Consider the following 72,089-nt stretch of genomic DNA (forward strand, 5'->3'; position numbering starts at 1 on the left):
TAAGTGTTTTGCTTTTTTGAGTTTGCTGATAGAGGAGGTAATTAACTATGGTGGCTTTAGGTCTCAATCTGCCTGTTACATACTCTACAAATTACTAATGTCAGAAAAATGGTATCTATAAAAAAAAAATTATCACAGAATTTTACTTACATCACTTTAGAGGCCCCAAATGACCTGTAATTGGGTCTGAGTCTGATATAAAGTTGAAGACAGAGTAGGAGATGGAATAAGATTTGCTCACTGACGTTGTAACTTCAGTAGAATTTATGACATTGTTTTATTGTACTAAATAATAAAAAAGAAAAAGAGTCTTGGGAATTCTGCCCTTTTCTTCTTCTTCTTCTTCTTCTTCTTCTTCTTCTTCTTCTTCTTCTTCTTCTTCTTCTTCTTCTTCTTCTTCTTCTTCTTCTTCTTCTTCTTCTTCTTCTTCTTCTTCTTCTTCTTCTTCTTCTTCTTCTTCTTCTTCTTCTTCTTCTTCTTCTTCTTCTTCTTCTTCTTCTTCTTCTTCTTCTTCTTCTTCTTCTTCTTCTTCTTCTTCTTCTTCTTCTTCTTCTTCTTCTTCTTCTTCTTCTTCTTCTTCTTCTTCTTCTTCCTTCTTCCTCCTCCTCCTCCTCCTCCTCTTCCTACTCCTTCTCCTTCTTCTTCTTCTTTCTTCTTTTTTTTTTGCTGGCCACCATAGACTTCATATGCATCAGAGTAATGAGTCACATCAAAATTTAATAGCTTAAAACAACAACTTTTTCCCTCACAATTTTGTGTATTGGCTGGGCAATTCTTACCTGAGTTAGTTTATGGATTTAGGGAAAACAGATTATAAGCAAACAGATTTAATAAATATGATTACTAAGTTTCAATTAATAGAGCCATTATCACAGCTATTATCTTACTATCTCTAGAAACAAGATGAAATATGTCTCTTTGTATAAAACAAAATAGTTGAGCTTAATTGTAGTCCTTTAAATAAAGCTTATAAACATAACTACTAAACACCATTTTTTATTATTAAAGTAGAATTAAATAAATTCAATTTGGCATTGTCAAATACTTTTGAGACAGTTTTTTAATAACATAATCTGACTAGTATCATTAGTATGTACACCATGCATGGATTATCAGTTTGCTAATTTAAATATAATAATGAAATATAACAGTCCAACCAAGACATTGTTCCTTCTATGTAATGATCCCTTTTGCCATATGTATTTTCACCAAATGCAAATTCTGAAAAGCTATTATTATTATGGAGATCACAAAATGCTAGAATGAAGAGAAGGCAACTCTAGGATTTTAGAGGTTTGCACACTCAAGGAGAGAGAGGACAATATTGTAGTAACACAGACTATTAGCCCCATAAAGGACTTTAGAGATGACCTCTACTACCCTCCTTTTGTGGTGAGGAAACAAAGGCACAAGCATTCTGAATTGAATCTACAATAATAACAATTCTAGATTTCACTCTTTTAAATTTATGTTTTCTACACTTCTTAAGGGAGGAAATGGAGAAGATGCTTCAATTCCAATAGGGAGATTTGAGATCTACGTATTTTCACTTTTCAAAAATGACTACAATTTTTTTTTTTAAAGTGTTGAGTGTGAAATAACATTTTAATCTTTGACCATGACTTGATCTACGTTTTTCACTTTTCAAAAATGACTACAATTTTTTTTTTAAAGTGTTGAGTGGGAAATAACATTTTAATCTTTGACCATGACTTTTAACCACATGACATTTTAATGTGTTTAGTTTTGGTTGAAGATTTTGATTTATTTTTAGGCATTGAAAAATTATAAAGCCAGAAAAATTTTCCATGAAAAAAAAAAAGATTTTAAGTGTTTCTGGTCTAGTGAAAAAAATTGTATGTATGTCTTAACAGCTTTACAAAAACTTCATAGCTAAATATTATTAAGTATATAAAACATTTATTTGTTTCATTTTACTTTGCTTCCTTACCTGTTTTATCCCAAATTCAATTTGAAAGATTGAGAGAAGAAATGAAAATATCTCCACCTAGTGGTCAGCAGGGAGTAAAGTTAACGAAAACAAATACTCATTTTGTTTTTGACATGATCGCCCACCACACATAATTAGCACGAACCTATAGGTCTATGACATAACGTACTTTAATTAATGTTTATTTAGATTTTAATTACATAAGTAAAAATAAAATGTAAATACTATTTTAAATTAAAGTGAAAATAATAGGTGGAAATTTCTTCATGCTATTGATAAACCCTGATGTTATTTTCTACACTTAGAACATTGCCATATGTTGACAGGGAGGGGGTATATTTTTCAGGTAGAGAAATCATTCAAGGCTTAGTTATTTCTTTCCTCTACTCTTTATAATCTCAGCAATGGCAGGACTGTCTCATTTTACTCACCAATGTAGTTCCATGCCTAGAACAGCGATGGGCATGTAATTGGGCCTCGATAAATAATCCTTGACTCAGAGAATGAAAAAAATGACAATACATGTTGATAAAGGCATAAAGATGAAGATAAAGTAAAATCAGTTAATAAATATAAATATTACACACCCACAATGTGGCTGATACTATTGTAATTACTATCTCTATTTATTTTCATAAGAATGAATTAAGATTTAAAATCCTATAAGAATTATGCAAAGAAAAGCAGAGACAAAAGGGAGTCATCTGTGTTTCTTGACTTCTTAAGAATAGATAATGAATATTTCCATGTTAAAACTGAAATTCACACACATTAAAAAAAATTAACAGTATGTTAATCAGAAGAAAAGGAGTATGGCTGAGGGAGTTACTTCTAGGAAATAGTCTGGTTTCCCACTACAGGGCTTGTCTATAGTAATTACTGTTTTGTGTTCAGTTCTTTCCTTGAGCAAGATAGGTCTACTATGGTTAGAATATTAAACATGGTTTCTAAAAAGCTTTAAGAATCTTGGAGATAAAACATACATGCCAATATAAAGAAGTTACCCAAGAATAATAGAGAACTGCAGGAGAAGCTATTGGGCTCATGTACCTGTTTTTGTTTCTTTTGTTGTTTAACATCTATGGTCTTTTAATGAAATGATGTGGTATTGATCCTCACATAACTACTCATTTGAGTTTCCATTTAATTGAAAATGCTATATCTTTCTTCTCTTTATAGAAAGCATCATCATTCATCAGTTACGTATGAACTCCAGATGAAATGGTAAACCAAGCACATACTGGGTGTGTGTACTTCCTCTGAATCCCTGTTGAATGGATAGTATTTCTACAGCCCTCCATCATCACTAAGGTTCTCTATGCTACTGATCACTACTGGAAATAATTTTCTACTTCCAGTGAATCTTTTTTCTTAAGGATATAATGTAAAAGCTAAAAATGGAGTTTCTGGTAATATGAAAATAGGTAGCAAGAGCAATTCAATCTTTGTGTCAAAATAAATTTCTCTTCCTTTTGCAAAGCTTTCAGGTCCATGGGCACATGCTATGTAATTTATTTTTATAATACACTTTGTAATAAGATTTTTTTCCTAAAGTGTTTCCTTTTTCATAGTCTATGGCACATATATCTGTAGAATACACTGTCAGTTCTTTGAAATATTGATATTGGTGCATTCGAAGCAGTAACCTCTTATTTTTTTCTTTTATCGACTTGTTATTTCTGAAGAAGAAAAAGTACAACATTCTCTATGTAATTTCTCGGGGTAAATTCAAGAGGTAAAACAGAAGCAGGAGATTCTGGAAGAGATTTTATTATTGTTTGCACAATGCTATGGTTCTGATCATCGTTCAATACTAAAAAATAATGCTCTCATTTAAAGTTTAATTTTAAATACTTAAAGCCAGTTTTTAAAGTTGCTCTTTCCAGTCTTCTGTGCCAAACAAACAAACAAACAACCCTGGATGAACTGATTTTCATATGGAACAAATTAATGAAAGAAGATGTATAAATTCTACCTGTAAGAATGATAGAAACAGCTCCAACTGACAGTTCAATTATGTTTCTGTTTGCATTATTTACATATATGTACAGGATTCACAATAAGGATGTCAAGATATATTTCACAATCTTTCTAAATGAAAGCCTAAAAATAAAAACTGATCTAGATAGTATCAGCATCTTTTTTTTTAAATGTAAGAGAAATCCCAAGATAGATAATTTTTTCTTCTTGATAGAAAGAATTTGGACAGATTTTCAGAACCACATATAGATTGGAGAATATATTCTTTAAAGGTAAAAAACACATGTATTACTCAAATCTCAATGTCAGAGCTGCTGTTGAATTTAATTTTATGTGAAAATGTGTATCTAAAGTCTACTTGAAACCTTAATAATATGTTTTTTTAAAGACTGTTAATGTGGACATGTTTTCAATTAGGTCTTTAAAAGGTAACTTTAAAGATAAATGAAGATTTGACATCAATTTCTGAAAGCAGAAATCATATATCCTGTAACTTTACTGAGATTAAAGAAAGTATGTAACTTTACTGAGATTAAAGAATGTTTCTGAGTGTGAAAGGATAACTAAAAACGACACAGATAATACTGTTGGCCCATTTCTTCAGTCCACAGGCTGTACTCAGGTTTATAAGCCCACAGAGGAGAGTCCTCTCTGAGTCTCTGGAACAGAAAAATTAATGTTGGATCTCTTTCTCTATGTTAACTTAGTAAACCTTTAAGGTATTGTGGAATTAGCAAATCATATTCAGTAGGTATTATAAATTGAATAACTACATTTTATGTAAAATTAGTTTTGATTTTTGTAAGAGAAATACTATGGTAGGCTCGTCCTAGCTCGAATGATTGTGAATGCATCATGTAACCTGCAGGGCTTTTGATTACAGATTAAGAGAACCAGAGTGTGTATGTGTGAAATTGAAAATATTGTTGTTATGGGTTTTATTTTCTGCAAATGTTTCTGAACTATAATGGCATTTTCAATTAGAAAAATTTTATTTGGTATTATCATATTTTTTCACTCACAGTTGAGGTTCCCTGTTTGCCAATGTTTATAATTCTGATAGCAAAAATATTCTGATATATCACAGGTTAGCATTTGAAGCAAATAGCTTTTTTCCACTTGTGGGAAATTTATTACATGAGTAGTAAAAAGACTAAAAGATAAAACTTTAAATACTTCTTGACTTTAATTTAAAATATTAGAAGTAATTTATATATATATTTGGGTCTTAAGTTTTTATCTCTCTTGAATTTATAATGAAATTTGGTACTTGCATTGCAGAGTGAGGATGATGGTGCAATCATTTAGATGGATGCTGAGCTTTTTTCTGCCCATGCTATGATTAAGTCCTCTGTTTCAACTCAAATGGAATCAGAGTGACAGATGAGTAAAATTAATAAAATATTAATTAAAAGTTGTTTTAAAGTAGATTAAAAATTAACAGAAAATATAAAAAACCAAATAGTTATGTCATTATCTAATGAATAAGCAAACAAGATTATAAATAGTTATATCCCAGTATCTACATCCAATAGAAAAAGTTGCTCTCACATGTAAACCTGGCACCATCTTAGGCTCACATAATTTATATATCTTTTATTGTAAGTAAATCTCCAATCATCAATATAAGTGAGAATCAGTTTTGAATGGAAAAATGATGTTTTCTGAAGTAAAATCATTTCTGAAGTAAAACTGGAAAGTGTTTCCAGTTTAAGGTGCAACGATTAAACTAATCCATTACTTTACCCTTTTCTTTTGGATAGGTATTTTTTGAGGGTATCTTCTACAGAGATTTTTTTCAATTATTTTATAAAATATTAGGGGTTGATGAAAATAGTGGGTAGAGTAAATATTCCAGATATTAGAAGCCTGGAATGTTCTCAAAATGTGAAGAACTGTAGTTTAGGACCACCATAAAAAAATCATGGTGTGGAATATCTGGTTGAGGCATTAACAGAGACACCAACGCTATTGAAATAATTCACAGCTTCTAAGAACCACCGGCAGAGCAAGAGTAAATGGTGTATTGGACAATGTACTGTATTCATGTCCTTTCTCTTTATGTTATGGATGAATTTTCCTTGAAATGAATAAAAAATAGAGCAAAAGTAGGATGTGTTCATGAATTTGATGAGCAATAATTCTGAAAATACAAAAATGCAAAATAGAAGTTTAAAAAACAACAACAACAACAAGAACAACTGGCACCTGAGGCTTTTATCTCCTTCTGGCCCTCCAGTGCTATGCCTCTGCTAAAATACTAATTAGAAGGCAAAGAGGAAAAACAATAAAAATTGTTGTAACAAATTCATAAAATTGGGAGAGTTTTGTTCGAATTAACTTTGCTTAGTGACCACAAATATTTTGTTTTCTTAAACTTTCAGCATTTATTCTATAACTATATGATGACAACCATGTTTGTTATATAGGGTAAATGCTACAGGTTCATATATGTGAATAGAAATATTTAAAAGTGCCATGACATGATACATTTATTTTCTGGGAGGTTTTTTTTGTTTAGGTTATTTGGGTAACTTTCACTTACCATTCACAGATTTTGTTGTTTTAACAGTGAAGAGATTTGTATTTGTTGTATCTAGATTTTGTTTTTAAAATATCAGATGTTAGCTTCTCCAAAATAATAGGCTTATGATATGAGCAGATATTCTTGGAAGTCTTGCAGATTCTCAAAAGCACAAGAGAACATTGAAAAATTTTGGAGTTACATTCTATTTTCACAGCATTCTCAATTTTCTCCTTTAAGTTTTATCAAGTACATGAGTTTATTTTTCACTACAGCCAAATGAATTTATAAATACACACTTGTCTTTTATATGAATGTAATATCCGCTTTCAGTTTGTCACAAGTTATTGATTTATTAACTAGTTAAGACGTTCTCTATGTTATTTCCAAAATCAACTTTGTTCATCACAATCTCACAAGATAGTGAGAAAAACAATTGTGATATAAAAGCATTGTGCAATATTCTTTTTTGATTTGGAACATAACATTCATAAAATTAAAATCATTTTAAATGAGTACTCCACCTTATTTTAAATTGTTTGCTTTAGAAGTTTTCACTTCTGCATTTCATATTTTGTTAAAAATATCGTGTTTTTCACTGTGAATAAGCAGAAGCAGTACAGCAGATCAACTAAAATGAGCGATGCTTTTCCTCTGAGTTACAACACAGTTTGATTCTTTAGCAAGATGAAAACTGCAAGACACTGAGAGATAGAAACTGGTTTCAGGGATCCCCTCACCCCTTTATCCTCACGAAAAGCAAGGTCAATCAATATTTAAATATTACTCTACCTCTTTCTGCTGTCAATCTAAAGGTAGGTTACTCAGTAGAGCAAACACTTTTAAGGTTTTCCCAGCAGTCCACAGCCCAGCCTCTACAGAGGCACCCTGGTAACGGTTTCAGCAAAGTGGGATGGTGCGGTTGTGCTCTGTCCACTTTTATTTATCAGCCTTGTGTCAGAAATGGTGGTCCATAGCCACAGCCAATTCTAATTTATTTTTGCCTCATTTGGGACAAAGGAGGGTTTCTCTTATTTATTATTTAAAGATATACATATCAATAAAGCAGGCGTGGATGACGTCAAAGATGCTTTCCGAAGGAAAGTTCCAGTTGTTAGAGATCTTGCACACGGAGCAGCTCCGTGGCTCCCTTCTTGGAGGAGTGGAGCCCTTCCGTGTATGCGGTTTAAAAGCACTGGCCAAAAGTTCTTGTCTGTTTACTTCATGACTTTTCAGGATAATGGGGTCACAGTCTTTCCATCAGATTTGCTCGAATGGATTTGTTCCCCTTGAGCCCTGGGCTAGAGTCACCTTTAATGAGCAAGAGACTTCCCTTGGGTAGAAAGACTGCAGCAACTTCCCTGGACTCTCTGCTTGTTGGCGATAGGACACATCAGTGAGCTATACTTTTTTATTTTTTGAATGTCATTAAAATCTACTTTTGAAATTTGTATTTAACGAATCCCAAGAAACCTATGAAAGATGTCTAACACTGAAGCCTCCCTTAATTTGGGACCCCCTTGGTGACTGCATGTTTCCACCAATAATGGTTAGAACCTATTTTCCTAGAATTCCCAGATAATTTTTAAAACAGGTAATCAGTCCACTTTTAGTTTCCCCTGACATTCTTTCCAGCATTTGTTTCAGAGATAAGCATCTCTAAGGAGAAAATCTTTGCTTCTCTTCAGGAGTCCATTTGTCCCATTCTGCCTTATATTGACAGGCTTTGGTATATAGAGCTGTCTCCCCAGTTTGAATGTAAGCTTCTTAAATGCAGGACTTGCATATTCCTCATAGTGAATACAAGATATTAGATAAATATTTGCAAATGACAATTCCTTCTAGAGAGAAGCCTTTTCCCACTCTTCTTCCATCTGTCCTATCTCCTTTCCCACAATCTTCACTGACTTTTCCCATGACCATAATCACATTTTTATTTTTGGTCTTTCTGGCTCACAGTATGTCTTCTTCTTCCTTGAGAACAAGACAAATATGTAGTTAAAATGACGAGGTGTTTTGTAGGCACCTAGTTATTGACTCCTAGTACTCCAGAAGTAGTAGTACGTCTGCCAGGGTATTTTGTACCAGATCTTCCTCACTAATCGGACTGCTTATTCTTCCCTTGCAGAAACCTCTGTGCCCACTGAAGGTTTCAGATGCAGAGTATCTGGATTAAACAAGAAAAGACTCTCAATAATCACTGATTTTAAGGGAAAATAGGCTCTCTGTAAGGAAAAGGGGCCCTCACCTTATCAGACCACCAGATGGTCTATGCTATCTTAACAAGAGATGTGTGCGTGCAGTCATTTTTGGTTCACAAAGATGTCAAGCACTGGTTCCCACATGGAGCATTGATGGAAATACGCAGTAGAACAAATGGGCTGTATAAGCTAACAAATTTAGTATCTCCCAGAAGTTGTGGGTATCAGAGTTCTGTTTCCAGGGCAACTGCTAAGATCTTGCTTAAGAAAAAGAACATGATCTGTCAGGGTATAGTTTTGCAAATCATTAATAATAAGTGTAGTGTAAGGCTCAACTTTCTCTATTTCTCTTTTTGATCCTATTCTCTCCTGGGTAGAGAACCACAATATCATTCAGACCGTAGGACCCACTTCCTCACAGTTTAGTTTTTGACATCGTAAAGACGAGGTATGGTGCCTGCTCAGTCCTCCTATAATCTCTTGTGCACACATCTCATATGGCACTAATCTCATTATATTTCAATTGTTTGTTGCCAAGTTGTCTCTCTCACTAAAATGTGAGTTCATTGACAGTAGGTCAGGTTGGTTCAACAAGATTTATTTAGTATCTTTAATGTCCAAGGCACTTTGTCAGGAGTTGAAGATATAGAAAATAATAAAAACAGTCTCTGACCTTGAGAAACTATCTAGTAGGAAAAACAAATATAAACACAAATTTTTCAGTACTATGGTTAAGAGCAAGAATAGAGGTATGTATAAGTTGCCTTGAACTCAGAGAGCTGTTCTTAGCTGCTCAGCCCTGGAAGACAAAGAAAGATTTTTCAAATTGGTTACTAACTTGAATCTTGAAGGGTGAGTAGGAATTACCTTTTAAGGCAGTTTCAGTGGAGGTGGGGTCTGAAGTCAGAAAGCAGTGGCTTGCTCAGTGACTGGGTTTAGGAATCAAGGACATCATGTGCAGATTGCTCTTCCCAGAAGATTCAGTGACAATAAAAACGATGCTGTAGAATAGTTTTTGAATCCCTCTACTTGTCTCTCACAGTGTGCTGGTCAGAGGGAAGTCCTATGAGGTCTTGGTATTTATTGTCAAAAGTATTTAGTTCCATTGACCAAGAAATTGTTTCACTTTGTACACTCAATAAAAGTTGACTTTTACATTTATGTCCATTTTGTAAAATCATCCTTCAAGAATATGTTGGAGTTATTTTGAAGAAATAGATGAGTGACTTCATAGGTGGTAGTGACCATGTTTCAAAAACAAATAATGAGGAAATATTACCTCCCTACTGCCCTGACTTCCAATAATTTAACACTTGGAAAAGTAGAAAAATGCAAGTTAAAAGTATGTCTAATAATAGTTCAAAGATATGATTACAAGGGATTAACATTTTTAAAGATCTATTTTCCTGTATCTCTTGATGATTTCTCATGGAGTAAGGAAAGTATCTTCCCTCTTGTGTCTCTCTCCTTTTAAAAATAATCACACTACTATACATTTAACATGTCACTTGCCTTTCAACCAAGAGATGGCAACATCATATCTGAATGTAAAACTTTATCTATAATTTATGGCACCTATTGGAAAAATATATACCATGAAGTATAATCAACTGAGAGATTCTAGAAATCACGAAGTCTGAGGTCTCATTAGAATTACATCATTTCATATAAAGAAAGGGTGGAATTATGAGAAAGAAAACATTATTTCCTTCCCAAAACGAAGTTCTTAGGCTGTCTACTAAGGAATTTTGGTGTCATTGCTCTTTTCACTAATGAGACTAACCATTTAAATATCATGTTTGTCTTGTATTTCTGATTACTGACTGTGGTCATTCACACACTTGCAAAATATTTTATCACAGCACCAATGACCTCAGGCTAATCAGACAACCTCTTAGTGTCAAGAGAAAAGGATTTTCTTAAATGCTTAACTGGAAAAGTGTAATATATATATCACATAAAAATCAGGAAAGAGGCAACTTTAAAAGAGGTACTTTTTCAATATCAGTTTGAATCAATCTCTGATGGAATAAATACAAAAAATTAATTATACAAATTTTATATCACTCTTTTCCTAAAAATCCTCCCAATTAAAAATGAATATTATTTAGTTCCATCAAGGTTCTCTAAAGTAAGCAGCCAAGATCAAATGAACAGAAAACATTTTTTTTCCTCCAAAAATAAACATGCAAAAATATTTATTATTCTGTCCCTGAAAACAATTCAAACTATTTTCAGTCCTTAAGAATCTTTTCTGAAATTCATGCTGGTAAAAACTATGGCACATTTCTCAGCTCTCTTCAATTTTCTAAACATTGTTAAGCTACACGTGAATGAAATGGTCTGAATATGGTTAGAAGCCAGAGAACTAAAGCAGCACCCAATACTCGAAGGAGTCTAATAAGCAAATATATGTGGCATTTTGACCAAACAGTAAAAAGAGCAGTTTCAGTTTCCTCTTTATTCTTTAAGTTATTAAACATTTTTTTTCCCCTCAATGTTTCTGGTTACCTAGTTCAGTAGCTTGAATATAGCAATTGAACTAAAAAGTAAAAATTTATCATAAAGCTTCCCATCCATAAGTTATTTACATATACCTTTTCAGATCGTTGGATTTGGATCTGCTCTATGATTTTGGATGCATTTTCATATTTGGGCTCGGGCATTCATTGCACTTACTATGTTGACCTGGTTGTCAGCATTAATCAATGTCATATAGCCACATCAATTTTTCTTTTTAACCCTGAATCAGAAAACAATTGTTCAAACAATACAAATTTTATCTAAATGTGTCATCAACACACACACACACACACACACACACACACACACACACACACACACACAGTCACTCCTAGCAACCACAGTTTAAAATGCATACAGTGGTAATCCATTGTGAGAACAACCACTCTTTTGTTGCCCCAGAAATGCAGACCATTTAAAAAAAGATTCCTACTTCATCAGTTGAAATAAAAATCTACCGATCATAAAACAATGTATGACTAATGAAATCATAAAATTCTGAGTCCATTGAGCTAATGACATAGAGGTGAAAAAAATGTTAGCCAGGTAAACCAGCATGCTGTGATGGCAGAGTACAGTGAGGGAAAGGAATTGGAGGGATATCATCAAGAGATCTTGAAAAGTCATTTCATCCATTTGGACCCTCATCTGAAAACGTAAGTTTTAGACAAGAATCTAAGAAAGCTTTCAGTTTAAAATTCTATTTGTCAAAATGGAATTTCTAAGAAGAAAAAAGACATGGGGTTAAATCTTTCCTATGAACAAACAACAGAAAAAAGAAGCAGATAAATACATCATGATCACTCAGATCACTAAAAAAAGAAAAAAAAAAAACCAAAGGCAAAATAATTAACCATATTAACACAGAATGCTGGAATAGCAAATCACTTATGGAACTATCACATTTAGTGGGTGTGATAATACAGGCAGAAATGAGGAGAAAAACTTGCTTTATGCTTTATACTTTTGCATTATGCCCAATATTGTTATGTACATTTTTACTAACCAAAAGAATTTAAATAAAAGGAGCCCATGCCTTCTCCATTAATTGTGATCGATGAATATTTTTCATTTGAGCCTGATGTTGAATGTAAACTTACATAGATGAAAACAAAATACAGACCTACTTATGTTATCAGTGCTAAGAATTTGATAATGAATGTCGCACAAGAGTAAAACTAAGCAAATTAGTTATCTACCAGGTAAATATTCGATTGGCTCACATCTCGAGACTTGTAGTCATTTTGAAAATACATTTAATTGTAAATTATGAGGCCTAAGCACTCTTTTCGTTTCTCTTTTCTTGGATTATCTTGCAAAAGGTATGACTACAAAGCCCTAAACATCATAAAGTCAGGGTAATTTGTTTTCAGATGATGCGACTTACTCTCTAGTATGGATTTCAAAGATGCCAGTTTAATGTGGTTTGTACATAATTTTAAAATGAATTTTACAAATATATGCTTATTGCAGAAACTTTGGAAAATACAGAAAAAGTGCAAAGTAGAGAGAAATCCTCCATCCGCTCAACGGAGATTACTAACTTTTCGGGTGGGCATTATACTACATACGTACCCATACTACCTTAGTTTCAAGACTTAGTCACTTTTTAGATCATGAATATTTCCTTTGGTCATTAAATACTCAGCAGTTTGAAAGTGCACAGTATCTCATTTTATAGTAATGCCATTTTTAAAATTATTAACTGTAAAACAAAGAGCTACAGCTTATTACAAAAAACTTATTAAATCTGCGCAAGAGAAACGTGGACACAGAAAGGTAAAAAGTAACACGAAGACCGTTTATGCTAGAAACAAGTGATAACTCAAGTAGAGACAAAATAGGGTTAACCAAGTCACATGATTTATTCATGACTTTAGGACAAACTGGTCACCCATTATTCATCTCACTTAATGTTTGTATTTGCACCTTGAATGAAGATTTATTTTAATTAGAGAAACTTGGGGTTTAATAACCCAAGCAAATACTCCAATCATAGCAATTCAAGCATCCTTGGTGTAGTCTTTTAAACGTTCCGATTTCTTTCAGATAGGGCTTTGAGGTAAAACAAAAAACTGCCTGGGGCCGAAGCCACTAGACTTGTCAGCAGCTCCAGGGCTGACCAGGTGGTCCAGGCCAGGCGAGTCGGACCAGCAACCTGGAACGGCCGTCGCCATGATGACCAGAGCAGCAGGCCGGTTATGTGCAAACAGAACCTTTGGCAAGTGGCGCGAAGAAGCGCCTGTGGCGCAAGCGCCTCGGCCTTTTCGCCCCGGCTCCCAGGGCTGCGCATGCGCTATCGTAGCTTCACGCTCTGGGGCTGAGGCCCTCACTTTGTCGTCACAGGGCAGATGATTAGGGTGCGTCCGCCTTTTCCCTCCCCCTTCTACCCTCCTCCCTTTTCCCCTCCCCTTGTCCCTCAGTCTTCTTCCTCCTTCCTCTCCCCCTCCCTCTTGCGTGCCCAGCCGACTCCAGCTTCCGGTCAGCGGCCGTCTGCGGAAGGGTGTCCCACCTCTTCCGCCTTGACTTTGGAGGTGGAGGCGGCAGCGGCGCCTGCGCGTCTTCTGTCAGGGTCAGCAGGCGGGTCCCCTGGGCGGTCCGCCAGCGCGTCGGGGAGCTGCGCCCGGGGGTTCAATGGCGATGAACTATAACGCAAAGGATGAAGTGGACGGTGGGCCCCCGTGTGCTCCTGGGGGCACCGCTAAGAACCGGAGACCGGATAACACGGCCTTCAAACAGCAACGGCTGCCGGCATGGCAGCCCATCCTTACGGCTGGCACGGTGCTACCTACATTCTTCATCATCGGCCTCATCTTCATCCCCATTGGCATCGGCATCTTTGTCACCTCCAACAACATCCGCGAGATCGAGGTGAGGGGAGGCAGCGGCAGTGGGAGCTGTCGCTGCTTGGGAGTGGGGTCCTTACGGCCTGCCCCTCTCCTTCCTCAGGTCTCTGGAAGTTGACCCACGGGCCTCACCTCCCCCACACCTGCCCTCTCTTCTTCAGTTTCTTTCGTCAGATTTTCTGATTTTGCAGTTTTGTTCGAGCTTCCTCTCGCGATTTACACGGTTAGGGATAGAATGAATGTTTAATGCAGAGGGTGGATCAAAGAAAGAACGCCCCTTTAATGGGAGGTTTGTGTGGCTCGGTGAGGATTTTTACCTCCAGCGGAGGTTAAAAAAGGGATGAGGGCAGAGAGAGAAAAGAAGTGGAAAATAAGAAGTTATGTCTAGATATTACTGCGGGGGAATTGACGTGGTCAGAGTGTCAGTACCTGTGGGGATTATCCTAGGACACAGATTAACACCTTGCCATTTGAGGGAAAGGACCAGAGTCATAGAGGTATTGGTGTTTTTTATGTTAAAGAAGTTGTCATATGTTACCAGGTAACATATTAGGACAAATGACCGAAGTGTGCACAGTATCTTTTATTTTGAACTAATTGATGCTTTCAGTTGTAGGGCATGATGTAGGTAAAAGGTAACCTGAAACTTCAGTTCCGGTTTTGCTTTTAGGCTGTTTATAAATAACCATACCCTACATTCGCCCTAGTCGCCCCCTCACCCCCCACCAGGTTTTAAACTTTAAAAAAAGAGTCAGTGATCACAAACAGAGGATAAGTTGTACACTGTCTACTGAATATTTTATTGATATAAGACATGATAGAGAAATGTGGGAAAGCCTCTTGACCTTTGTCAAAGCAGCAAACATAGTATATTCATCATTTGCATTGGTGAAGATAGGTTGATACTAGAATGTAAATACTTCATATAGATGTCCAGTATTAGACATCAGCTCATCCTCTTGAGTATCTGAGGGTATTTTTATCTGTTTGAAAGGGCAGTATCTGGCACCAAGATCTCTTGATTTCTTCTATTGTATCAGGTATATCATTTTCTCCTCTAGTCTTATTAAATACTTTTAAATTTATGCATGTGATTTAATGAGGCTTTCAGAGTAATTTTATTTCAACTACTGGACTAGGCATAAAGATACTTATTTTCCAGTTTAATTTACAATGTTACCTCTAAAAGTGAAATCAATATATATTTAATTGTACAGTGTTCACTTCTGTATAACAGTGATAAGAGTATCTGTAGCACAGTTTTTAAATCTCTCACTAAAAATTCATTTTCAGTTTAATAACTAGAGAAAGTGTAACAGTATGTTTTCCAGCATGAATTTGTTTCTGTCTCCTTAATAGTTCTTGGAATGTGGTACTTCTTTTTCTCCCAATCACCCTAGGATCACACATAGGAATAAAGTGATGTATTGCAAGGACTGTGGGCTCAAGGCCGGGATCAGGCAGAACTGGGTTTAAATTCTGCTTAGCCATTAACTAGCTCAGTTTCTTGGCAAACTTAATCTCTCTGAGCCTCAAATCTTACATATTAAAATACACAAATAATGCTTATCTTTCTAATGTAAGAATTAGAAACAGTATAGCTAAGATTCCTGGTACTGGGTTTGTACAATAAGTAGTTACAGTTATTATGATGGTCCCTAATCAGGAGATGAGAAATGGAACCAGAGAGGTTAATATTTGTTGGTAAGCTAGAAGAATAGTGTAGAATTGAGGCAGAAACCCAAACCCAGATGTTTTTATTCCCAACCTTAAGCTTTCACACTATATTAGGATTCTTATTGCAATGTTAGTAGTTAAGTAGAAGAAAATAATTTAACATTAGAAGTTTGACTATCTTATTTAACTTCTTAAGATATTGAGAAGAAAGTAGCAATAATTAGAAATGGTATATGATGGGTATTTACTTTATTATCAAAACTCAACTTCTGTAATATTTACTATAATATAAAAATAAATGTTTACTTTTTGAAAAACTTCTAGGTTTTGAAATAAAATAAGGTTCTTCATACTAAGTAGTTGGTGAAATGGAAATTTTTAAAATAGATCTCATGCATATATACTTCTGATTTCAAGTGGCCTGAAGAATCTGCAGCTTGGTCTGGTTAATAGGACACTGAAGTTAAAAATCAAGTTGTTAGATTCGAAGTCCCACCTTTGTTTGTGATCTTAGGCATATTTTTTGAGTGCCATTCTTTTTATTTGAAGAATCAAAAGGTTCAGGCTAGCTGATCTCTAAGATGCTGTTAAACTGTAAAATTCTGTGGCTTCCAACTTTAATGTGATTTAAAAAAATGTTGCAAATTCTAATTGTATCCCCTTTGGAACCAAAGGGTATGAAAATTGGGAATGATAAGGAATTTTGTACCAACACTGACATATAGTTGTGTGGCATATAGTTGTGACATATAGAATCAATTTTTTATTTTTAATTTGGCTGTTAGATATGTAGAGAATTGGTTCTGAATTACATCTGTAGTTTTGAGAAAAACCTAAGGAGCTTTCCCAAAACACATGCTTGCTTCTGCCTACTCTCTACTCTTTGCTAGACACTACTGTAGTTTATTTCATTTTATTTATCTCTCTCTCTCTCTCTCTATCTATCTATTTATTTATTTATTAGATGAGGCAACCCTCGATTGATCTCACAAACTGTAAAGACCTTATCAGTTTACAATCCCTTTTTTTTTTTTTTTAATTTTTTACACCTAAAGCACTTGATCTTTCTAGGTGGTCTCCCATCCAAGCACTAATCAGGCCTGACCCTGCTTAGCTTCTGAGATCAGATGGGATTGGGCTTGTTCAGGGTAGCATGGCAGTAGACCGTAGTTTATTTTTAAATATGTTGAGGGTTATTAAAAGTAAACGAGTAACCAGAGTTCTTTTCAACGTTCACACTATAAGTTGCTTATACCTCTTAGATTATTTCCTCATTTTTGAAAATTTTAAGATCTTTCATTGCTGTATTACTCAAATTACTAGGCCAAAGGAGACTTGCCAAATCAGGATGATTTTGTAATATAGCTTAAAGTGCTAAGATCAGATATCCAAACTTTTTTTTAAGTTTATTTATTTCAATTAGTTTCAAGTATACAGTACATTGGTTAGACATCTATATAGTTCATAAAACAATACCCCAATTGCTCCCCCCTCCCCTGGCCCTCCACCTAGCCATCATATTAATGCTAACTGCATTCCCTCTCCTGTGCTCCCCATCCCCGTGACCAACTATCAGTTACTAATTTCTACTTCTTTTACCTTTCACCCCATTCTCCCAGCACCCCAACCCCCCTCCCCTATGTCTGTCACCAAATTTTCCACTATATTTGTGAGTTTGTTTTTGATTAGTTTGTTCTTTTTGTTCCTTAGATTCCGCATATAAGTGAAATCATATGGTATTTATCTTTCTCTGTCTGACTTATTTCACTCAGCATAATCACCTCTAGGTCCATCCGTGTTGTTGCAAATGGTAGGATTTCATTTTTTTTAATGGCTGAGTAATATTCCATTGCATATATGAACCATAATTTCTTTATCCAATCGTCTGTTGATGGGCACTTAGGTTGCTTCCATATTTTGGCTATTGTAAATTGTGCTGCTGTGAATATTGGAGTGCATAGATCTTTACAAATTATTGTTTTGTTTTTCTTTGGATAAATACCCAGAAGTGCAATTGCTGGGTCAAAAAGTTATATCCATTTTTAATTTTTTGAGAAACCTCCAGACTATTTTCCATAGCCGCTGTACCAATTTGCAATCCCACCAACAATGTATGAAGGTTCCCTTTTCTCTGCATCCTTGCCAACACTTGTTTTTTTATTTATTGAGAAATCCAAACTTTTGAGGTATAAAAATCAGTGGGTCTTTATCTTTCTCCCAGAAATGTTATACTAAAAAATTACTGTTCTTGTAAATTGTGTTAGACTCTCCTGAAAAAAGTGTAGTAAAGTTATTTTTTAATATTAATGCTTGTATTTGTCAGTATCTCACCCCCACCCCTGCCCTACCGTGCCATAAGGTTTATGTATCTTGTTTAGTTAGGTTTTAGATTTTCCATAATCTAATAAAATGGTTATTGGAAAACGAAAGTTGTTAACTTTATCATAAGAAAATGTTTTAGATATTTAATATCATTCAACACTAATGTTTAATATCTTCATTTATTATTAGCAGCAAGGAATGACTGTTTCCTTTAATTTGGCAATGCGGGAGTCAGGCACATCTTTCTACCACAAAGGTAATGTTTTTCTAGTCTAGGGCCCTTGTTGATGAGGCTGAGTTATTGAATAGAGAGAATTTGAAAAAGATAGTGAGGTATTCTTAACTGTTGCAAACGCATTTATCACTTCAAAGTTATATTGTTTAATGGTTAGAATTGGATGTGGACATTATTCAGAGTAATAATTCAGGGTAAATTAAAAACTTAAACATTTACTTCAAATTAATATTTGCCCAACGTGTTCAAGATACATTTTCATTAAATTTTAGTGGATTAGCAGTCCCCTCCCCTCCACTTTTATTAGAGAAACCTCAAATTTCTTCCTCTTGGTATTTAATCCTGATTATTTTCTTTTTTCCTAATTTTTTATAAGAATATAGTTTTATCTCATTTTAATTCCTATAAAACTTGGATTCTTAGATTCTAAGATTTCTGAGAGGATTAAATTTCTCTCCTGCATTTAGTTTTCTTTGTTTATAAGTAGCCTATAGCTAAGTGTCAAGGAAGAATAGGTTGCTTTGTAGATTGTTAAAGGGTAAGCACTTTATGTTAAGAAATTTAAAGATTTTAATATGCAAATGAATTGCAGTTGCTTAGAAGCTGACTCTTAGATATTAAGAGATTTGTGGTATTAGTGTTTTAATTCATTTCTCAATTAACTTTAGTACTTAGAGCAAGGCATGGCAGAGTGAATGTGAATAGCCAGACTGTTTTGTAAGGCCAAGGAACTGAGAATGGTTTTACAGATAAACATTTGTCATTGATTTGATGATAGGGAACATTAACTTTGAATGCCAATTATGCTAAATGTTATCCCCCTCAAAATAATTCCAGTTTTTTCTGTTACCAGAAAATTGTATACAATTGTTATTATATTTTGAATTCCGTCAATAAAAATTTGTGCAAATTTGTTTTCTCTCTTGTTATATAAGAGCCTACATAATATTTTTGGCCTTGCTTCCTGGTTTGCAAAGCCTAAAATATTTTCTGGTCCTTTACAAAAGAGGATTTCCTGCCCTTGACTTCGTTTTAAAGAAACATACTGGCAAATTTATCGTTTGTTACAAAAAAAAACACTGTTTAATATACATTCTATTCAATAATCTTTCAGGTAAGAATAATGATCACTGATAATTGCCTGTGTTCTACCTTCTTTGTACAAATTTGATAGATATAAAAATACTTTAGCTAAATTTACCGTTAATCTTGGCTCAGGTAACATCCTTCTTTTCTTTGTCACAGTCAGATATAGTTCCAGCAATCTAAAGAAAATTGCTCTTGAAAGTTTTACTTTGGTTACCTTTTGTCTTTGTTAGAGCCTCTAGAAAAGCCTTCAGATAAATTCTTTACTGTGGAATGATCAATTCAAAGGGAGAACTTAAAATGCCGTTTTGAATTTAATCTAATTAATGCTTAAAATGGTTTACTTTATTACTCAGCACTTTGTTGAGTGACCTGTTTAGGTCTTATATTGATTTCCTTTAAGACAGATTTACATTCAAAAATTGAAGTTTTCTAGTCCTTATACAGTATAAAAATTGCATGGCCTTCAAATTCCTCCTTTCTCATTACATTAAATTCAGTCTGTTTCTTAAGAATAAGTTAGGAATATGATGTAGTTTTAGGAGTAGTAAGAAGAGATACCATTTTGATTTAGAGGAACAGTTACAATGGTAGCAAACAAAGCAGAGAGATATAACTCTTAAACTTATAGCATCTATATCTGTTGTTCTGTTTTGCCTCTGGTTCTTTGTGTTTTGTATTTAAGCTGATGGGCAGGTCTCCAGCTTATCATTGTATTCTGTACTGTGCCTTGTATGCTTTTGACATTTAATAAGCATTAGTTTTTAAAATAAGGGAACTAGAGTTCCTCTCTCACCTGGTAGCCCCTTCTTTTACGGATAAGTTATGAACTATTATCAGTGTAAACTTTTTTTCTTCCTACCTTTATTGAGGTATAATTGACAAATAAAAATTGTATATATTTAATATGTTCAATGTGATGGTTTGATATGCTTGTACACTATGAAATGATCACTATAGTCAAGCATTTTAACATATCCATCACATCCCATAGTACTTTTTTTTGGTGTGGTAAGAACACATAAGATTTACTCTCTTATCAAAACAAAACAAGAGAATAAATGTTGATGAGAGTGTAGAGAAAAAGGATCCCTTGTGGAATGTAAATATGTACAGCCATTATGGAAAATGGTATAGAAGTTCCTAAAAAAATTGAAAACTAGAACTACCACTATATGATCCAGCAATCCCACTACTGGGTATATATATATCCAAAGGAAAGGAAATCAGTATATCGAAGAGAAATCTGCACTCCCATGTTCACCAACTTTGTTTTTAGACCCAACAGGTTTTATTACAACCTGAACATGAGGTCAGGCTACCCTGGAATTTGAGCTGATGAAGGGTATTGTGGTTTTTTTCTTTTTTCTTTTTAATGGTAAAGCTCATAGACTGAGTTAAATTTATCAGCTTTAATCAATGATGAGCATTTTCTGTATGTAGAGTGCTGCTGCAGGCACAGTGGATGATAGAAAAATGTTTGCAGACAGATTTTTTTTTTTTTTTTTGCTCAAGCAGAGAACCCTTATTCTTGAGGACCCTGGAATTTTTTGAGGGAGATAAGACATACGTATAAAAACATTGCTAGCTGAGTAGCTCAGGCAGAAAATGGCTTAGTAATTTAAAGGAAGACAAGAGCACTTCTGTCTTTGACAACCTTGTTAAACTTCGTGGTGGATGTGGGCTTTGAGCTAGAACTTGAAGGATAGATAAATAGTACTTTTAAGGGGATTGTATGCATTCCAAGAAAGGAGGTTAATATGAGCAAAGGTATAGTTTTAGGAAATCAAAAGGTATGTGGAAAAAATACGAGGAGTAAGGACAGATCATCTGGTGCCAGGTTGTGGATAGATTTGAGTATTTGATAATGAATGTATTAAACTGGGGAAATAGCGTGATTGACACAGCATATATCAGGATTGGGTTCAGCAATGAGTAATTAAGGTTATCATTCTCATATTTCTCTTAGAAACCCAGTCCCTGCCTAGTTTGGAGGCTGTTTTTCTGAGTCCTCACTCTGTCTAGTTTACCGCTCGGTTATTCTTCGGTATTGGCTGCAGTGCTCACAGTCTAGAATAGGGGCTAGAGTTCTAACTGTTACATCCTTTCCCAGGTAGCAGTGTGGAAGAAAGGATGAAGGACAGAGGGATAAAGGCCTTTTAAAGAAGGTTCTTGGAAGCTGCCACATACCACCTCCACTTAGTAACAAGGCCACTCTGTACTTAAAGGAAGGCTGGAAAATATATTCTTATAACAAGATTTTTGCTAGTAATTGAGAGTTTTATACTGTGGAAGAAAGGTGGCACAGAAATTGGGGTGCAGGGTTGTTAATAGTCTCTGCAACACAGGGCTATATGTAGGAAGATTTATCTGGTAGTAATATGTTGGTTGGATGGGAGCTGAATTGTCTAGATGTGAGAGCTGAGTAGTTTAGACATTAAATAATGATTCCATTTTTATATTGACTATTGTATTAAGTTGAACTTGATTTCATCGTAAAAGGCAATATGTGTCATTTTGTATATGAAAAGCAAATCAGGTATAAGGCTTTGCTGGTAAGTTTTTTTAAAAACAAGTTGTAGAAGGAATAGTGAATATCCTCACCTTCCTCTTATTTTCTTTAGCCTCTCTTTTTTCCTTCTTTGTTCAGCGTATAAATGTGTTCCAGTTTTTGTTAAAGAATGAAAATGTTATATCTCGATTCAATTTAATAATAAAAATATTAATCATGACCAATATTATTTGAGTGTTTACTCTGCCAAGAATTTTACATATGTTATTCGATATAGTGACACTTATGAGGGTAATGTTATTGTTTTCATTTTATATTTAGAGGGGGACATTGAATCTGAGACTGAGTCATTTGTTGAGTCATACAGCTGGGATTCAAATCCTAGCACTCTGACCTCTTCTTTTGTTTCCTCTGGATGCTGGTCTATATTTTCTTTTTCCACACAATCTGTTTGAAAAGAAGGATGTCCACACTTATTGATAATGTCCATTCCCATCTCCCATTAACTTACTCCTTAACTCATTGTATCAGAAGTATATTAGATGGTAAAAAGTGCTATGAAGAAAAATGAAGGAAGGGAAATAGGAATGGTTGAAGAATGGTTTACAATTTTAAATAGAGTAGTCAAGGAAGATCTCAGTAAAGTGGTTTTTGAGTAAAGGTCTAAAAGTGGTGAGGGAGTTAGCCACATTGATATCTGAGGGAAGAGTGTTCCAGACAGAAGAAATAATAAGAGCAAAAGTCCTGAGGAGTATGCTTAATAGATTGAGGTACAACGAAGGGGCCAATGTGGCTGGAGCAGAGTGAGAAGTGGGGGAAGACAGTAGATGAGGTTAGAATGGTAAAGTAGTGGGGTGCACATCACATGGATCGTTATGAGGATTTTGGCTTCTATACTCAGTGTAATGCAAAGCCACTGAAAAGTTTTACTCAGGTGTCATAATCTTACAGTTAAAAGAGTCACTCTCTCAGTGATATGGAAACTATTACCTAGGAAATAAGTAGAAACAGGGAAACCAGTTAAGGGGCTGTTGGCAATAATTCAAGCAGGAGATGATGATGGCTACAGTAGAATGGTGGCAGTGAAAAGCACTTATATTTAGGATATGTTATGAAGGTAGAGCTAATAGAATTGTCTCATGTAGCAAATGTGTGAGGTATGAGAGAAATTGTAGAATCAAAAATAACTTAAGATATTTTGGTCTGCATTGGAAGGATAGTGTTGTAATTTATCAAGATAGGGAAGACTGCAGAAAAAGTTTTGGTGTGATAATAGGGTTAGGAGGTGAGAAGCTGGATAAAGAATTCTTTTTTAGACTTGTCACCATGTGATGCCTTTTGCACATCCACGTTGGAAATAATGAGTAGGCAATTGAATATATGAGTCTAGAGTTTAGGAGGAAGGTCGTAACTGGGTTTACATATTTTGAGGGCAGATCAGCATAGATGATATATAAAGACTTAAGATGAAATGAAATCAAGAGAATATTTGGAGGTCAAAGAAAAGTGAGATCATTCAAAGACAGCCCAGAGTCACTCCATTGTTTGTAGAGGTTGAGGAGATGAAGAGGAACTCGCAAAGGAGACTGAAAAGAAGCAGCCAAGGAGGTAGGAGAAAAGCAAGGAAAGTGTGGTGTCCTGGAAACCAGTTTTGAGGAAGAGTGTGTGAACAACCAGTGTTGCTGCTGATAGTTCATATAAATGGGGCACTGAGAGCTGACCTTTGAGTTAGCAACATGAAAAGCAGTGGTGTACCTGTCTTACAGTGAATGTAAGATGTGGTTTCTCAAGCTAGAAACCCTGGAAGTCAACCTAAACTTATTTGCCCTCATTGCATCTCTAAGCATTAAGTTCTATGGATTCTTTATCCATATATTTTTAATCTGTTCTTTTTCCCATCCCCACTGCTCGTTTGCAGTGATTCTCAGCAGAATCATTGCAGTAGCATTCTGTTTTCTTTTTCAGTCTGGCATTTTCTTAAATCTTTCTGCTCTTTACAGCCAGGGCGATCCTTTTAAAAGGATAGTTGAACTATTTCATTCTCTTGATTAAAATTTCTCCTATGGCTCCCTCTAGCATACATAGGATAATGTTCAAATTTCTTAACGTAAATTGTAATTTTCTTCATGATAAGCTACTTTCTACTTCTCTAGCCTCATCTACCACTCCTAGACCCTTTGCTCTGGCTGTAGCAGACTACTGTAGTTCCTGGAATGTGTCATGCTGCTAGATCTACCTGAAATGCCCTTCCTTTTCTTATTATACCATGTTTTTCAAATTTCATTCCTGTGAACACTGGAAAGTCTTCCCTGATTCCTCCCTTTCACCACCTGATATATATGCTTCTCTCAGGTTCCATAAGTACTAGATTATGACCTGTCATATGTTATTAAATTATATCCTGTAATTATTGATTAACATGACTTTCTATCCCACTAGTCTGTAAATTCTTTTCTGGCATGAACAATGTTTTTTTTTTCCATTGTGTATTCCTACCCTATAACACAATGCTTGACATCTAATAGAGACTAAGATATTTGAGCAAGAGTGAGTGAATGAACTAAACTCAGTTGGTACAATCAAGAAATTTTAAAACCATTTATTGAGAGTTTATTGATTATCTGAATGGTATTATGGTTCTGAAGGGATTATTGAAATTAGCTAAGGAAAATGTTATATACTACAAAATCAAACTTGTATACCTATGATATCCATCTATATTTAAAGCCGAAACAAACTTGCTTGTTGAACAGTAATCCCAGAGAGCGCTAAAAATTTAGCAAACAGGTCGATTGGCGTATGTTGCAGCAAAAGAATGAGAGTGCATGATTTTAAAAATGGCATAAAATACCTTTCCTCCCACAAATTTTTTTGAGGCTTTAGAAGGAAACACTGTTATATACTTACTAGTTATGAAAAACTGGAAACTATAAACCAACCATCAATTAAATAGATTTGTAGTTTAATTTCTAAAATTAAAATGTAAGAATGATAATGTGACATAACATCTAATAACATTGTTTATCAGTATACTGAATAAATTGGCTGTTCAGAGCTCTCAGAGGTCTCACATCTGTGATCATATTTAGTTTTGAAAAAAATTTTAGAAATTACTTGTTTTTACTTGATGTTTAAAAAATATAATGCACTGGTATGAAGTCTCAAAAGTTTTGTCTGTAGTGGAAGCAATGAGAGTCAAATTCAAGGATAATAAGTATATTGCTGAGGAAGAATTGGCAGAACTGCCAAATGATGCCAAATACGATGCCAAGATTTTGAGCTTGGCTGCTTGGGACAATGGTGGTACCATTTACAGATATCAAAAGGCCACAATTAGCTGTGAGATTAAGGGATTCAATGAACCATCATTATTGATTTTTTTTCTAAAGCCAGATTTTTAGTGAAGAAGCATAACCAAGAAAGATTAAGAAATCATATATATAAATATGGTTTAATTTTCAAAAGCTCACCATGGGTTTGAAATAGAGATGGTAAGAGTTTCAAGTGGCAAGGAAGAAATTCAACCAAGTGAATACATCTAGGAATACAAAAATGGGGTGAGATGAGTCCAGACTATTTAGAGAGGGTAGTATAATGGATGACACATGGTATGAGGTGGCATGAGGTTATGGTCAGAAGGTAGCACTGGAGGTAAAGGTAAAAGCCACTGATATTCTAATATCAGTTATATGACTATACAGAAACAATTTTTTTAAATAGAAAAGCCATATATTTCCTCAAAATAGAAAGCACTGCTCTATTCATATTAATTGCTGATCTGTTCCTTTGATCTACCTTATCATATAGGATGGAGCAGAATTAGCAAAACCCTTTTCGTCAAGTCTGTCCTAGGCAATTTTTATAACTTGACATCTTAGTAAGACTTTTAAGGGTAAACTAAAACTTCATGTTGGAACTTACTTTTTTGTTTGTAGAAATAAGTTAAATGCCATATATAAAAACTCTGTATGAAAATTTGTATTATTTCAAACTCTAAAAGTTAAGATGGTCCTGGGGTGACCTCTACCTATCATAATAAAGTTGTTTTTAATCAGTATTCTAGGTGAAAAATATGAAGATTTGGGAATACCGTTTAAAACATCAGCATATTAACAATTGGTACCAATTTTAAAATATAATGTCTTTTAAACTGACTTCCACATTTCTAAATTATGGTATAGTGCATATATTCAATATTATGGGAAGCAGCTGTGCAGTCTAATGGAAGGAACAGCAACTTTGGAGCTAGACAGACATGATTCTGTCATTGTTATGGATGGAATTGGGTCCTACTAAAAGATATGTTGAAATCCTAACTTCTAGTACTTTGAATGTGACTTCATTTGGAATAGAGCTGTTGCAGATCTAATCAAGTTAAGTTGCGGTCTTTTCAGGTGGACTTCTATCCAATAGGACTGGTGGTTTTATAAGGAGAGACAGACACTCAGAGGGCAGATGATGTGAAGACAGAGACATAGGGAGAATCATGTGACAGGCAGAGGTGGAGCAATGCAGCTGCGGGCCAGGGAGTGCCAGTCATTGCCAGAAGCTGGAAAGAGGCAAGAAGGATTATCAGAGCTTGTATAGCCCTGCTAACACCTTGAATTCAGACTTCTGGCTTCCAACTGAGAGAGAATAAATTTCTCGTTCTAAAACACCCATTTTCTGGTAATTTGTTATGGCAGCCCTAGGAAACTGATATAGTCACATACCATTTGTGGTTTGGAGCAGTTACTTCACCTCTGAATCTCACTTTCCTCTGTGGCATAGAGTAGACATTTGGGAAATAATAGCTAGCTTCATTATTGCTGTCCTGTCTTCAAAGATAATTTACATTTATATATTACCTGATTCATTCATTTATTGTTTACAAGTGTGAGATTGAGGCTTTCTGATTCAATTAGAAGGAACAATCTTGTCTATGGTTCCTTTTTGGATTCTATAATTTACAGAGACATACAACATATTTCATATGACCCATAGAATTTTATTAAGATATAAAGGATTAAACTTGTCTTATAGCTCTAAATTTAGAACTCAGATGTTGATTTAAAAAAATTAATCTTCGAAAATAAAATAACCTAGAGTGTCTGGATTTTTAAAAATCCATTCAACTGCTAACTTTTAAGAGGCTCTAAATAATTTAAATATGGATGTTTATTTCCTCCACCTCCTTTATCTGATGAGCATTTTTGAGGGCAATTTTTCTAACATTGATATATTACCTATTTAATAAAAAGGAAGCATTTTAAATACTTTAAAAAATGTTGTTCGGTACTCCAGAATACCCTGGTGCCTTACTGTGCCCTTTTTATTTCCCTCACTGTTGTAATACATACTCACCTCTTTCCTATAAGGTCCTGGATTATACAAATAACTTGGTCTGCAATCATAGTAACTTCTGTGGAAAACTCCGTGATATTCCTCAGTTTTGAGCTTTGGGTAGGAAGTAGTGTAACTTGCATTACTTCCTCCGGGGCAAGAATGTGAACCGCTGCTCAGCCTTTACAGATGGCTTTCTCTTTTTTGCTTAGGAACTGTCAGTGACAAAGCAGAGAAATTTGCTGCTGTGATGTCACACCTTGGGCACTAATATGACTCATAAAACTAAAGAATCTGCTCTAGTTGAGCAAGGGTAATGTCATGGCCTTCCTATCCCCCGGCTGAGGTCTGCCCTACCTAATGTCCACTGAACGAGCTTCCTTATTGATACTGGTGTTGCTATACCTCATGTGTGTACCAGTGTCTCTGCAAAGGTATAGCTACTGAAGCTTTTAATGCTGCAGTTAGTAAGAATTCTAGAATAGTGTTGGAATGGCCCTCTCCACAGCTATATTCATATTTTGTCACCTGTACTACAAAGCCATACTGCTTTACCTTATAATGGCTCAAAGTCACAAAACCTACCCCTTTAGCGTCTACTCTGCAATCTAATTCCACTTTTCTGTTTTCCGAGACCTAACTTTTCTTTATTACTGATTGCTAATGGTTTTATAAATGAGCACTGTACAAAAATTAGATAACTGGAGAAGCCCCAACTGATTCTCAGATCTAAAGATTCTCATGTCTCTAACTCAGAGTGTTATTTTAAGACCGAAATTCATATATTTTGGGGGGTTTGATCAGAGATTTAGTCTCTCTTGGTATTGTCTCCCTGTGGATAACATCCACTCATCAGCCTTCAAAGAAATTTGCTGACTACTAGATTAGGTTGTTTTCATAGTATCCGTTTTATCAAAGTATCCTTTCCATTTTAATGACTGTTTTCTGTATTAAACTGAGCTCCATGAGGTCAGGTACTGGACTGAGTTCTCATTTTCTGGAACATATAGGCACTCAGAAAATACTGTAGGCCTCCCTAAAATGTGCCACTTTGGCATGAAATTATTTTGAGCTTGAAAGCTATCAAGACCCTGCAGACTTGCGAGAAACTTTTACTTCTCAAAAAATTTAAATTAGGGGTCTTAGCCATAATAAGAGTGACAACTAGAAATAACTTTATGACCTATCTGTATGGCAGGGCAGACTTCTAATTACTGAACCTCTACTCATAGCCCTGCAATGACCGTCCCTCTGAAGCCCCAAGGTGATCCTTGGCTCAAAATACCATTTGTATACCTCATTTTCCTTTTCTGTCTTTGAAGCTTTAATTTCCGTGGAGTCTCCAACTCTCTGATATGTGGGGTTTCCATGCATAGGTATGTATTAAATTTGGTTATTTTCTTTTTTTAATCAGCCTTGCGTTTAATTATTAGACTAGCCGAAAGAACTTAGTAGAGGAAAGCTTCTTCCTCTTCCACAGTATTAAGTTAATGAATTATTACTTCATGATGGGGCATTCAGGAAGAAATTAAAGTCTCATATTCTAGACTCTTTTTAAATCTGTTCTTATATAAATATTTGCTTAAAAAAATCTAAAAAATCTTCAAAAATCTCCCCAGTTTCTTAATTTCCTGCAGGACATTTTTAACACTCAGGGTTACTTAGCTTTCAGAAACTTTGTTGTCAGCAGCAGTAACCAATTCTTGGTTTTTTACACTGGAAAGGAATTTATTAGAGGGTGATTAGGTAGCTCTCACATAAAATGGATAAGAAATCTAGAGAATCAGTTTGGAGACAGGTATGAAGAATGGAAGATTTGAAAGCAGAAAAAGTGATTTAGCTGCCACAGCCGCTACTGAGTTCTCCCTTATAGTTACTGCTGTGATTGCTGCTCTGATTCATTCTGGTCTTTGTCTCCGAAGATTCTGTGATTTATATGCAGATTAAGTCATCTAGACTCTAGATGGATCCAAATCTTTTGTGTGGGCTGCCTGGGGTTAGGGAGTGAAAGCACTCACTCATTTACCCCTTTGGCTTATGAAGTAGAAGATGGATCCCTGTCTCCCTCCAAAACACTGAAAATGGAGAATTTTACAATACTTGGAAGTATGTTTGGATGCTAGTCAGCTTAATAGCAATACAAACAAACGACAATTATTCCTAAGATTTTTCTTCATTCTTGTAATCTGAAGGTCCTGAGTTCGTACATTAGAAAGGATGATATGTCTATTTTGTGAGCGGGCATAGTATGGTGCAAAGAGCATAGATTTTGGAGAAAGGTGGAGATGAGTTCAAATTTTGCTCATAATTACTAGCTAGGTAATTTTGGTTAATTACTAAACCTTCCTAAATGGCAGCTTCCTAGGTTAAAATAAGAAAAATAAAAACAAAGTTTGTAGGACTATTGTACTTCTTAATGAGATGATATGTATTAAGTGCTTTTAATGTCTGGTATTTAGTATACATTCAATAAACAGTAGCCAGTAAAACACAGTGTATCATTATGGCTCTGTTCAAATCCTCTTTCTTCTTAGTAAGAAAGTACTAGTCCACCTAGTACTACTGTTCATTCATTCATTCATTACCATTTTTACCATTCATTCATTTTGGTGCTTAGCATTATCGTAGTTATTTTTTTGTATTCATGTGCTCTCTTTGATAAAGTAGTCTTTTTAGACTCTAGAAGACTACTGTGGGGACTCACTACACTTGGGAAAAAGTAGTTCAGTAAAAGGAACGTTGGACTTGGAGTCAGAGATCCTTGGTTCTAGCCTAGTACTAGCTATTGCTATTTGTATGACCTTGGGCAAGTTTCTGAATGTGTTCTTTTTATATGAAATGGAGATAACACTATAGGATTTTGGTGAGGATCAGATGAAATATGTGTATAAGAGAAAGGGCTTTGTCAACTGTATTTGACTGAGTATAAGATGACACTGCTGGGGTGATGTGGAATCTGGCCTTGCCCCAGTGATGTGTGGAGAAGGAGGAGGACTACGGTGGTGTTCTGTGTTGTCCCTCGGTTCTTCCCCGCTGATGCAGCAAAGAATTACAGGTTGGCGAGATTTAGGAAAAGTAAGATTATTGAAAGTACATTTTAGAAGGAGATGGGCCACACTAGAGAAGGCTGCAGCCCTGTGGAATTTGGGAGGTAAAGAGATAAGATAGTATGCCCCAAAAGGAGCGGCTGGTTTTCAGCCAGGAGAGCTGTAACACGCAGAAATGGGAAGGTCTATTTATATTTGGGCCATGATGGGAGATCCTAGATGATCCGTATGTGAGTTTACCTTGGCTGACAGTTGGCTATTATATAATGCTTTGCCTACTGTGCATGTGCTTAACCAGAATTCAGTCTGTTATAATGAGATTCATGAACTTCCAGGCATAGTCATGATATTATAATTAGAGGCCGAAGTTATTAGCAGTACTTTCTGTGCATGTGTTTGTAGCTGGGCTAGCCACAAGCTTTTATGGTTTTGTGCTCTAGGATTTGGGATAATTTACCAGCCTAAAAGGGAGGTATTTCTGGGAGGTACTTACTTAAGGAAGGTTTTCAAGGGAAGTTTGATAAGGATTTTTTAAAAACATTCCTTTCAAATTTTCCTGGAATCAAAAGACATGAAATTTTTTTTTGTATATTTTAGAAATTATAATCAAAAGATTATGATAAACTATTATGTTATAGTTGTCCTTTGATTTTATTGAGGTAAAATTTATTGAGCAATTGTTCTTGGTTCCAGAGAAATGATTAGTTTTAGTATCCTACAGTATAATTTATTAGATTCACAGCCCATCATATTATTTTTGTTCAGTTAAATAAAGAATATATATCCTCGCCTAATCACAATGGATGATCTTTCTTACCTACTCTGCCCTAGAAGCTAATTTGAAAGAAAATGATTTGAGAGGTTTCTGTTCAAAGGCATACAACATGGGAATAGGCCTAGTTGCCAACTTTTCTTTTTTAATTCTTACATTAGTTTTTTAAAACATTTCAGGTTTTTAAACACTTGAAAATAAATTAATATAGTTTAATATAGATTTCTAACTATAGTTTATTCTTCTAAATGGTCTCATCTTTCATCTCTTCAAAATCATAAAACTTGGCGTTTAAGTGGAATATCGTGCTAAGATTTCACTTATATGCAGAATCTAAGGAACAAAAACAACAAACTAATCAAAAACAGACTCACAAATATAGAAGACAATCTAGTTATAGGCAGAGGGGAGGGGGGTTGGGAGGCTGGAAGAATGGGGTGAAGGATTAAAGAAGTACAAATTATTAGTTGATAGATGTCATGGGGATGGGGAGCACAGCATAGGGAATGCAGTCAGCATTAATGTAATGGCTAGGTGGGGAGCCAGAGGAGAGAAAGAGCAATTAGGGGAATTGTTTTATAAACTATATAGATGTCTAACTAATGTACTGTATACTTGAAACTAATAATAAAATGAAATAAAATAAAGTAGAATATTGTGCATGAATAGGCCCTGAGCGGAAAGTTGTAGCCCAGTAGGTCTATTGAAAAATTACACAAAATTTGCTTTTAAATTGCTTTTCCTCTCCTCATTTAGGAGATGCATTTTTAGCTTGTTTTAGTTATGTGCCTAGCTAGCTTCTCTTAGATATTTGCAGTGAATGAAAATTTTCTCTGGTCAAAGTTTTGTTAGTAAACAAATTAGCTTTCAATAAGTTACATCAGAATTTGACAAAACCAAGTTTTATTAAGTTCATGTTTTTTGAAAAGCAATTAGATGTTGCAATTCGATGCCGGCTCTTTTCTGTATACAGATTTTATACCTTTTTTTTGCAATCATAAAGAGATATTGAACATTCCATATATAAAATTTAAATGTTTAGTTTCAGAAATAAAGATTAGATGTTAAATTTTTTATTTTATTAAGGTAAAGATAATTAATTAGGGCTGTTCATTATAAAGTTCATTTTTTCAAGAGAGAAGACAAGCCATAGGCTGAGAGAAAAATTTTTAATTATTATTATTTATCTGATAAAGGACTATTACCCAAAATATACAAGTGGCTCTTAATATTCAGCAATAAGAAAATGAACAACTCAAATGAAAAATGGGTAAAAGACCTGAACAAACACGTCACCAAAGAAGATATATAATATCTTAGTTGACTTAGGCTGCTATAACAAAATACCATAGACTAGGTGGTTTAAGCAACATATTTATTTCTTATTGTCCTTGAGGCTGGGAAGTCTAAGATCATGATGCTGGTAGATTTGGTTCCTGGTGAGGACCCTGTTTCTCGCTTACAGATGGCCACCTGCTTTCTGTGTTCTCACCATGGCAAAGAGAGAAAGAGCTCTGCTCTCTCTTCCTCTCTTTATTAAAGACACTAATCCCATCATGGGTATCCTATGTTCATGACTTCATCTAAACGTAATTACTTGACAGTGGCCCCCACCTCGAAATACTATCATTGGGGATTAGGGCTTCAATTTAAGAATTTTGGGGGGAAACGAACCTTAGTCCATAATATATAGATGACAAGCATATGAAAGATGCTTAACCTCATATATCGTTAGGGAATAGCACATTAAAACAACAAGCTACCATTACACACTTATTATAATGGTGAAAATCCAAAACACCGACACCATCACATGCTGGTAAAGATGTGGAGCAACAGGAACTCATTCATTTCTGGTGAGAATGCAAGATGGTATGACCACTTTGAAAGACAGTTTGGCAGTCTCTTACAACACTAAACATATTCTCACCATACAATCCACCATTCCTTCTCTTGCTGTTTACCTAAATGGGCCGGAAATTTATGTCTACACAGAAACTTGCACAAGAATGTTTATAGCAGTTTTACTCATAATTGCCAAAACTTGGAAGCAGCCAAGATGTTGTTGACTGTAAACAAATAGCCAGATACTTTTCCAGCAAAATAGGCTTATTTGGCAACGACAAAGAATTGCTGTTCAGTACCAGCAAGAACAGAGAAGGAGAGGAATGCTTTTTTATGGGCTGGGGAGGGGCTGTTGTAAACTAAAAGTCTTTTGGAGGAAACCGGAAGTTCGAAGTATGGTGACTTTTCATTGGCTGAGATGGCTGTCTTCCATTGGCTGAGCTGTTACTGGGCAAGGAGGAATCCTTGCTTCTTTTTGCTGAGGTGGTAAAGTAGTATCACTTTCTGTTGGAGATGCAAGGCATGGCTCTGTAGGGTCAGTAGTGAGTGAGAGTTCTCTCTTCTCTGGATTCCATTTTAAATGAGGTTTCTGTTTATTTTCATAATGTCTTTTAGTAGATAAATAATCTGTGGTACATACAGGAAATGGAATAATGTTCAATGCAAAAAAGAAATGTGCTTGCAAACCATGAAAAGATATGGAGGAACCATAAGTGCATAATGCTTAGTGAAAGGGGCCAATGTGAAAAGGGGCCAATTACATACTGTATAATTCCACCTATGTGACATTCTGAAAAGATAAAACTATGGAAACAATAAAAAGATCGGTGGTAGCTAGGGGTTAATGGGGAGGGAGGGATGAATAGTCAGAATATAAAGGATTTTTAAGGCAGTGAAACTATTCTGTATGGTACTGTGATGGTGTATACATGTCATTATACATTTGTCAAAACTCTTGGAATGTAGAGCATCAAGAGTGAATGTTAATGTAACCTGTGGCCTTTGGGTGATTATTATGTGTCAGTACAGCATCATTAATTATAAAGAATTTACCACTCTGCTAGGGGTTATTGATAATAGGGAGGTTGTGTATATGTAGGGGCAGAGAGTATACGAGAACTCTGCTTTCCATTCAATTTTGCTGTGAACCTAAAACTGTTCAAAAAAATAAAATATATTAAAAATTTTGTGTAATGGAAACAAAGACTCTCATTTTAGCCATCAGGTCAAATCTTTTGACACCAGCTGATCTCCTGCAATTCAGTTCTGACACTAATCACCCCAAATTATTGTCAGACTCCACAGGTGTAAAGGCATGGTCCCCAACAAGACTGCTACTACTTTAGAACTTTAGACATGACACTAGCTGCAAGTCAGGTCCCAAGGCTACCCACAGTTCTGTCTAACTGGCTACAAATCGGGGGCATGGCGGGGGGTTCCCAAGACCCCCCCCTCACAAGACTGTCCTCACTTCGGATGCCAGTTGCAAGTTCAGAGGTCTTCAGGCCACTTACACTTCTGACCAATTGGCTATAAATCTGGGGCTTTTCTATGAACCCTCTCAAGTTTAATAATTTGCTAGAATGACTCATAGAACTCAGGAAAGTGCTATACTTACAATTACAGTTTTATTATAAATAATATAAATTAGGACCAGTTAAATGAAGAGAGAGGTCTGGAAGGGTCCTTAATGCAGAGCCTCATGCCCTCTCCTTGAAGAAGCAGAGCACATCACCCTCCTGGCACATCAGTAGATTAACTAACCAGAAGCTTCTCTGTGCGCTGGTGTCTAGAGTTTTGATTAAGTATTGGCCACGTGATTGAACTATATTTCTAGCCTTCCCCATCTCCTCAGAGGTTGGGCTGGGCCAAAGTCCTTAATCACATCTAGTCTTTCTGGTGACCAGTGTCCTCTTGAGCCATCTTGTTAGCATAAACTCTGTTATGAATCAAGGGGGACTTATCGAAAACATTCCTGTTACAGAGGAAATTCCAACGGTTTTAAAAGGTCCCTGCTGGGAACCCAGGACAAGGAAAAAAACATTATTATACAACACCACATTTTTTTTTTAATGTTAGCCTTTGAGAAACCTAATAGATTTTTTTTTTTAATTTTGAAAATGTACCATAGAAAACTGAGGTGACTGAAAAGTATTTTAAGTTTAGAAGATTTAAAAGCAATAACTGATTAACTGATCACTGTATTAATCCAGTATTTTAATTATGTCAGCAGAAGAATGTCCAGCCTATAGAAGAGTCTTAATAGGAGTTTATTTGAGCCAAATTTTGAGGACATGCCCAGAAGCATGGAGAATGGCAGTTTTTTGCAGTTCTTCTGCATTTAGAATCAAGGGAGAAAACATAAAGGAAGGTTATGGAAAATCCACTGATGGTAGATTAAAGAGATTGGAGAAAGCAAATTGGGGAAATCTCTTGAATTGGATAAAATGCAGAATTGAGAAATATACTTTTACATTGGTGGGTACAGGATAGTTAATAATTTAACATTTACAGTACATAGGGGTTATATGTGAGGAACAAGATAAAAATGAGGGGTTCTGTGGTGTCTTGCTCTCGTGGTCTTGTGCTCTACTGCCTGTGGTTATGTCTTCAAGGGGGCTGGAAAAGAAAATTACTCTGACAACCTATATACATAAGAACAATGGACAGAGTTCATGTAATATAAAGATCGATCTTGCTGTAGAAGCTATAGGCCTGGGAAGTGACTACCTGCCATGGCTTGCCCAGTTAGGGATTTATGATCAGATCATCCTGTGTGGCTACTTTTGGTCACTGAGCTTTAAGGCCTGCCATGTGGCCCTCCTGAGTTTGTCAGGTTTATTATACAACCCCTTTTTTGGTTCACAATTATTTAGATGTTATAGATCTTTAAATCTTTATACATTATTGCAGTTTGAATTTTATGTTTATGATTTTGATGCATAAATGATTTCCCTTTGGTAAAAAGGAGAGAGAAATTTACTTAGAAAGATGAGCCAGTAGAATAACATACGAGCATTTCCAGTTTTTACTCAAATTGTCAAAATAAACAGATGACTTTTGACAATTTTTTTTCCTGGGCTCTAGGTTATTTCATTGGACTCATTTTTTCTCTCTAATAGCAAGTTATTTTAGAGTGTGAAAGTGGTTTCTTCAAGGAAGTGCTTAGTTCTGTTTTTCTCTTGCAGATTGATTATACTGGAATAGACCCTTCCAGTCCCTGCAATAAATGTTTGTCTCCAGATGTGACACCATGTGTTTGTGCCATTAACTTCACATTGGAACAGTCATTTGAGGTCTGTACTCCCAAGTAATGTGTTAGAAAAGTTGCACTTTAAAAAAATATTGATATTGTATTAATTTTTTTACTAGTTATTTTCTTTTTGTAGAGAAGTCATTTTAATTTATTAGAGTCCATGTACTTTTGAGGAAGATTGTTTTGTTTGGCTGTTGCATTATGCTGTCTGGTAATTAACTTTGTGTATTAGTTTGTTTTAGTTAGTACTTTATAAACTAAATTTAAAATATCGTATTTTATCCTCTCACTGGAAATTTGATTGTACAAATCCATTGTGATAAAGTTTATATCTACATTTACTTCGATTTTAAAAATTATTGTTCAAATTGTTTTGCCTACTTTTAATACTAAAACAAATTTTACTTTAGAAAAAAATACTAATTCAACTATCAATTAATTGTACCATTTTTCTATCAGATATGAACCATTACCATAAAGCAAACACTTAGTAAAAACTTACTGATCTTTTATGTTTTGATAAACAGAACATCTCTTTTTGTGTGGTCTGCATTCACATTTTTTTTGTCATTCTTTTTGCATTCACACTACTTTGTCTTTCTTAGAAAATGAGCAGATGCTAAAGGACATAAATTCAAAATAGGGATGGCAAGACCAATATCTGCTCCTCTTTATCTGAAAATTGAGCTTATAAATTATTGTTTTATTCAGGGAGCAAAAGTGCTTTAATACATGCCATCTTTTTATATTTTTCTATATTGTAGAATTTTCTTAAGGGTAGTTATGACATTTGTACTCACTGGTAGATGGTTGCCATCTACTGGTTGTAGATGCTCTTGCACTAAAATAAAAGAACATAAGATTGCTTTTAAAAAGAAAGAAAAATTTGGGACAAGACAGAAACTAATTTTTTACTTTGTTTCAGCAGAAATAACATATACATTTAAACAACCATACAAATTCTATTCTTTTTCAATGTGCTGAACAAACTATAAAGTTGCATTAAGTTTTTTTTTTTTGGTCAGGACAGGCAGAATTAAATACATGAAAGAGACTTGTATTGATTTGAAAGCTCCATTAATTTCCTCCCCCATTAAAAAACAGTTGTTTCAGAACTTTTCTTCTGCAAAGGTGATCACCTTCAGATTCATTCTTTTGTGGGCTATGTGTTTTTTAACAAGCGAAAACTTTGAATTGGACTAAAGCCTTTGCAGAGAACTTCAAGTAAGTTATTTTGTCTCAGTATTCATTGAAAGGATCTCTTTTTCAGTTTGTAAGTTGAATTTACTGTACTCTTTAATTGAGAATGATACTCTTTTTTAAAGCGTGTTCTTTGTCTGTTTCTGTGATATAATTTTGGTAACCCAAAATGAGTAAATAAATAAGTGGTTTCCATGTAAGTGTTGTTTTTATATAGCATGGTTAAATTTGTATAAACCTGACATTTGAAAATCAAACTTTATATAAATGATTATATATATGAAAATAGCAAATTAAGTAAAGCATACTTAAAATGTTATTGAATTCCTTTTTTCCTTAAATTCCTTTTAATTGAGGATAGCTTATAGATGGTAGAGGTAGTAACCATAAAGGAGAAAATAGCTTCATGTTTTTGCTACCTCTAAAAATCTTTCCCAAGTTATTTCTAAGTGTCTTCACTGAACACATTAAAATACTTTTTTTGATTATTACACAGTGACTCATTATCTGAGATAATTTACTGATTATTAATTACTAATATTACATAGTATCCTATGGAGAAATTTATTGTGTCCCAATTCAAGTTCAGAATTATTTGGGCAGTAAATGAAGGTTTGACCATTATCCTCCGAAAAGTTAATTGGGTTTAGAAAAAAATTTAAATTGAAAGTAGATGAGAATAGGGTTTTTAAAAATAATCTGACAAATACTTCTTTGAAGCCTTTAAGGATATTTTCAGAGTTCACGCTTAGATTTTTGTAACATACCTTCTTTAACCTTGCTTAGAATTTGTACTGTTTTAGATTGCTAAGTAGTGGTAGAATTCACTCCAGCACCTGTTTTAAGTTTTCAAAAATTCTGAACTAGTAAAGTCTAAAATTTAATAGCTTTTATGTGTGTATGACATAGTTTTATACTTAACAGTTTTATATGGAATTTTTTCCTTTTCTATTTCTCTAGGGCAATGTGTTTATGTATTATGGACTGTCTAATTTTTATCAAAACCATCGTCGTTACGTGAAATCTCGAGATGATAGTCAACTAAATGGAGATTCTAGTGCTTTACTTGTAAGTAAAATGATGGAATATGAAAATGTGGTATCTGTGAAATAAGAACATGTGATTATTGTTTAGTTAGAAATGTTAATTTTAATGTCGTTAAGATGAAATCAAAGAGTTACTTGCCATTTATAGTTTGTTAGTGAGGATTTTTAGTTAAATTTTTTCCTCTGGGATTTACACAGATTAATGATTTCTTACAGCCAAAAGACACTACTAACTGCTTGTTTCTAGTAGTGTCATTGGGATTTTTGCTTTCTTAATCAGTTTGTAATGGAATTTCGATGAGTCTAGCATTCTGGGTACATATTTTGTTCTGTTTGGGTTTGTTCATTATTATTACACTAGATAAGAGTATCTAAATAAGCTACTTTTAATTTCTGAGATTGTGTTTTAGAATTGAACATGTATTCTCTTCATTTTTTAACTTGTGAGAAACCAGAGTAGTAAAGTCCAAAGGGTGGATTACTGAAAAACCGTCTGAGGAGCTTTTTGAAAATATATGGATTCCAGAATTCTGAGTCTCATATGCCAGTGTTTGGATGAGTGGAGCTCTAAAATACCTATTTTTAAGACGCTCCCCTTCTGATGCCCATCCTGGTTTGGGAATCTGTGGACTAGAGGATCTTAGTTTCCTGACTGTTGTTCAACTTTTCATAGTAGTGGTTGTTGCGCAAGTATTTTATGTTCTTGTTACCAATACAATAAACCTTCAGAGTCCCAGAGCAGTCTAGGATTTCTTAGAAATGGTGAATCTATTAGAATGCAATTTAAGATCATATTGTGACCGGAATGGTCCTGGTAAGCATATAGCTGCCCTAGGCTGTCCTTACTGGTTTCATTGCTAGTTCCTGATGTTTGGGCTCTGAAGAAATAACAAGTCTATGTAGAGAGTCTGGTTAGGCCTATAATATTTTGCAATCCATGTAGGGTTTACTCTGGGTTCTAAGTTTTAGAACTCACATCCAGAGAAGGTGATGTCCTAGAGACACACCAAGTCCCTAAGCCTTTCTCAGTTTGTTGATTGGGATTGTAGATAGGTTATGTTCAAAGACCCAGATGTGGTGTGGTGGATTTACAATTCTTTTATTTAGATATAAGCTCTCTCCACTGAGTGCAAGAGAGGCTGAGATTGATTCTTTTCTTATAAACTGTAAGCAAAGCTTTTAGACTAGACTAGGGGTTGATGATTTTTTTCTGTAAAGGGCCAGATGATAATTATTTCCAGGTTTGTAGGTCATATGGTCTCTGTTGCAGCTACTTACCTTTGCCATTGTAGAATGGAAGGAGCTGTAGATAATAAATGAATGGCTATAGCAGTGTTCCAATAAAACTTTATTTACAAAAATAGAAGCTAGTCTGGGTTTCACCTGCAGTCATTTATTGATCCCTAAACTATGAGTTTTAAGACCATGTGACTCTTAAAAATTTTAAGAAGTCCAAGTACTTAACATTTTGTGTAAGACTCTTCATAGTCTGATACCAACATACCATTCCAGTCTTTATTGTTTTATATTCTATCTTTAATATACCTGGTCTGGCTGCCCTGGGCCTTGAAAGTAGTTCCCTAATCCTGCCTGGTGACACAAGTAATCTGCCCATTTTGGCATTTCATTTTATTTGTTTAGAATGTGGTTTTTGCCTTTCTCTAGAGATTGTCTCATCTGAAGGCCTGCTGTTTTCTGTAGTGCCCTGTGACGTGGAATAACTTTTTTATGTATTTACTTTATTCATACTCTAAATCACTTCTTACTTTGCTTAACAAACTTGTCTTTCCACATCATCCATTCTTGCCCTTCCTTTCTAGGTCATTTTCTGCCTAGCTGCTGTTGTGCTCTTTAAAAAAATAAATATCACTCTCTGCTTAAAATCTTTCAGTGGTTTACTAGCACTTGGAGTAAAATCTCAGGATGATCTGAGCTATGCGTAACTGTCCAATCTCATCATATGTTATTCACCTTATTACTATACTCTAACACATTTACCTTTTACCTTCTCAAAATATCAAGTTCTTTCTCAGTGGCATGTACTGCTCTCTCTTCTTTAAACTGTCTTCTGCCTGCTCTTTGCATGGCTGTCTCCTGCTCGTCTTTAGGTCTTAACTTAAATGATACTACCTCTAGAGACAAACTTTTTCTTATCATTGATTCTAAAGTAGCTCCCCCAACCTCCCCCCATTAATTACTTGCATAGTGTTTTCATAACATTTATAGCCATTTGTAATTATATATTTGTTTACTTATTTATTTTCTGTCTTCCCAACTACACTGTAAACTTATGAGGGCAAGGAGCATGACTTTCTTTATTGACCATACACCCAAGTGCCTAGCTAGTGCCTAGCACATGGAACACATTTAATAATGTTGAATGAATATAGACACCTTTATCATGGCTCTTATTTCATATTATCGTTGGTTGTATATGGATCTTTTTCCTGTATTACATTGTAAGCCACTTAAAAGCAGGGACTTCACTTTTTTTTTCCTGTTTCTAGCACCTTGCATGGTACATGGTACATATTAGGTACTTATTAAATGGCTTTCCTAAGCCAGTTATTTACTGCAGAGTACCTAGCATTGCTTAGTTCAGTACCCGATGCATAAGTAGTAAATAATATTTTCCTTTCTTTTAAAACTTGCGTAAGAATTTAGTGGCTAGAATATATTTAGCCTACTAAAAGTTTATTTAATTTAATAACTTTTTTTTCAAAATCACAGTTTTCATCAAAACATTCAAATAGTAATAAACCAGTTAGTTATATGTTGTCTACATTCACATTCTCACAGTACTAAATTTATAAATCTAAATGGCTTAAGGACCAAAAAAGTTGAGAAGCCAAATATTAAAGATTATGTGTTTTGAGATATGGCTTAATGTGGCCTTGGAGTCCCAGAACAACTCAGACATATATCTAATCTCAAACTTGGTAGAACTCCATTTAACTCCGCAACTGCTATATCTCCTTGAGATCTTCAATAGGGACTAAGTGAAAATCAAATCTGGAGGATAGGCAGATGCTCCTTTTCTTACCAGCATTTTTAGTTTCCTTGTACCTGAATGCACAATTTATAGAAGATTGGTATATTTAGGAATCTGAATTAGTCCTCCCTCCCTCCCTTCCTCCCTCCCTCCCTCCCTTCCTTCCTTCCCTCCCTCCCTCAGGGCTCTGTTTTTATTGTTGGTTTTTCATCCTAATAAGAAACATAGAACAAATTCCTCCTTATCCTTCCGTGAGTGTTCCTTCCTTCCCTCCCTCCCTCTTTCTCTTGATAGGGGATTTAACTCAAAATTACAAAATTTTAGATTATCTAGTTGAACATGTTAATTTTATAAGTGAGACGCAGATAAATCAAGAGACTTGCCCAAATGCACGTAGTACACAGCTGGAACTAGAACCTCCAGTCTCTTTAATTCCAGTTTAAGATTCCTTTCATTATGTTACAACTGGATTGCTAGTAGACTGCTTATTATTTTTCTTGGGCAGAAAAATCATTGTGTTATGATTTCTGTGTTATATGAAAATCAAAAAATGTCAATTTGATGTAAGCCTATATGGCAAAATATATGCAAAGAAAAGTTACGTTAAAAATACAGTAATATTGAGGAATATATTTGGATATTGAAATGTGGCATTATTTATAATACAGACTCATTTTGTATGCACTGCCAAGTGAGAAGCATGTAGGAATTGAATTTTTATTAGTGACTAGGGCTAGTTCATAGTTATCCCGGAGGCCTGAGTAATAAATTTCTCTCTTTTTTCCCTTCTAAACATCAGAATCCCAGTAAGGAATGTGAGCCTTATCGAAGAAATGAAGACAAACCAGTTGCTCCTTGTGGAGCTATTGCCAACAGCATGTTTAATGGTATGATCTAGATACAAAGAAAGATATGGATATATGCATATATCATTAGGAAAATTTGTATAATCTTATTACAGATTTGATAGTCTAGTAAACATGAATGAAATTGAGAAATTCAGCAACCTTAAAATAAATATATCAATTAGTAATTTAGTGGAGTATTGTAATACTTTGTGACTTTTGGGAATTCTTATACTTTAAAAATAAATTTCTGTTTTTGGGAAGAGAGAAGCAGAGGCATTTTGCTAATAACTTTCCTCTTTCATGTATGATAAAAGCCAGGCTACCTTTCCCATCAACTTTGAATATTTATACCATTAAAAGGAAGCTATAGTTGCTCATTTAGAGCAGCACTGTCTGACGTAAATATAATGTGAACCATAAATCTGAGATGTATATAATTTTAAATTTTCTAGTAGTCACATTAAAAACAATGAAAAGTGAAATTAATTTTAATAATATATTTTAATGAACCTAGTATGCCTCAGATGTTATTTCAGCATATAAATTATATGCAGTGTCTAAAAGTTATTAATGAGATATTTTATATTCTATCTTTTATACTAACTCTTCGCTATCTGATGCATATTATAGATTTACAAAACATATTCATTTGGGCCAGTGTAATTTCAAAGGTTCTGTAGCTTTGTAGCCACTAGCTATCGTATTGCACATACAGTACAGATAGAGAAATGGATAAGCCATAAGCTATTTAGGAATGCAGTTTTTAAAGGAAAGGAGGAGAGGCAGATATACCTTGCAAATTGTTTCATTTGGGTTAATATTAAAACATTTGACCTTAATCACGTATCAGCTAGCCATATAGGGAAGTGACCTAGAACTGTAGTGAGGGAAGAGAAGTCCATCTGGATTATAAAGTTAAAATAGTTAATTCACATGAATAAGCAAGAGCAAATGTACATCATATAACTACTCTGTTATATGATGAGCAAATACCAGATCTTCATCTCATAGAGTAAAGCAGGTACTGTGTATTTTCAATAGGTATTTAGCAAGATCATCCTTTTCTTGTGTTTAGATACGTTACAATTGTTTCTGGTTGGCAATGGATCTTATTTGACATCTATTCCTTTGAAAAAGAAAGGTATTGCTTGGTGGACAGATAAAAATGTGAAATTCAGAAATCCCCCTGGAGAAGGCCCCCTAGATGAACGATTTAAAGGTAAAATATTACTAATATCTCTTTCAAACATAGTATAAGCTTAAGAGTTTTAATAAAGTACCTAAAATTTTCTCTCTTTAGAATCTTAAGAAAGTTATACTTTTTAAAAACAACTCTTGTTAACTTCATATAGTGAGGTAAAATATGTAGTCTGTTGTAATGTTCTAAACTTCTAAAGGAAGTATATACTTTTAATCTTGAATTTCTCTTGTATTCCCTTATAAGCATATCAGCCATTCTCTTTCCCCCCCCCTCCACAAATTTCACTTCTTGTCATTTTCTTTTTATTACTTTCAGGTATACAGCATAGTGGTTAGACATTTATATAACATGTAAAGTGAACCCCCTGATTAACACCCACCTGGTGCTGCACATAGTTATTACAGCATTTTTGACTATATTCCCTATGCTGTACTTCATATTCCCGTGACTATTTTGTAACTACCAATTTGTACTTTTTAATCCCTTCACATTTTTCACCCAGCCCTGCAACCATCCGTTTATTTTCTGGCAATCATCCGTTTATTTTCTGAATCTATAAGTCTGTTTCTGTTTTGTTTATCTTGTTCTTTAGATTCCATAAGTAAGTGAGATCATATGGTATTGTCTTTCTCTTTCTGACTTATTTCATTTAACATAATGCCCTCCATCCATGTTGTTACAAATGGTAAGATTTTATTTTTTATGGCCAAGTGATATTCCATTGTATATATGCACACCAAACTCTCTTACTAATATTTTTTCTGATATATTTCCTCAGGCAGAGCAAACAAAAGAAAAGTAAATGGGAGTACTAAATCAAATTAAAAAGTTTTTGCACAGCAGCAAAGGAAACCATCAATAAAACGAAAATACAACTCCTACTGAAAGGGAGAAGATAATTCACTAATGATACATCTGATAAGGGGTTAATATCTAAAATTTATAAAGAACTCATACAACTCAATACCAAAAAAAAGATCCAATTAAAAATGGGCAGTCTGACTAGACATTTCCTTAAAGAAGACATACAGATGGCCAATAGACTTATAAAAAGATGCTCAACATCACTAATGACTAGAGAAATGTGAATTAAAACCGTAATGAGATATTATCTCACACCTGTCAGAATGGCTATCATCAATAAATCCCCAAACAAATGTTGGTGAGAATGTGGAGAAAAGGGAACCCTCATGAACTGTTGGTAAGATTGCAATTTGTACAGCCACTATGGAAAACAGTTTGGAGTTTCCTCAAAGAATTAAAGATAGAACTGCCTTATGACACAGTAGTTCTACTTCTGGGTATTTATCCGAAGAAAGCCAAAACACTTAATTCAAAAAAAGTTATATGCACCCCTATGTTCACTGCAGCACTATTTACAATAGCCAAGATATGAAAGCAACCTAAAGTGCCCAGCAGTAGACAATTGGTTAAGGATGTGGTACATGTGTGCAATGGACTACTCAGCCATAATCTTTTAAAACTACAGCAAATTTTCTTTTAAACCCCAATTATTTATTATAAATCTAAATTTATTTTTGTTTTTATATCTCCTTAATTTTACAGTATAGCATTTCTTACCATTATATCTTTGCGTTAAATCACCTGCCTTTCGGTATATACTCAAAAGCCTACTTTCAGTATTCTCTTAATTTAGATAGCAATCAAATCTTTGTAATTATGTTATTACATGACAAATTGGTTTCTCTCTACATTTGAAGACTTCCTTAGACTGTAAATATATTTATACCTTTGAAAATAAGAAAAATATTCAGAATGTGCATTGCATATCTTTGTTTTATTAGAGTGTGAATTTTCAGTTAAACTCTTAATAGAATTGAACATTTTATCTCTCTCACTCCGACCACCCCTCCTTTTTCAGGTACAACAAAGCCAGTAAACTGGGTTAAACCAGTATACATGCTGGATTCTGACCAAGATAATAATGGGTTCATAAATGAGGATTTTATTGTTTGGATGCGTACTGCAGCATTACCTACTTTTCGTAAGTTATATCGTCTTATTGAGCGGAAAAGTGATTTACATCCAACATTACCAGCTGGACAATACTATTTGAATATCACATACAGTATCCTTTTTTGGCCATGTGCACAGATTCATAGAATTTGAAAGGGGTGTAGTCCAACCTTATCTCAGTTATGTGGTATGCTACTTTGTGTTTTAGTTTTGACCTCTGCATTTTAATAAGAATTTTTGAGAAAGTATCTTTTATATCTTCCAGAAATGTCTTACATTTTTAAAATACTTCGTACTAGGGTTCAAGCATGTTATTTGGTAAAATTATTTAAAATGTAGATGCTAAATTTACTAGTGAACTTGATATTTTTACAAGGGAGATTGTAACTGAGCTTGATGCCAGGGCCGTTCAGTGTCTCTTATATAAGTGTGGTACTGGGCTGTCTTAATATATATTTTTCCATATTAAAAATCAGATGTGTTAGTTCTTATCAACATTATTTCTAATTATTGCTCTGTTCATAGTACCAAAACATTTTTATCATTAGCTGTAGTGTGCCACATTAATAATTTAGATGTTCTTTTCAGTGCTGAAAAATATTTATTTGTTCTGACTATATGTCAACATTGTACTAAGTACTTTTCATGAATTATTTTATTTAATTCAAGCGTTATGATGGAGTTATCATCTCCATGTCTATATAGATAAGACTACAGGATATAGAGCTTTTAAGTAACTTAACCAAGGTTACATAGGAAATAAGTAGAAGAGTTGGGGCTCCTGGTCAAGGTGTTGACTCCAAAGGTCATGACTTTACCATCAACCACCACTATAGGCTACATTTCTAGCTAGTTTAAACCAATCTATATAAGCCTAGATGCAGTCTTTCCTAAGACGGAAATATTGGGCACTACTTTTTATTCTAAACAAAGTCCTTACATTGTCTAATTTCTAGTTTATTGCTTGTATATCTTATGAATGAAAAGTTTCTCAGATATTAAATGTTTGCTGCTGATCTTTGCATTTTTGATTTTTCATAATCCAAATTAGCCATAAGGATATAGTTTTAGTTTTATATTGGATTCACAAATGGTTAAATTAGTAGCCCTCATTTCAAAATAATGGTTTTTTTGGATCCTTAGTCCCTTGATTTTGCACCTCAATATACAACTGAGTATGACCTGATAGTGACAGATTGATAGTGGCCAAGTGTTTGAAAGTAGGCCCACATAGCAATTTTGGACAGACAGATCCAGTTCAGGTGCTGGTAGAAAAGAATGTTATCCTAAAGCTATAGGCAAAGTAAAGGGCAGCTATGTCACAGTATCCAAACCTGAAGCCTAGAGTATAATAAAGAAAAGGCTGTGAAGCACCCAGGAATGCTTGGTTGACAGTTTGCCTCCCAGGCATTGAGAGGGGAACTGTCAGGAGAATGCGGAATATCTTAAAGATTGACAAGATGGGAATTTGGGCCTGCAAAACCTCAAAGATTAACTATCAAAATTAGGTATAAGGGGAGTACTAGATATTTGAATTAAGCAGAAGTCTGTTTTTTAGGTTTACTATCCAGAGAGATTCTAGCATGGTGATTTGAGACTACGTTTCCCAGAGTGTTGGGTTAGTTAGAGCTCTTATAATCATTCCTACCTCAATCAGTGTAAATCTACTTAAACTGGTTGAGCTGATACTGCCATTTGGAGTCATTTAGAGAATTGCAGAAGCCCAGAGAAACAGATGGGGCCTAATACTTGATTCAAAAGACACTTTTTGAAAAGATTGTAAACTTTCTACATAAGGACTTGGTTCTATTTTCTTCTCTGCCCTGACTGTTGCTAAAATCCTACCTAGAACTGCTCCATGTAGATAGCTCATCCAATACACTGGTGTCCCATTTCTTAAATCTCTTTAAAAATACACCCTTCACTTCTACTCTGTTTTAGTCATCACTTCCCTGTGTCACACCATGAGTTTTATCATTACTCCAAATCAGTAAGTTAAATCTTCAGTATCGTGCTTTTTTACCCCATGCTCAGAGTCTTCTTATACTCCCATAACTACACTCTTGCTACACATGCTCTATGAGTTTACAGAGACCTCTAATTCCTTCATTCTTTCATTGTCTCTTGGTCTGTCAAACCTCCTTTTCCTCTGTGGATTTCATTGCTGTTCATCTGAAATATTTTTTCGCATTACATTTCTTTGTGGCTTTTTGCCCCTCCTATGTAATGAGCAAAAGTAGTGAGTTGATTTAACCATGAAATTTGCTTGCAAACTATATTGGCTTTTACAGCAAACGTTTAATTTGCTAAACAAATCTTTCAAGATATTAATTATATAATTATTTTGTGATCCAGAACATATGAGTAAGGTGCCTATATATCATAGAATTATACAATTGAATTACAGGTAATTAAATGCCAACTTTTTAAGTTGTATTTTAAAAATCAAGTAACTGGATCTGGAAAAATCTTCCTATACACTCTTCAGATTACCCTGTACATTCTTTTGATGGACGAAAACGGATGATCTTAAGCACTATTTCATGGATGGGAGGAAAAAATCCATTTTTGGGGATTGCTTACATCGCTATTGGATCCATCTCCTTCCTTCTGGGAGTTGTACTACTAGTAATTAATCATAAATACAGAAACAGTAGTAATACTGCTGACATTACCATTTAATTTTATATTCTGAAAACAAATTTACCGCATGTGCATCAAGGCCAGTCCTATTCAACCTAGCTTTTGAATGCCGATGTCTGGTTAGTATGTCATTTTTTGAAGTTGGCACATAACTTTTTATTTAAAAAACAGTCTTTGTCCTTTGCTTCTTCCTTATGGATGACTTATGAAAATATGTGACGGGTATAAAACGGATTAGCTATATTGATCATATTAGCACTCTTAACTGCTGAAATGGCATTCTAATGTTTGCTTTTTGTTGGGATAGGCCATATGATGCATAGAGCCTCTTTCATGTGAAATGCGTCTACTGCTTAAATGTTTATGCTGTGTTGATAATATTATATTGACGTGCTGTATATATGTGACTATTGTGTGAAGAAAGGGATTATAAGATGTATAACAGCTTTTTAACCTTTCGGGATTCAGAGTTATGAAAAGATGAAGAAAGACCAAATCTAAATAAAACACTTCATCATTTTCATGTGTCGTGTGTAAAGGCTTAAAGTGCCATCTTTGGTGAGGTGGTTCATATTTAATACCTTCAGTACAGCTCTCTTTCAAGCTTAGTTTTGATTTCAAAGGATATGCTTACCTTGCCTAGCATAGAAATTTAGTGCTCATATCTGAAGAGGTCAAGTAGGACTCAGATAGGAGAATTTAAATTCCTCTTTCCATTTGGTCAAGATGTTGCAGTCGGGAACCCCAACTCACTTGATATATTTTTACTTGCAATCATTTCCCTTGAAGCTTACACTTCATAAGGGACAAAAAAATATAAGTGAGATGGGAAAACTTCTTGGCAGACCTTTATCTTCTGCCTCAGCTGTAACCCAGATGTAAATGTTCAAAGGAGACCATTTTCATTCTTATGGTATTTAACATTCAGAAATTTGCTTCAGCATTGGAAATACCTCAAGCTTTTTTTATTTTGCAGGTAAGTGTTTTGACTTAAGTACTAATATTATATTGCAGAAATTTTGGGCAATTTTCATATAGGTCATATATGAATGTGTATTCACATTCTCTTCAGTTAAGGCACCAATTGTTTTAGTTGGTATTCCTAAAACATACTTTAAAAAGAACTTTATTAAATTTCCTCATTCTGGAGATTTTGGTGTATGTACATGATAAATTATAATATATATGATTGAAGCTATTTTATTTTCTATTACCTAGAGTTATTTTAATATTTCTTATTGAGTAAATGCTGTAATTTCTTTGCTATGGAACTTACTCTCGGATGTAAAGTTATTTTTTTCACATGCATGAAAATGTATGTCTTAATCAGAAGGCTTAATTGCATTGAAATTGCAATTTTTTTTTACTCATATGTTTGTGTAGAAGAATGCCTGTTTATTTAGAGTTTGTAATGGTTTCCCTCATTTATATTTTAAATCAAAAGGTCTGAGTAATGTATCAATTTTGATTAATTTTTTTTAAATAATGTAATGGTTAATAGAAATGTGCCACACTTAAGTTTTGTATAACATGAAATTCAGTTAAAAGAACTTGTAGTTCAGAATGACTTTTAACTAATAGAATATTACTTGCATGAGGTACTTAATGTATGATGATCCTGAAATTTCGAAGTGCATTGGGTATTCTTTGTCTAAAAATATTCTTTGTTTTGTTAGGCCTTCAGAATTTTGTTATTTATTCTGATAATTGACCCTCTTGCACATGGCAGTTGATCTTCTGGGCTGTATCATTGGGGGAGAGGGGTTTCTACTAGTCTTTCCAGATTGAGTTTGTGCTGTTTAAGGATTGCTATCGTGCATCCTTTTTCTAATTGGGGGATCAAAGGTGCTGCTAATGAAAAGTTGAAGAACCCTTCCAGCACTTTCTCATCTGTGGTGAAGATGGAATCTTAAAATATATTTGAAGTTCTATCTACTTTATAGGTACATTTATAGCTTCAGTTTCTCCCTGTCTCCTGCCATTTGAGTTTTAAGGGATTCCTGTTGGTAAATATGAAGAATGTGGAACATTCATATGGCCTCTGTGAAGCATCGGGGAGAGAAAACGTCTCTTATGAGCTTTATGCTCAGCTTTTGGAAACATTGATGTAATATTCAACTTTCAAAAAATCATATTACATTTTAAGGCAACTAGGTTAAATAGAAGGCATTCACGAATGCATTAACTTGCTGGAAGTATTTTGATATATCAAGTTTTGCAATTGAAGGAATTATTTAATAAGTAAAGGCTAAGAAATTTTCATTGAAATAATAAGGCAGTTTAAAAATAAATTGGTAAAAATAACTGTATTACCTAATAGAGAATTATTCAAACAAGGGAAGAGTCAAGTGCATATTATTTGTTTAGTGGTTAGTAAGTTTATTTGTAACCTTGATTATATTAAAAAGATAACTTTCTGTTAGTATGTTATGTATTAATAAAAATGAACAAAATTAATTTTGCTACGTCCAAGTGTCTTGCTAAAATAACAATGTCCCTGTGTTGCTAATGTTTAGCACTAAATTTTAGCTCAAGATCAATAATTACAAGTTTGAACTTTTTCATGCCTAGATTTGATTGCCGTGTATGTGTGTGTGTGTGTATGTATGTATAAAAATCACACTCTATATTATTAACATTTGTTTTTACCAGTAAGTGTACAAATTGTCACCTAAATTATAGGCAGATGGGCTAAATTTCTTATTAGATCAGGAGAAATCTCTGTTAAATAGAAATTGAAGATGTGGTAGAGAAGCAAAGATGGTGAAAATAATGAAGTAGGCGGGATATGCAGGAAATGAGAAGCCAAACTAGGAAAGGGGGCAGCCGAAAGCTAGGGTTAATGAATGCTGTTTATTCTGTTCACCACCTGTCTTCATGGAAACACTGTCTTAGAATTATAGTATGGTCCTTTGTTGGTTAAGCTGCAAAATTTCATTTTTTGTGAACATGGTTATTTTGAGGGGAAGGTAGAGAGAGTAAGGAAGTGCTGTTTCAAGAATTTCGACACATATATAGAGTTTGAATGATCTAGTAAAGTGTTTTAGAGCCTCTTTTTAGCCCCTGTCCCATTCAGTAAACATAAAAACCACATTTCCCCTAATGTCATTTGAAATTTCAAAATGAATATTATGTCTAAAGTCAAATTAGGCCATGGAGATGTTATTTGCTTTTATATATCTGTGAAATTTATCAAAGTGACATGTATACAGTCAAAAATATCTAAATGCCTTATGATGAAAAAATAGTAGTCCTTGTCTCAACTTTCTTTACTTTCCATATACAATCATTTTTATTCCAAAGGGGTTTGTTTTGGTATTTATCTTACTGTTTCTGAATGACATCCCCATTCTACTATTGCTCGATTTAACAGTTTTAGACATTATTATCTTGATAATGTTGCCGGATAATTCAGCTCTCTAACACAAATACCTCCCCATCTCTCATTACCAAGCATATTAGCTACTGTTTAATTATGACTAAAGTACTATATACTGTAGAGCAAAGCAGTGCACCATAATTACAGTTTGCCTAATTTTATGTTTCCTGGATTTAATAATCCCCTCATTTTTAACATTATATAACTTTCTGGAAACATGTCTTGTATTTTTTCTACTCTGTCAGCTTCCCTATGTTCTTGTCACTTGTTTTAAAGAGTTTTTGTCCCCAAATAACAGATAATCCAATTCTCTGTTTTCACTAGAGAGGTCTATTCTGCATTTGTCTTCTGTGCCAATCTGTATTAGTCATTCTCTTGTCTGGCCTCACAGCCATTATGCCATGACTTTCTTTCGTCACCCTCCTGTGTTGCTGTTCCTAGTTTACTCTCTTGTTTATTGCAGCACTTCCTTATACTTAAGTGTAGACACTCAAGTATTCCTAATGAGTATATGAAAGGCACATTTTCTGAGTTTTTACATGTCTAAAATGTTCTTATTCCACTCTCAAATTTCATTGGTAGTTGGACTACGTATACAATTTTAAGTTAAGAATCATTTTACCTCAGTTTTGAAGGCATTGCTCTACTCTCTTCTAGCTTTCATTGTTGCTTTTGAGAAATCTGATCCTATCCTATTCAGATATTGGACCTCCTAGATTGATGCTTAATTTTTTTTTTCCTCTAATTGTTTTATTATCTCTGTTCTTTCTAGATTTCTTCATTTTGATCTTCCAACTATCTTTCTATTGAATTTTTTATATATTTAAAAATATTTTAATTTCTAAGACTTCCTTTATTTCTATTTCTAAAACATACTAATCTAGTTCAAAGATAGAATATTTTTCTGAGGATATTTGTGGATGCATATATATTTTTGCTTTTCCTTTCTACTGTTTATGCTGATTTTTGTTGTTGCTATTTTTAATTTCAGTTTTTTTTTGTCTTGTTTGTGTAGGTGACTTTCCATGTATATCTGGCTGGTCTCAAAAATCTGTCATATATGAATGGACTCCAAAGGCTAATTGAAGCTCTTTCCTTGTGGGTAGTGATTGACTACTGATAGTCTTCATTTTCACAGTATAACTAAAAAATGCCACTCAGTGAATTATTTGTTCCTGTTAATGATAGAAAGCTTAGACAAGTAATATAGTTGGCAGGTCAGCAACTGTAGGTGGACTGAATTTTGAGAAGTACTGCATTAGGGAATGATTGTTTGGAAGCCAGTCATTTGACTGGAGGCCTTTTCTCTGAGACTGTTCAGTTTCTCTAGGGAAGAATTCTCTGCTGCAAAAGGAGGAAGTTGAAGGAGGGTCTGTTTATTACTGCTTTAGTTCTTCGTGTCTCCCTTGTCCTCTACCTTACCTTCTGTTTTATACTTCACACATATTTCTCTATACCTGTCCCTCTGCGTGTCCCTTCTATCTAGTTGTCTCCCATTACTTTATCCAGATAAAAGTTCTCTTCCACCTGTGGGAGACAGTGATGGAGGTGAGAGATTGTATTTGTTTGGCTTAGAGGAGTAGAGCAGAGGCTGTATAATTTTCCACTAGCCATTTTCGGGCCTTGACTCCACTCTTTGCTGTAACTTCTGCCTTCGAGTGTGAGCTTCTTAAGGGCTGTGGAACCAATCAGCATGCTTCTCACTGGTATCCCCCTTGCAGTCGCTTAAGATTGCAGCTTCCTCTGTCCTGCTCAGTCAAATCCCAACTGCTTTCTGTTTTCCCAAAATCTATTGAAATCCCTTTTCTGTTTCTATCTTCTCTCCACTCTCCACCCTTTTGGGCTCATCTCTTTAAAAACAAAAAAGAAAGAAAGAAAAAGAAAAAGGAGAGTTTTTAGATTACAATACAGTCAGCTTTTTTTCTTGTAGTGTACAGTTCTGAGAATTTTAACACATATCTAGATTTTTGTGTAACTATCATATAGAGCAACCCCCCAAATTCCTTTTACTATCCCTTTATAGTCAATTGTCCCCCTACCCATAACCGCAGGCAACCATTTGATCTCTTTTCCCCATAGTTTTGTCTTCTAGAATATCATAAGTGAATCATACCATAAACCTTTTGAAACTGGCCTTTTTCATTCAGCAGAATGCCTTTGAGATTCATCAAAAGATCTATCAATACCTCATACCCTTTTAGTTTCTTTTCTTTAATTTTACTGGAGTGAGAGAAGAAACTCTTGGGGCCAATATACTATTTAAATCAGAAACACCTTGAAGCACCTTTTGGTGATTTTATAACACTTTAAAACCTTAAAAGATAAACTTGTTATATACTTTAAGTGATATTTGTGGGAACTTATCTGTTTGTATGTCACAAGCTTTTCTATCCAGAGTAATATAGAAGAAGATAGAACTCACATCACTTTAACTGACATGACTGATTAGCCACTCTGTTTCAAGGACCAGAAATGCAGAAAAAATAGTTTCATAAATACATGTCAAAATGCAGTTGAGTCTGTGGTCTAAAATAATTCCTGGGGTATGTTGTCTCTCCTTTTCACAACAAAGCTTATAAAAGAGTACTTTATAGTTTCTTGTTTTAGAAGCGAGTTGACCTGGCTTGAGCGCGTGCGTGTATGTGTATGTGAGATATGTATACATATGTATATGTGTGTGTTTATATATGTATATATGTATGCATACACACACATTCTATTTTCAGATTATTTCATCTAAACCATTTACTATTTCCTTGTCAGTGAAATGAGGATTTCAATAACCACTTGACAGATTTTGTTTTGAGGAATAAAGGAAGTTAGATGACAAGTATTTACCACAAAGAATGGAAATATAGCACTCAATGAATAATTCCCACTCCTTTTTGTCAAATCAAATTAACTCATTCTTATTTTGAATTTTTTTCTTCTGTTTGAGTTTGGCACTTTCCTTCATTCTTTATCCTTAGCATATGGTTTCTATAAATAACTCCTGATTTTCTTCCTACTAATATGTTCCTTAGTCTCCTTTATATGTCTCTCAGTTATGCTCATATTATAAAATGTTGGGAATTCTTTGAGATTATATTCTGAGCCCTTTTCTCACTTTACAAATACTCTGAACAATCAAATTCTCATCACTTCTACTACCATATTCACACTGACTTTGTTATCTTGTGCCTTTATATCTCTCTTGAGCTCTAGGTCAGTGGTCCCCAACATTTTTGACACCGAGGACCAGTGCTCATATGAGCATCTAATGCCTGATGATCTGAGGTGGAGCTGAGGCGGTGATGCTGGTGCTGGGGAGTGGCTGCAAATACAGATGAAGCTTCCTTTGTTCGCTACTCATCTCCTGCTGTATAGCCTGGTTCCTAACCATGGGGTCCCTGCTCTAGATTATTCACTATAGATCTCTTCTTGGATTGTCCTTGGATTTCTCAAGCTTATTGAGGCCAAAACAGGAATCATCTCATTCTACCTTGCGGTTTCTCTTATATTCCTTGGTATAGTGAATACACAGTGAATGCTTTGACTGCTAAAATCCAGTCTTTTAAAAACATTCCTAATGACCACTACTTTCCTTGAGTGTCCCATAGCAACTTTTGCCATACCAGTTACCTGAGATTTATTTATGTCTACATCAAAATTTACTATGATGTATACATTATTAAGTAGATTATATGTTCCAGAGGGTCAGAGATTTAAAAAGTTTTCCTCTGAGCATATTGCAGAGTGTTATATTCATAGTAGGTAGTAAGTTATTGTTCAACAAGGAGTGAACTCATTTATATGGTTTTTGAAAGTATTTTTTATGCATAAGGATTTTAGAACCAGAGATAAAGATCATTAGTCTAACCATTTAAATGATGAAAAGACTGAGGCTTGCAGTTAGCTAAATTATTTAATAATAAAATAATTCAGCAGTTAATTGACAATCAAGTGTTTCCTGATTTCTAATTATGTAATAATCAAATTAGAGAGTTATATTGAAATGTTACCTTTCATCTAGTAGTTTTTATACATTAAACATCACATGAAGCTGTTTTATATTGTTTTTGTAAAAATGGAAGTGAAGTAAGCATGGTATCAGAATTAAAATACACTTATCCTAATCACATAAAACTTTTAATTTGGCTTTCCTATGCTTTTTATTTATATAGGTGCTATAGGCAGGATCAAAGTAAAGGTTAACATCTTTGCTTTTTAAAGAAGAAGAAAGGTTCGGTAACTTTGTGATTCAGTAACTTTGCATCAGTAATTGTGAAATATTTTCACTTAATACTTTTATATCTGATGTCCGTAAACTTATCTTACTGGCAAGATTTAAATTAACCTTACCTACGTCTTATCTAAGTGTACTGTCAGTTCTGTTATGTTTAAGAACACTCTGAAGGAAGTATTTTTCAAAAACACCATTTCTAATAATTTTTCTAATATTACAAAAGAATCTAATACTGATGTTTTGGAAAGGAACCTATTTTGAAAATAACTATTCTGCGTCAGAGGATGAATTTACAAGTCTGGTAACAAATTTCAAATGTGCCTGAGAAGATCCAATAAAGTTTCATAGGCACCCAGGCAAATGCAGCCATATTTTTCTGTCAGGACATTCACAATTTATAAAGCAAGAACAAGGAACCCTGGAACTGGAATATGTTTGAAAGGAGTACATATGAGTATTAATGAATTAATGATACATATTAGGAGTACAATGAGTATTAAGGTTTTTTAAAAAAATTTTATACCCAATAAAATAAGTTCATTCTTTTTGTTTAGCATATTATACATTTAACCAAATATTTACTATGTGTCAGTTACTGTTCTAGGCGTTGGAGATATAGCAGTGAACAAAACAGTTTTAAGCAGTCATTATCTAACTTAAGTTCTTAAAAGGGTCACTGCTATATGGAAGATAAACTGAATGGAAGAGTAGAAGCAGGAAAAGCAGATAAGGCTTTTGCGATAATGAAAGCAAGAGATAATTATGGCTTGGAGAGGCAGTAGTGGTATAGATAACGTGGTCAGATTCAGATTATATTTGGAAGGAATGGTCAATATCTTGAGGCTTGAAATGAAGAAAATTGCAGAGAAGAACACTTTGGAAATGAGTGGAAAGGATTCGATTTTGGTTGTAAGTTTGAGTTGCCTATTAGACATGTAAGTGGAGGTGTCTGGAGTTTAAAGGGAGAGGTCAGGGTGGAGAGTTGTCAGCACACAAATGGTGTTTCATGGCATTGGATGAAACCACAAAAAGGATAAATGTAGGAAAAAATGGTATCCTGCAATTTAGAGATTGAGCAGATGAGAATCAAGGAAAGAAAATTGAAAGCAGCTGCTGAAATAGAACCACCTACAGTAGTATATATGGAAGCCTTATTAAGATGATGTTTCAAACTATAGTATACATATGTGTTATACTGTATTGTGTTTATAGTTTATTTCCAAATAAAAAATTGGAAGTGTATTTTGAGGGAGTAATCAAATATGTTAAGTGTTGTCCATAGATGGAAAAGATTAAAATTGAGATTGACAATTTATTTGGCAACATAGAAGCCATTGGTGATTCTAACAAAAGCAGTAAAAGCCTGCCCAAAATGGGATTTAAGAAAAAAAAAAAGATGAAGAGGAAGGGAAGACAAGTATGAGAGATCTATGTTTTATTTTGAAGAAGAGAAATGAGATGGTAACTGAAATCAAAAGTTTGTTTAATTTGGGAATGTGTTTATATGCTGATGATCCAGTAAAAAGGGGAAAATTGTAATAAGTGCAATACTTCCAATTTTTTTATTTGGAAATGAACCATAAATGCAATACACATAAGTGCAATATGCAGATAAGGATCTGTATCTACTTTAGGATCTATTTTATATGAGTCTTTGGTTCTTTTTGAACAGAGCCATAAGTGTCCTAGATCTATCACCTAATATGTATCATTAATTCATCTATTGGTTAGCAGTTTACTCCCTTAAGCAATCCTAAGGATTGGTAAGAAATTCACGTAATATCTGTTCTTGAGAACTTTTTTAATCTAGTTGGCTAAGTGGAGAAAACATAAGAGCACATAATGTTCAAGTTATAGATGATATGCTTTTTAAAAATCTATACTCCAGCTATTGGCACCTGGTAATTGTCCTCAAAGATTTGATTACAGTGCATAATACCAAGGGGGGGACTAAACCCAATCCTCGGTCCCAATCTAGGAAAGAGATTAATTGGGTTATTTATAAACCTCGGTGAAGAAGAGAACTTGAACTGGGGACAGGTAACATGGTGGGTCTAACCCTAAAGATTAGAATAATAATTTTAGTATTACTAATTTTTATCTATACATTCCACCTATTCTGAACTTATCACCTTTCTATTTGAAATGATAATGGAATAGTTAGAAGAGTTTGTAAAAAGATGAAAAGATCTTTATCATAGTATAGGGTAAATATGTTTACATTTATACACACTTAGGCATGGGCATATAAGACAATTGTAAGCAAGATTGATGCAAGATACACTGACAGTCTATCTGTGCGATAATTGCTATTCCTAGCAGCTCCAATCATGGAACGTGCCCTGCTGGACCTGAGACAGCAGGACTTAAAAGAGTCCAGATTTGCCATCCCATTTCTTGTCCCCAATTTTAAAATTTCCCCCTTTTACAGCGTTTTCTCAGACACAGAGAAACATGAGAACAGCTTCCACGATTTTGGAACATTGGAAGAGCTGCTTGTATGGGGAGTAATGTAGCATGCAAAGGTACAAGAAAATAAAAATTGGTATCTCGACGCAACTCTTTACAGCATATTCTCAGCACAAGGAATAATATAACGCCATCACAGTTTGTTTGGTGGAGAAAACTGATGGTATCCGCGTAAGAGGAGTTATACTTTTTGTTTTGTATTTCATCCAGTTTCACAGCTTACATAGTTGGGCCATCCCAGTGTTCTTTCAGCCTCTAAACAAGGGCTCAAAGGTTGCTCAGTTTTACGCCTTCTCGTTAAAAATGCAAGAACTAATGTTCTATAATAGCCTGTTCTCACGTTAATTTTATATAAGCTAAGTAAAAAAGTACTTAGCACATCACTCCCAGCCTCTCCAATATCAAGTTATTTGCTTCTCCCAGCTTTAGCACCTGCGGAGAATGGCATCCGACAGGTCAGGAGCGAGATCAAGGGGCAGAAACAGCCAACCGCCTAGAGCGGTCACATCTGTACTGCCGCTCTCTCTTTTCTTTTGCTCTCTATGGTCAGGAGCTCAATTCCCTCCTCCGCCCGGAAGTGTACTGGCTTGCGCATGGCCAGAAGGTAGTTCCGGGGTTGGGATATTCGTTCCCAGTGTTCAGTTGTCATGGTTGGTGGGCAGTAAATCAAGATGCTGCGGAATCTGCTGGTGAGGACCTTCTCGACTAGTAGTTGTGGTTTGGAGCGGGAGGTTTGGGAGCGCAGACTTAAGGGGCGATGGCGGAATGAAAAACCTGATCTGAGAGGGAAGGTGGAAGGAAGAAGGCAGCTTCTTAAGTCGCCTTGCTCTCCGTGTCCTTTTCTCCTGATGTCGCTTTCCCTTGCTTTCTCTTCGCCCCAGGCTTTGCTTGGTAGATGTAGGGAGTGGAGAGGCTGGGAAGGTGAGCAGAGGACTGTTGGTTAGACAAGCCTTGGTTTTTTTAATTGCCACCCCTAACTCTGAGGATCCATTAATGAGTTCATTAACTCTGATGTGAGTTAAAAAGCAAGGTCCAGGTGGGAAGTTTCTGATACCTGGTAGCATCAGGCAGAAAGATACTCCTCTGATACTGAAAGGGTTTAACTTTCAGTGGTTCTGAGCTTTGTGAGTATCAGAAAGGCAGTTTTTAAAAAGGCGTTTAATTTTGGATGGGACTTTACGAGCAGTCATGGCGGAAGTGAAGTGTTGCTTCCTTCGGCGGTTCTGCAGTGTCCTTCACCACACCACGGACATTGAGCATGTGAAATATTTCCCCAAAATGTCGAAAAGAGAAGGAAAATGTAACAGTGATCATTTTCATTTGCAATTATTCAATAAGGTTTTACCTAGTTTCTCACTATAGCATTTATATTTTAGATAGTGGAGCGCATATTTGTTTCATTACCTAATTCCATTGGATATATAATCCAAGTCTCTTCTTAAAAAGATTTATACCCTAGTAAATATTTTTTAAGGAAAAATGTAATGAAGGAAGCATTTAATTAAGTAGGAACCATGACAGTTTATTTTGATATCAAGTAATAGATTTTTAATAATATGGTAGAGTGTTCAACGAAAACATTTGAGCTTAGTGTTTTTTGGTAACCATTTTTTATTTTCATAATATCTATATATCAGTATAGTTTCCTCAAGGATTACATAATGATATTGGTTCAATTCAGGTAAAGATCTTTTTTTCCCCCCTCAGAATCAACGTGAATTTTTCTTCAATGTAGTTCTTCAGAGATTGCAGAATGTAATATAAAGGGCAGTGAATGGACAACAAATTAGAAAACCTGGATGTTGGTTTATAACTTTGTTACTGGCATATTGAATATGTTTTTACTCTGAATTTCTCTCTCCTATAATTTTAAAGATTGAACGTGGTTGGTTTTGAAGGTTTCTTTAATCCCTAAATCTGTTTAATATGTATGGATTTTCCATGTCAGGCTCTTCGTCAGATTGCCCAGAGGACCATAAATACTGCTTCACGCAGGCAGTTTGAAAATAAAGTTCCAGAGAAACAAAAGCTATTTCAGGTACTGAAATATTTTATAAGATCGTTACTTGTAATAATATGGTTACCAAAAGGTGGAGATAGAAAGTACATCTGGAAATGTCCCATTATTAGTTATTCTGTTGTATTAAGCAAAAGAATAATTGATAGATGACTGGGCATTTGCTATATTTAGGAGACCCTTGAAGTAGAAGAAATGAGGAGGAAGGGATGTATATAGGTCCACGACACTTTCTTTGGACAAGTTACTTTGGACATACTTTTTGAGGTAGTTGCACAGGAATAGGCAAGTACACCATAGAAAGGGACCAGAAACAAAAAGAAGTTAGAGGTGTAGAAACTTAATAAATGTTACAGGTGCTGTTTTATTTAATTTATTTATTTATTAGGGGAGGCAACCCTTGGTTGACCTCACAGATAGCAAGGACGTTGCCAGTTTACAATCCCTTTTTTTAAAAAATTTTTTACACTTACAGCACCTGGTCTTCCTAGGTGGTCTCCCATCCAAGTACTAACCAGGCCCGACCCTGCTTAGCTTCCAAGATCAGAAGGGATCAGGCTTATTCAGGGTAGCATTGCTGTAGACTTAGAGGTGCTATTTTATATCACTGGAAAAAGATATAATGAATTGGCATTGGAAAAATTGGCAATTTTCAAGAAAGTAAAAGTAGAACCTTTCTATATTATATATTAAAAGATCAATTGCAGATATAAATGCTTCTCAGAAAAATTAGAAGAAAATATAGGAGATATTTCTTTACCGTCCGTTTTGTTGAAATATGATTGACAAATAAAAATTGTACATGTTTAGGTTGTACCTGATTTTTTTTTAAGGTGTACAATCCGAAGTTTAATGTATCTGTGAATTATAACCATAATCAAGTTAATTAACATCCACCACCTCACATAGTTACTTTTTTGTGTAGGTGTGTAAAAACACTTAAGGTCTACTCTCAGCAAATTTCAGGTATACAATATAGTATTATTAACTACTATAATCACCATAGGAGAATATTTCTTACAATCATAAGAGTGGAGAAGGCTTCCTAAGGAAGTCTTTACAAGCTGTAAAGAAGCTGTAAAGGAGAAAAATTGTAAGGTTTGTTGACGTAACAATTTTAAAAGTGTTTATGGTTACAGGAGACAAGTGACAAATTGAGAACAAATTTTAAAATATTAGGTTAATATATCCTTAGTATACACAGAGCTCAATAAATCAATAAGAAATGCAAATTAAAACTACAAGTTATTAATTCTTTTTCCCCCTTTTTGATTGTCAAAATTTTAGAAAGATTTAGAATAGGCAATGTTAGCCAGGTATGAGGGATAAGTACATTCATATACGATGCTTTCATACATGCTAGGTAGTAGTATAATTGGTATAAAAGTTTTAGAAGGTATTTGAAAGTATCATTAAAAACAAATCATATACTCTATTATCTAGGACTCCCATTTTTAAGTCTTTCCTACAGAAATAGTAGCGTAACTATTTAAAAATAGGAAAGAGGCTATTCATTATGGAATTTTAATATCAAAAAAATGAGTAACCTAAATACCCATTAATAGAAGACTGGCTAATTCAATTGAGATATTTTTGCACAGTGGAATGCTAGTAGCCATTAAAAGGGACAAGGTAGGTTTAAATGGACTAACAAAATGGTTTTTAAGATAGCATTGAGAAAAAAGTAGTATATGGTATACCATTATATAGCGTAATCGCATTTTTTATATTAAACATGAATGTATATGAATTAGAAGACAATATAAGCATTAAAAAAATCTTTTAAGGATATGTACATACTGTTAACAGTGATTTTCTTATGAGGAGAGACTTAGTGGGAGAGAGTAGTTTATCTTTATAAGTAATTAAGTTATCAGTAATTTTTTTTTAATTGTCATCTCTGGTTTTTTGCAGATAAAAATTTTAAGTGAAAGGAAAGTTGGATCATTTATACTATGTAGAAATAAAATAGTTATTTAATAGGTATATGAAATATCTACTCCAAGCCAGGTGCTGGAGTAGGGGCTAAGGGTATAATTTAGGGTTTTAAACCAAAACCTCCCCTTTCATTTAAAGAAAAAACAATCTTCCCTGTGACTAAATCTAAAGTATGACAATTACTGACATTTTTAATAATTAAGTTGATGAACTCAATGGATATATTTTCATAGCTTTAACTTTTATATTTTATATGTTCCTTGGGAAGAACATCTTTATTGGATTTTAAATTGACTTTAAAGGAAAAAATGTTGACTTTCGAAGTTTTTATTTTAAAGTTGTCGTAGTAGTAAAGAATCAGGAAAATTAAAGTTCTTTTTAATTTTGATATTTAAAGTATTTTAATTCCAGAGATTTAAGGAGCCACTTAATTTTATATGAATATATTAGTCCTTTGAACTGAGTTGGAAACAAATGACACGTGTTATTTATTATTATTTTTTAACCTAGGAGGATAATGGAATTCCAGTGCATCTAAAGGGTGGAGTAGCTGATGCCCTCCTGTATAGAGCTACCATGATTCTTACAGTTGGTGGTAAGACAGTTGGAATGCTTGATTTATAGAAAAGTAATAGTAAGGATAACTAACAATTTCATTGCTTTTATTATGCTAGCATTTTTTTTAATAAGTGTTTTTATTAAATTTATTGAGATGACATTTGTTTATAAAATTATATAAGTTCCAACTGTACAATTTTATAATACAGGGTTCCCTTTCCCCTAGGCCATGGACCCGTACTGGTCTGTGGCCTGCTAGGAACCGGGCCACACAGAAAATGAGCGGCAGGCAAGCGAGCGAAGCTTTACCTGTATTTGTAGCCGCTCCCCAGGGTTAGCATCATCACCTCAGCTCTACCTCAGATCATCAGGCATTAGATTCTCATAAGAGCACAGGTCCCTGGTGCCAAAAAGGTTGGGGACTGCTGCTATAATAGATCATACGTATATTGCATTGTATTATGCCAGTATTTTAACAGACACAGTCTCCAGAGTCAGAGCTCTTACTGCTTTGAGTACAAAGAGTCAAGAGGGTGATGGATACCTGTTGTGTAAGAGCATTTTGGTGTCTTTGAAAAGTATAAACCAATCAAGTTTGCTGATTGTGTTGTAATAGAGGTGGCTTTTCATTGTGCTGTTGGTGGCCCTGCAAGCCTTTGGAGGAACCAGAGACATCCATTCTACTTCATCTCCTATAACTGGGACTTTTTAACATTTTGACTCTGAGGCATAATAAAAACATTTTATATCTAAATCCTGTACACATTTATGATAGAAACAAAATCTATGCCTATCAATACTTATATGCAAAGTACTTTGACATTTTTTTTCTGTGGATTGGGCAGGTCTATTATTCAGTATTAGTGGAATATACAAATTAGTATACTAGGAGCAATGTTAGGAATTAGAATGATTGCTCTTTGAGGGAGAAAGGGAAATAATATTTGAGTGATTACTGTGTGCTTGTCCTTTTGATAGGAATGCCACATACATGGATTCTGTAACTCTTGTATTAAGACTGTAATATGTTCTCATTTTAAGATGAAAAATTATGTTAATTACTCAAGGTAATATTGCTTCTATCTGGAAAGCCGAGATTTGAACCTTAATTACAAAGTCCCCCTACTCTTGCCAAAATGCCTTCTTTGGTGTTCATTAAATACAGTAATGGGGCATTAATGGATGAAGACAACAACTAGATAGTGACACTTGGGCTTTCTTAAGATAAAGTCCTAAATTCTTTTTGGCCAGTGTGACTGTTTCTTAAATATTCTGTTAATTAGTTTTAAAAATAAATTTCTACTCATTAGCTATTCTTACATTAAATTTGATTATTTTAAAATTATATATCACTCTTCCTCGATTTTACATTGATAGTACACTCTGGGAAGGCTTGCCTATTTTGACCTCTTTATTGGCTTTTGACTCATTCTTAGCATTTTTTAGGCAATCTTAGCTTGGTATGGAAATAATCTATTATCTTAATCTTATTTAAAAATTACATGTTGTCATTAAGTTGACAAATGCATTATTGTGCTGCATCTAACACTTTCTATAGAAGTTAATATTGAAGCTACATTCACTATATGTATTTTAAATTTTGCCAGCACCTATCAGCAGACTTTTTTATGTTCCCATAAAAGTAATCTTATTGCTAATCTTGCTGTTATCTTTTAACTTTTAGCTGGAATATTAGTTTTAAATCTTAGAATTTCTTGTAAGTTCTTCTTCTGTTTTTTTTTTTTTTTTTTTTTAAAATTCAGGAACAGCATATGCCATATATCAACTGGCTATGGCTTCCTTTCCCAAGAAGCAAGATTGACTTCAGGTTATCTTCCCAGCAATCAGTTTGTTCAGTTTCATTCAGCTCTCTATGGACCAGTAAACTGATAAATAACTGAATTCTTGGGGGATTAATATTTATTGACTTGTACTAACTGCCACCAATAAAGCAGTCTTCACCATGCTTTGTCTTATTTTATCACTTTAGGATACATATACCAATAATTTTCAGCTTTTGGTCACTCTTGTAAATTGTAAGTAAGGAGCAAAAAATGACTCTTCGTCATTAAGGTTGTACAAAGTACCATTGTGATATTATTTTAGTGAAATTATATTTTTAGCAGCTCAGAATTAACATAGTGGGTGGTCTTCAGCTTTAATTGAGCTTGACATTTGAAAGTCTCGCTTCCCAATATGCTATACCCCGGGATATGCTAAACCTGAGATTAGTGGAAGCAGGTTATTTTTGGCTCTTGGGATTCAAGTTTCTTTTTTTCCCCTCTCTCTTAGCTATGTGAATGTATATTTAAATGTCGGATGCATTCCACAGTTTAGAATTAGGCTTTAGTAGAGTAACTGTAAAGTAATTCAATATTTGTTCTTTTGTATTACTTTAATCCATAACATAATTACATAAGGAAAATGTAATTTTCCTTAAATACTTAGTTTATTTTTAAAAGTAATCTTCTGGGAGAACTTAGAGAGTTAAATTTTGTCATCTCTGTAATGTGTATATTTGTAACACTATATGAAGTTTAGAGTCTAGCTGCATCACTTCTAGGCAAAATCTATGAGTAAGGGTTTTATAAATTAATTTCTGTATAAAATTAAGAAAAGTAGTATATTACAAAAATTGAGTCAAATCTGAAATAGCCAAGCTAAACCTTTTCCTTTTAGGACATTGAGGCTTAGGATTCAAATCGATCTCAAAAGGTACCTAATAAAAGGTTTTTCAGCCTTGAATCTTGAAGGAGGGAAAGGGTCTTTTATAGCCATACTGTAAAACCTGTCACTAAATGCATGAATGTGCCAAACCGCTGACAAAATCATTACTAACATCAGCAGAGAATACTGCTTTTGAAGGGAGTTGAATAAATATCATTAGACATTCCTGAATACTGAGAAAGTTCAGGTGGTCTGGAATCTGGTTCAGTTCAGTAATTCAGAGCAAAAAAGCAACCAATGATAATATTTTGGAACACCATGTTTAACAGCATTTTCTAAAGAATTTCATAAACATGAAATGCTTTTATGACATGATGTGAGAGATAAAAAAAAGCTTGATACCTCTACAACCTTCATGTCTTGCTAATATGAAAGGTGCTTTACTATTTCTGGTATAACCTAGTGAGGCAATTTATAAAACATTTTTCACACCCAAATGTTTGTTGTGGGCTATGTTAATATGGTGAGCTTTGATAAAGTAAAAGTGGATTAAGTGCCTAAGGTACTAAAAATTTTTTTGCTAAGATTAAATATTTGCTCTTCATCCTAAAATTCTGCTTTGAGCAGGGGTGGAGATGGGGAAGCAGGCAAGGGTCAAGATTACAGGAGAGGGGTTGCTGAATAGATTCCTGTGAAAATGTCTGCTACTCTTAGTATTTAGTAAGAGATATTACTATTCTTGATAGATTCCAAAGACTAACCAGAAGTCTATAGGGCAGAATCCATAAGAAATAACTGTGTTGAAAATGTAGCCTTCAGGAAACAAGACAATCGTCATTCCAATTTCCTTTTTATCTTTACTATAGGAGATATATTTAAGTAAAATTTTCTTACAATTAGTACTATGCACAAAATTAACATCTGTATTCTGTAGCTTCTAGATGAAGTTAAATCATATTTATAGATGAAAAAACTAAAGCTTGGAGAGGGCATGCAGTTTATCCAAAGCTACAAAAAAATGGCAGCACAAGATTTTAAATCCAGTTTTATCTGATTCTTAAAGTTCATGGTTTTTCTAGTACATTTCATCTTATCAGATATTTAATTAAATATCGATTGGCATAGCTTCAGTATACTGTTTAATAGCAATGTATGCAAAACTGAATACCCTACAGACTTCTATCCTCTGTATAGTTAAGCTTAAAATAGTAATCAGTACAGTCTTCAGTTTCACATTGACGTCTATATGTAATTTGTAATCTGCCTACCTACTTAACATGTCTCTTTCACTTTCGTTTGAGGTCCAAACTTAGTGCTCTCATTACTGTGTAGCTCTGCTGCTGCTTGGTGCATGCATACTCATTCTTGACATCCTGGGACAGCTCTCCAGATTCTGCTGGAACCTTTGACATTCTCTCCTTTGTTCCCAGTGTTCCCTGTACTCCTCTTCATCAGGAGTTTCATCCCTTTGAATTTGAATTCAAATTTGAATTATAATTGTCGATAAGATTGGGAATCAGTATAACGTTATAGTTAATTATGGAGATGATGGAGTCAGAAGACCCAGCTTCCAGCCATGGATTTCCATGGTTAGCTAACTTTGCTAAGCCTGTATCTTCATCTATATAAATGGAATCATATCTAGAGTAGATATTCTAATGCATATTTAGCACAGAAGATGGTTTCTGACACTAAGTGTATAATAACATACTTCTGTTGTTAGTTCAGAGAAGGAACTATATCTTTTCAACTCATATTCCTATGAACTTGGCACAGAGCAGGGACTATGAGCTGCTGGTCATGGCTGGTAGGGCAAGTTCACAATTTCATCCATGTCCTATGTGACTTCTGTCTTTTGGCTCTGCTATCCTTGGTGTAGAGCTTTCATTCTCCTTGTGAAATGGCTGCTGCAGCTTCAGCTGTTTTGTTTTCCTGCAGAAAGAGGGATTGATGCAAGAGCACATGCTAAATAAGTGAGCTCTCTTTAAAGAGCTTCGGAAGCCCCACACAAAGACTTCAGCTTATATCTCTTTGGGCAGACCTTTGTCACATGATCATGCCCAGTTTCAGAAAGGCCAAGAAATGTCTTAGCTGGATATATGGCCAAACAAAATTGGAGTTCTATTTAATAAGAAGAGAAGACTGGGTATTGAGTTGGCAACTAAAAGTCTTTCCCCCAGCTAGTTTATTTTTTAAAAGAATGAAGTCAGCACTGGAGGAGAGAGGACCTAGAATTTTGGTTCCTAGCTCTAGTTGTTTTGATGCCCACATCCATGCCTGTTCTTAGACTTGGTTGCATTCCATTGGGCAATAATTTTCTCTTTTTGCTTAAGTCAGTTCAGGTAGATTTCTCAGCCAAGAACCAACCAATGCAGGATTTCCTGAGTTCCCCATCTACTATACCATCTAATAAAACAACTCTACCATTTACCCTAAATGATAGATCCATCCATCCGTCCATCCATCCATCCATTTATTACACATCCATCTAAATGATAGATGTGTAATAAATGGTATTCATTACTGGTTTCTCATAGAAATGTTTCAAAAAGATTTACTTGGGAAACAAAAATGCAAATAAAGAATAGAAGAATGATGAAAACAAAGATTATGGTGCTGCTCTAGCCAGTTCTGCGTCAGTGTTTGCTGAACCCTTCCTGCTATTCGATCTAGCTTGGGACTCCCTCTTCCTGGGTCCTGGCATGCATCAGTGTGGAAAGCAACATTTCGTGAACCACTACCTAAGATTTTCATATATTCATCAAGATTACTAATTCAAGTTAATAGGTGTTGAGTGCCTGCTATGTGTCAGACACTACTGTAGGTGCCTAGGAATCACTGTTGAACAAAATATACCTTCAGAGTTTACATTATAGTGAGGGGTGGCAGGGAAGACAGTTAATATGAAAATAAATTGTATAGTATGTTAGAAAGTAATAAGTTCTAGGGGGGAAAAGAACAAAGGGTAGAACTGGCAAGGGGGTGGGATGATTGGAAGAGACCAAAGGAGAGAGCTGGCATGGAGGTGGGAGTATAGCAGCAGTAAATAAGGAGTGAGGATTGGCTTCAATGGGAAGGTCAGATTTAAATAAAGACTGTAGGTGAAGGAGCTAGTCAATCAGCTACATGAGGAAAAGACAGGAAAGGAGTACAGCTTAGGGCAAATGCCCTAAGGTGCCCAGCATGTTCAAGGAACAGGAAAGCAGCAGTTACTGCTTACTGAGGGAAATGTCAGGTACGGAGGGACCACACCAAGCAAGGCCTTCTAGGCTATTTATAAGGACTTTGGCTTTTACTCTTGAAGATATAGGGATCCATTGCGGGATTTCTCAGAGAAGAGAGACTTACGTGTTTTAAAGAGGATTAGCTTTGTAGTCATGTTGAAATATATCTTAGAAGACCCAGGATAGAAGCAGGCAGACTCACTAAGAAACCTGCTAAAGCAATCCAGGTGAGAAATGATGGAGGCTAAGAACAGGAATTAGTTATGGAGGCAATCAAATGTCAGGCTGTGAACAGAGGAGGATCTTTATCAACAACCTAGACCTTGCCTTTCTCAACCAACCAACCATCCATCCATCCATCCATCCATCCATTCATCCGTTACTTACCGAAAGCCTACTTTGTGTAAGGCAGTGTTCTGGGCTGTAAAAATACAACTGTGAACTGGACTAGCAAGCTCTTTCATGGATCTTACATTCTAGTCAGTAGAGATAGACAAGTAAATAAATTCAAAAGCATGATAATGGTCAACAGTGGGAACTGCTATAAAGGAATCAACAATGTAAATGAGATCTCAGGAAAAATGGTGGAGTGGAAGCTGGAAAAGGCCTCAGAGGAAGTGACATTTGAACTGAGACCAGATGTGAAGAAGGAGCCAGTTGTGCTAAAAGTCAAGAGAAAAGCATTCCAGGGAAAGGGAAATTGCTTTGTATGGTTGAAGTACAGTAAGACCAGTGTTGTTGGAACATAAGGAGGTGGAGAAAGCAGCAATTGTTAACTCTTCCCCAGAGACTAGCACAACAAATGACCATGTCCCTACACAGATTGGTCTTTTCTGGTTTCATAATATGCATCACAATCTGATAACCACAGTATTGATTTAACAAGAAGTTTAAACAAACTAATATGTGGACATTCTATCCTAGTTTGTCGTTAATTGTTATTAGCAAGACCTAGAAGCTGAGGAAATATAGGTAGCAAGAAATCAAACAGCAATTATTTTGAACTAGATTTCAAATTGAGATCTGTCTTATTCGGAAACTCACTGTTTAATTACTGTGTACCATGTTACTTTCTAGATGAAGAAAGAAGAAAACTACTTAGGACAACTTTTACTGGTTGATTTCTCCCCACAGACTTTATTCTGTTTGAGTACTGTTGTATCACCGGTTATGTTTGATAAATTTTTTGTTTTTGTTTTTGTTATATTAGGCGAGGCAAGCCTTGGTTGACCTCATAGATTGCAAGGACCTTGTCAGTCTACAATCCCTTATTTTTTTTTATTTTTTACATCTGCAGCACCTGGTCTTCCTAGGTGGTCTCCCATCCAAGTACTAACCAGGCCTGACCCTGCTTAGCTTCCAAGATCAGACAGGACTGGGCTTGTTCAAGGTGACCTGGCTGTAGACTTTTTGGTAAATCTTCATCTTAATGACTGGCGGTTTTTAATTCTCTCTCTCTTCTCTCTGATTCCCATGAAGCTGGCCATGTATCTGTTCTGATTGCTGATTTCTATTACAGTTTTACAGCTGCTACTTATTTTTTTTTTTTAATATACGACTTCTTCAAGTCAAGGATATATTTTGAAGGACTCATCTCTTTAATGTGGAAAACCAATCAAAAGTCAAGACATGTTCTAAAGTTTTATCTGCGTATAATATGCCAGAGATAGGAAAATGATTAAGTAAGTATTCACAATTAGAGTCCTTGGAAACTACAGAACTGTCTATTGAAACAGTGATTTCAAAGCATATGTAAAGTATGCTAGAGGAAGAGGGACTCAGATTTTGCAGCCTTAGTGCTAGAATATTGTGTGCGTGTGCATGTGTGTGTGTGCGTGTGCTATTTCCTTGAATTCTGAGGGTATATGACTTTATTGACCTCTAGTAGGAGGCTGTCATCTCCCCTCTGAGGAGTTGCTAAAAAAATACTCTTTTGGTATCATTCTTAAGATTAAAGGCTGATGTCCTTGTTTGGCTTTATTATCTCTAGGCCATTTAACCTCAATGCACTTAGCTAAAACATTTATGGCCATTAAAATTGGATGCTCTCTACCCATAGTGCTTTTTCCTAAAACAGTATCTGCTTTGGGAAATCAGTATGTAATTACCATTTTGACTGTTTCTGTCACAAAAACACATCTTTACATTTTGGTCATTTTCCCACCTTGATTCTATCCTAATGATTATCATAATGATTTTTTTTAAAGGTTTCTTTCTTCTTTAGTTGGAACATAGTAAGAAGAAATAGACCAGAAATCTGTCATGAATGAAGAGCTAGGAGTCTCTTTGTTTACCTTTACCTTTGTCCATATTTATCAATAAAAGTCTAGACAAAGAGCAACTAACAGAATCCCTTTACAGGACTGAAAGATAGAAAAGCAAACAAAATAAAAAGATATATTTTTCAAGAAGCAGTTTTGAATATTTTGAGTATTTTTCATGTCTTGAAAAATAAACTTTCAAGTCTTGCTCGTTTTTCAGAGGCAGCAGCCTAGCTTAAATAATAAATTGTGATAATTATTTTCCAAATCAAACTTTTTTAACTGGTAGAAATGGATTTTTATTATAGATGATTATTAAGCATGCTGAGAAAGAAAAAATGAACATGTATAGCATGCTTACAATGCATATACTTTATTACTACAGAACCATTAGTGTAATTCATGTAATATTCTAATCTTTGTTCTGTGTATAAGTAGCTGGAGTACTGGAGTGCTTTTAGGACTCTCCTCCTCAGCTCATTCTTTTAGAATCTTTTTTTCAGCATGGCAGAAAATGTGTCCTCTGGTAACCCATATTTCCCAGATCACCATCTGTATTAGCTAAGCCACCATAACAAAATACCACAGACTGGGTAGCTTAAACAATAGAAATTTATTTCCTCACAGTTCTTGAGGCTAGGAGTCCCAGATCGAGGTGCCTGCCAATTCAGTTCCTGGTGAGAGCCCTCCTCCTGGCTTGCAGATTTTCACCTCTTGCTGGATCTTCAAAAGGCCTTTACTTTGTGGCATGGAGAGAGATCTCTGGTGTCTCATCTTATAAGGACATTGATCCATTGGATTAAAGCCCAACTCTAATGGCCTTACTTAACCTTAGTTACCTCCATTAAGACCCTTATCCCCAAATACAGTCACATTGAGGGTTACAGCTTGAGCCTATGAATTTTGAGGGGACACATCTGAAAGAAAATGAAAGTTATTTTTGGTCCTGTGTTCAAAATTTTCAAGAGAAGAGTTTGATTGTCCCAGGATCTATCAACTGAAAGATACCGTCATGGGCCCAATTTGTTTCAGGCTTACTCCTTTCCAGTATATGGCTTCTTCTAGTTAAGGAGCTAATGGCTCTGAAGAGATTCTCACAGATTAAACATATAATACTGTATGCATTTGGTGTGTTCAGTCAGGAGCGAGTAGGTGTTAAAGTTTACATAAAAAATATGGGTTTTTTTTTGAGAGTAACAGAAAATGGAAAATATCTTGGTAAATGAGAAGTTAATTCTAGAAATGCAGAATAGTCTCAAGGTTTTAGTGGCAGGAGAATAGAAATTTTGAAATGTAAAGGATCTGAAATTTATGATATTTTGGCATCTGAAGATCCATTGCAGCA

At 34.7% G+C, this 72,089-nt stretch overlaps 3 protein-coding genes and 2 pseudogenes across 3 annotated transcripts in view; 3 read left to right on the forward strand and 2 right to left on the reverse strand.

Annotated features, from left to right (window-relative positions):
- The window catches only part of FILIP1 (filamin A interacting protein 1), a 186,476-nt gene extending 182,373 nt beyond the window's left edge, over positions 1-4,103 (forward strand). Inside the window, exon 7 of the mRNA XM_006926374.3 lies at positions 3,131-4,103. Coding sequence (XP_006926436.1) covers positions 3,131-3,171 — 41 coding nt within the window. The 3' untranslated portion in view covers positions 3,172-4,103. The remainder of the gene's footprint in view (positions 1-3,130) is intronic.
- A 9,581-nt stretch (positions 4,104-13,684) lies between these two features.
- Positions 13,685-50,463, forward strand: TMEM30A (transmembrane protein 30A). The gene is made up of 7 exons (XM_006926375.3): positions 13,685-14,050; positions 36,032-36,139; positions 38,260-38,367; positions 42,137-42,224; positions 43,261-43,404; positions 45,269-45,475; positions 47,852-50,463. Exons 1-7 carry the CDS (start codon positions 13,814-13,816, stop codon positions 48,043-48,045), a joined length of 1,086 nt encoding a protein of 361 aa, XP_006926437.2. The 5' UTR covers positions 13,685-13,813; the 3' UTR covers positions 48,046-50,463.
- An 8,187-nt stretch (positions 50,464-58,650) lies between these two features.
- On the forward strand, positions 58,651-64,558 carry LOC102881000 (cytochrome c oxidase subunit 7A2, mitochondrial). Its single transcript, XM_006926376.3, has 4 exons — positions 58,651-58,768; positions 60,028-60,117; positions 62,545-62,629; positions 64,356-64,558. The coding sequence occupies exons 1-4, from the start codon at positions 58,751-58,753 to the stop codon at positions 64,412-64,414; spliced, it is 252 nt and encodes an 83-aa protein (XP_006926438.1). The 5' UTR covers positions 58,651-58,750; the 3' UTR covers positions 64,415-64,558.
- On the reverse strand, positions 60,563-60,681 carry LOC112474758 (annotated as a pseudogene).
- A 5,213-nt stretch (positions 64,559-69,771) lies between the features above and the next one.
- On the reverse strand, positions 69,772-69,890 carry LOC112474936 (annotated as a pseudogene).
- Positions 69,891-72,089: the final 2,199 nt, after the last annotated feature.

This window comes from Pteropus alecto, unplaced genomic scaffold (assembly GCF_000325575.1).
Source record: "Pteropus alecto unplaced genomic scaffold, ASM32557v1 scaffold7, whole genome shotgun sequence".
In the NCBI taxonomy this organism is placed as follows: Eukaryota; Metazoa; Chordata; class Mammalia; order Chiroptera; family Pteropodidae; genus Pteropus; species Pteropus alecto.

Excerpts from the sequence above, each read along its gene's own strand:
- TMEM30A (XM_006926375.3), top strand. The coding sequence starts at position 13,814 with ATGGCGATGAACTATAACGCAAAGGATGAAGTGGACGGTGGGCCCCCG. Across the intron at positions 42,225-43,260 it reads TGCCAACAGCATGTTTAATG|ATACGTTACAATTGTTTCTG; the intron begins GTATGATCTAGA and ends TCTTGTGTTTAG. Across the intron at positions 45,476-47,851 it reads CTATTTGAATATCACATACA|ATTACCCTGTACATTCTTTT; the intron begins GTATCCTTTTTT and ends TACACTCTTCAG.
- LOC102881000 (XM_006926376.3), top strand. Across the intron at positions 60,118-62,544 it reads AGAAACAAAAGCTATTTCAG|GAGGATAATGGAATTCCAGT; the intron begins GTACTGAAATAT and ends TTTTTAACCTAG. Across the intron at positions 62,630-64,355 it reads CATGATTCTTACAGTTGGTG|GAACAGCATATGCCATATAT; the intron begins GTAAGACAGTTG and ends TTTAAAATTCAG.